The sequence below is a fragment of the Pinus tabuliformis genome, chromosome 8 (genome assembly GCF_031772625.1).
Source record: "Pinus tabuliformis cultivar Carrire ecotype Pingquan chromosome 8, CPIR1, whole genome shotgun sequence".
NCBI lineage: Eukaryota > Viridiplantae > Streptophyta > Pinopsida > Pinales > Pinaceae > Pinus > Pinus tabuliformis.
In genome coordinates this window covers 1591773526-1591845614 of record NC_142294.1, presented here as the reverse complement: position 1 = coordinate 1591845614, position 72089 = coordinate 1591773526, and the positions used below count along the sequence as shown (strand labels likewise).

Below are 72089 nucleotides of genomic sequence, written 5' to 3'. Positions count from 1 at the left end.
TATCATGTATGAGGGCATGTGATTGGCATTTAATGAACAACATCAAGCCCTATATGTACCCCAGTGTTTGTGTTGTTGATTTTTTAACTCCGTTTTCATGGCCTTAGTAAAAATGTACCCTTCACTAAAGTCAAAATCATTGATCATGCATGTTAAGCTTTCTCTACCATATTAGAAGGCTTGGATTAGGTTGTTTGATCAAAATTGGGCAATGTTGACTAATATCCCTTGAGAATCGAAGTAGAGGAAAAGGCTTGACAAGAGACGAGTAATATAGATTCTAGATGGTTAATGCTAGAATAATTAATCATTGATGTACTATGGATGCCATATCTATCTTGATTTATGTAAAAATATGCATTTTTTTCATGTCTTCTACAACCAATATGATATTTTGGAAAAAAATTTAATATATATATATATATATATATATATATATATATATATATATATATATATATATATATATATATATATATATATATATATATATATATTTCCTAGATTTTTGGGAAATGAGGCTGCTTCAAGAAATGTCCTGCTTCGTGCAACATTGGGCTAGACTCCCTGGACATGATGTTGGGCTTTGTACAGTTTCTAGTGTGGAGCTTATACAAAAAACTCTTGAAGCAATTAGTGAAAAACACAGAAAAATAGCTACTAGGGAGATAGCACTAATCTCTGATATATAGCTGCTAGTTTTATTTGTTTTACTACGTATAACTCATGATGATGAGATACCTTTCTATGTGTGATGTTATTTTTTATTGGTTCTCCACATTTGAGTCCTTGATTGGACAATTATGAAGGATCAACAAGATTTGGTATTTTTTTTTATGTATCATTTTTAATTTACATCCACTACATCATATATAGCTTTCGTCACGTTTATGTGCCAATGTGTTTATTTCATGTTGTTATTATGTTGAAAAATATGAAAAAAAAAATATATTATACATTTTTTTATGTTTGCCAATATTTGCCGATATTATAGATAAGATTTTTTTTCTAACTCTCACCAATATTTTACAATACCAATATTTTCAACACTACTAACAACTAATGATTTATTAATACATCTAGTAAATGAAACCAAATTTAAAACATTATTTCAAATAGCTTAGCTCAATAAATTTGTAGACTTCAAACATCTGAGCTAAAAAAAATTATGGGCATGGAAACCTTGACCATTTGTCCGACCAATAAACTATGGGTCTCATCATGGATTACTTAGACCTATATCATCAACGCTAAAAAAAAAATACAGAAATTTACCAGAATCCTCCCGAGAATCGGTCATCCATGGTGTCTTTTACTAGTTTTCCTCCTTTTACATGGTTATCACAATTTTAAAAAATGGAAATGGGACAAGATCTCTATGTCAGAGTTTCAGACATCAACATTTATCTCAAAGAACACAATTATGAAGCACTAGTTTGCGTAAATCAACATGTTTCTTTCATGTAGTCAACCTCTCTTTATCGAGACGATGAACGAGACACCAACTTTGAGAGATGAATTGATATGAAAATGACATAATAAATATTATGTTTGTCTTTTAATGCAGCTAGGTCAAGCTCTTGATATTGATATAAAGAAATTAGCAATGTTCCACCAAGACTCCGGGACGGGAAGACGCCGGTGCGGGGAGACGTGTGGGAATACCCTCAAATTTTAGGGAAATTTAGAGGGGACGAGGGACGTCGAGGTATATATATATTTTTTTCTTTTATATATATATATATATATATATATATATATATATATATATATATTTCAAATTCATATTCAATAATGAAAGCATAAATACAATGATACATACATAATTGAATTAAATAATGAAATACATTGATCCATACTCATCATCCTTACTAATACATACATGATTCATCCATAGACCACGATATTCAATAATGAAATACTCCAATCCATATTCATTATTCATTATTCACCATTCTATAATCTACATTGATTTAAAAATTAAATTCATCATTCATAATTCTAGATTCTAAATTGATTTAAAATTAGAATTCATCATTCATCATTCTAGAATCTAATTAGTATTAAGCAAAATAGACTATAATAAACACTGAAATCTGAATATTGGAATAGTAAATTGATATAACTAAAACTCAAAAACAGTGGAGTGATGGGTCTAAAAGTCACTCTAAAGTACAAAGAGGGCTTGGTGCTCTTGATTAAATGCAAATTCCATACCCTTGTACATAACAAAATGTAATGGAAACATTGCAATCCATCAAATTGTGAATTCCTGAAAAACTGTTAAGTTTGCTGGCTTTTGAGTGAGATCTAAAATCCTACTTTCTCCATATGAAATCTAATGAGGTAGGAACCACTCTCAAACATCCTGAGTCATTTCATGGTAATGCTAAAAATTTAAGTAAAAGTGACATTCTCCTTTATGGATGGAAATGAAAAATAAAGGAGAATGTCACTTTTACTTTTAGAATTTAACATTACCATGAATTTCATAGCATTAGCAGGGAAATGTGGTCAAATACTATGCTTAAGCCCCTCCAGTCCTTTGGAAGCATAGTATCAGGATTTTCATTTTAATTAATTAATTAATTTTAATTAAAAAAAATTAATTAAATCAATAAAAATAGAAATTAAATAAATTAAAATTAATTAAAATTAATTTATTAATTAGTTGGACACAAGATTAATAACAATCATAAAATTAATATAAAATAAAATAAATCAAATAAATAGATTATTCAAAATTTTCATTGAAGTTTTTCAAAAAAGGCATTTTTCCTTTTCTTAAGTAAATACAAAATTATTTGAATAATCTATTCAATGTTTCTGGTTTTCCAAATAATTTTTTTTACAGATTATTTAATATATTTTATTTTAAAAATTAGATTATTATTTTAATATTATTTTATATAAAATAATATATAATATACAAATGGTGTATTACATTTATATGAAATTTTGGTAAATTTAAAGGGTTTGGTTAAAATTGATATTAATGAATAGATGTTTTTTTTAATTTGATTTTAATATTTAGATTTAGATTTTTTTTTTTTTTTAAATTAATTATCTATATATAAATATATATTTGAATTTATTTTTACTGATTTTTTTTATAAATAATTTTAAAAATTGTTAAATAAATCTAATTTAGATATTAATTACTAATTAATATATATTTATGTTAATTTTGGATTTATCAGGTGTAGAGAGGGATCAAATATATTTTCACTACAAAAGAGGTTTGCATTTAAAGAGAATTGATCCCTTTAGACCCATGTTAGATCCGGAGTTAAGATGGATCTAGGATGGTTTAATTTCCCCCTTTAAATAGGTATATTCCACATGAATAGAATTGGCCAATATAATGTGTTGTCAATACCATACCATTTTTATTTTTATTATTATTTTATTTTTATGGGCTTAATTTTATTTTCTTGTTTTAATTTTATTTGACCAAGTTAAAAGGTTTACATCACATTATATTAATCTTTTTATTTTATTATTTTACAATTTGACTTAGTCAAAATGTTAAACAACTAGTTACATCTCTACAATATTGGGTTGGAGAGAGCCTCTAAGCTCCATAAGAATTTTAATAAGTTAGCATAATTATTATTGTTATTTAAGGAAAATCATGATAATTGAAATAATTTGTTGGTCATTCATAAGAGGACGGAATTCCTTTTTTATGAGATGCTTTTAGGTTTTGGATCATTAACTTATTTCCTTACCTTCTAAAAAAATGATATCTTAACTTATTAAATGTAACTATAAATCTTATTACAAAATCAAGAAATAATTTTAAGCTAAACAATATTCACAAAAAATTAATATCACATATTATTATAATGATGTTATAATAACGAAATCATGAAATATATTCTATTTTTTTCAAAAAAATCATTGTCACTCTCATCTTAAAGCTAGAGTAAAGGTGAGAGAGATAGACCAACAATCTCTTTATATAAATTATTCTAAAATATAAAATATATAGCAATTTAACTCTTTACACTCCCCTTAATATTATATTTATGAAATCCCACATCTTTAACCAAATACATTTCCTATCAAAACAATTTTTTATCTTACATAAATAATTAAAAATACACCACCTTTATTTTTTCTAAATTAACATATATTTCATAAATTGTTTCATCCTAGACCTCCACGTCTGGGAGAATCCCAACTTATATTTCAGGAGTTTTCCTTACATATAAGCAAGGCCCCACAAATAAAACTTCGAAAATTCTTCAAAGAAAATAACATCCACAATATATACTCAAATCCTATAAAGCCTTTAAAAGTTCTTTAAACTTTGTAAAACGTGAAATCCCTGCTTTAAAAGTCCGGGTAGACAGAAACATACGCAATATACTCAAATCCTATAAAATCTTTAAAAATTCGTCCGAGTCTCTCGAAAACCAGATTCCTCGGTCGAGAACAAGACATTTAGGAGATTGCTTCTTGGTGTGGAAAGGAGCCTGCATTTCTCAAATATTTCGTACGATTAACACTTACCCACACTGCGGTTCCAAATTTGTGATACTTAAACCTTCGAGTACATTTCCGTTCAAACTAATATCTATCACAGTTAATAATTATTTTAATCGAGAATTATTAAAAATAGCTAGCCGTAATAATATTGATGTATTGAATTAAGGTTTCTTCTTATCAGAGATATGTTTTGGGCTATAATCATATTAAAATTTAATTATAGAGGCATGGTTTATCTTGTGGATAAAATGTAAATAAAGAGAATATCTTAGAAAATGCTAAAGTGGTAATTTTCAATCTCTATCATTTGTTTTCTTTTAAAAGGAATTCTTATTTTTTTTAAGTTAACCTTGGTACGATTGTGATTTTCAATTTTACATGTCCATTATTCACCCCACAACCTTTTAGGGTAGTACAAGATTGGAACCCAAGAACCCAAGATCTCAAGTTTGGTGAGACTTGATTCCATGGCAATCACTAGAGCTACCTAGGTGGATTGTATTATTTTTCTTTTAATTAAACAATTTATTTTGATTTTTTTACAATTTTATAATGTATATTAACAACTTAAAATATATAGTCAAATTTAAAAAAATATTTTTAAAAATTTGAGTTTAAGCCATTTATTTATAGAATTTGAGTGCACCAAATTTTTTTAGAGTATTAAATTTATTTATATATTCAAAAAAATTAAACATCAAAAAATCATTACATTACCTCAAATAAAATTATTTATTTTATAAAACATATATAATTGAAATTTCATCACCCTGAATAAGATTATTTCTTCTATAAAATAGGTTATACTACGCCTATATATAATTGACATGTTATTATTAATTTAATATGAAAAGGATTAGTACTAGCATTTGCACCAGATGTTGCAAAGAAAACGCCGTAAGGCATAAAGTGCGGAAATCCATTATCCATGTAGTGTGTGCATTATTCAATAAGGTGGATCTCTCTAAATTTGTTGTGAACATTTATGTTGTTGCATTTCTAATATTAAATTTCTTATCACCCCATGATGACAATCCCTATAATTATTAGCATCTCAATTTTTTCCACTTTAGTGGGTTTACCTTCAACCTAAAGAAACATGAATTTGAATTTGAGTCACTCAGTTAAAAATAAATTGCTATTTATCAGGTTTTGAGTAAAAACAATTAATAACTCATATTTACAACCCTTTAAATATTTACAACCTTCTTGTATTTATAACTCATATTTATAACCCTTTAAAATGAAACTAACTATCTATATTTTTATTAATAATAAAAAGAATATTCTTTATAAAACTAACACTCACATGCTACTCCTATATATTTATGTTATATTTAATATTCAGTGTCCATCAATTGAATGACAAGATGAAAGCTCAACTTAATTGCACCTTTAAAACGTGACTTAAAAGTTTAATTGGTAATTATTTATTCAGTAATTTGTACATTGCTAATTGCAATTTCTCTTGAAAACCAATGTTTATATCAAAATTTTAAAAATTAACAGTCACTTCTCCCGTAGTCTGGTGTTTCTTTATTTGATCGTGGTATCCAATGCGAAGATGATATCTTATGTGTTTTCGTGTTTCTTTATTTGATCGTGGTACTCAAGATTGCCTTTCTCCAAAGTATCCAATGTGAAGATGATATCTTATGTGTTTCCGCTTTCTCAGTAGGTTCATGTGATTATTATTATTTTTGGTGTTAATGTTTATATTTTTTTTATGGCCATCCATTATTTATTATCTAAACATTGATGTTTGAAAATCCGTAAGTGGCTAGTGTGGAAATTGCAAGGTATGTTGAGAATTTGGTTATCTAGTAAGCTTAGAGTCATTCTTGAGTCACTATCTTTACCATCTCAGGAAGAAGAAGAAGAAGAAAAGCCTATTGAATTGAAAAAGAACCCTAAAAAGTATTAGGATCCATGGGTCATTTTTTTTGCATCATGTAGCAAGATCACATGGTTAATTGATTATGCCACATGAAGAATTAGCCTTTGCCAATATTTAGGCTTATAACTAGGTGATTTTTTCTACTAATATTCTTATACCAATTTACCATGATAATTCTCTTTTAAATTAAAAGACAAGCATCGTTTTTTAGTGTTTCAACTTCATTTATAAAGAGTTTAGTGCTGATAATTAGTAGATTATATGAAATTTTGAAAATTGCACTAATATATTATTGTTGTAAGGCTCTACACTCCCAATGGAACTCATATAGTGAGTGGATAAAGAAATGATAAGTTTTTCAAATGGTGAAATAATTTTCATATGTGTGATATTGTGATCTAGATAAATAAAACCAAACTCTTCATTTATCATGTGTCTTAACTCTTTTATATCTCCAGTGTATTTTTTGTACAAATAAGAAGCATTTGTTAATCATGCATCATGTAATATGATCTCCAATCAGTAGAAAAAACTTAATATCAAAGAAAGAAAGTCAGAGGAAATTTCTTTTAATGTCCACAAATAACTCAATATTACAAAAGAGATGCTTGCTAATGAACAGGATAAGGTAGCTTGGGAAAAGTGTAGTAACAACTTTTATAAAGAATCCTATATAGATTTCCTGTTAACAACATATTAAGATATTTTAGAGAGTAGTTAAATATGTTTAGAGATGTGCTAAAGAAGATAAGGACACTGAATAAAAAAGGAAGATAAACATCAATTCTTATTCGATAATAATACAAAATAGAATTTGTGGGAACTTACTACTCTTGAGAGAAGCTTCCTAAAATTTCCTAATGGTGCTTCTCCTTAAATAAATAGGTTTAAGGCTACATCTAATTACATCAACATGGATAACACAAGCTCTCAAGGATATGGATGTAATTTAATTACTAGAGTTGATATTCATGAAGTGAGAGTGCACACATTAATATCTCCCAAGACTGAGGGAAGTGGAGGTTAGATTAACACATACATGACCTTTGTTGTAAAAGGGATCAAAACAAACAAATAGATTTGCAGGAGTGCATCATAAAAACCTATTAGACGATGAAAAGTAGGCATGTAGGCATATTTTCCCTAGTGTGGAAAATGAGTAAATTATATTTTAGTAGAAAATATTTTCCTATTATTTATAAGGTCTAATATTTTAACAAAAGATTCGCCAATATTTCACAATTTTTTTTAATTTAAAGCAAGATTGGCCGAAAATCTAAGAGATTTTATAATTGAGAGAAAGATACGTCTAAATAATATATACATATTTGGTTATCAATAAGACATACATATATATATATATATAGAGAGAGAGAGAGAGAGAGAGAGAAATTTTGTAACTTAAGGTTTTATATTAATCAAAGACCATATTTACATGGGTTTATAACGATTTCTAGAGTGACCATGGAGGATACAACCTCTCATCATTTTCTCCCTGAAAATATACCTTCAAGGTTCCTTAGGTGGATAGTAGAGCTACTATACTTGACATTGACAGTGTCCAGTAGCTTTTCTAGCCCAAAATCTGCTATGCATGGCTCCATGTCAAAGCCCAGAAGGATGTTGCTTGGCTTAATATTTCCATGAACAAACTTCCTTTCATGTAAGTAAGCCAGGCCTCTGGCTACTCCCTTTGCAATTTTAAATGATAAGTTTGTGTTTACAAAACATAATCTACTGCAAGGATGCTAAGCTGGAAATGGTTATCTACCTTTCAGCGAGCATTGCTGACCCCTCCTCAAAGATTTCCTGGACAATGTCTATATTTTGCTACTTTTCAACTGACTTAGACGATGAATCAGTGGATTTCCTTCTGAAACAATTCTTAAATTTGCCTTCCTTCTTAACTGGAGCTCGTGGTGCGGATTTCTCAGGTGGGATCAAATCCACTACAATGCATGTAGTGTCGTCCCTAAGTCCTCTTATCCTCAAAGCCTCCTACAGCTAAACCGGCTAGGCTATGATAGAAAATAAACTTAAAGATGGTGACATCGATCACTTATCCTTTTCAACAGTATTTCTACCTTAACAATTTGTTTTGCAGCAAGTTCTGCTGGCAAGCCTCGGCAGCAATTTGCAGCCTTCTCAGAGCTCAATGCATCCCAAACACCATCAGTTGCAATGATAAGCCTTCCTCCAACATTCGATAGCCATTGAAACAAAAAATTACCAGTCTAAATCAAACAGACACATTGTGACCAGGGATGTTTTTCTTCCAGTAAATGGATAAAATCCATTCCCTGCCACTGCAACAATAATACACCATATATCACATTCCCATTAAAATTGAGAATGAGCTGCAAGTAAACTGTGAGAATGTGGATGCCTCATAAGCATGGAGTTAAGTTTGATCCCTGAGCTTTGCTACAATCCTCAATTGTAGAAATATTGAAATTTTTAAGAAGACTCTGGCCATTTCATAAGCCGCTGAGTTGACAACAGAGTTTGTCTGTTGCTGAGTCCCAATCATAGAGATGTCTATATGAGTTATGTCAATGTCTAAGTAGAGCTGTTGAATATGGAATGTGGGTGTTAGTCCTCATCTCTGTTCGACTTATGTCAAAGCAAGGATGCTACATAGGAAGAAAGAATTGGTTAATCGGTTGTGGATGATGGCATTTTTTCTAGAAAATGCAATACCTCCATCATGGATGGTCTCTTTTGAGAGGAAGAAGAATCACAATTCAATGCAATCCCCACAGACACTGAGATTTCATCCCTTCCTTCAACCTCTGGTCGAAGAGTAGGATCTATGATGCGCAAAAGGCGATGCTTATCATCAACAAAGTTTTGACCCCATGCTGCAAAATCCTGATCTGAAGGCCAGCATGCACAGAAATGCCCTCACTAGGTGTGATGTCAGTTTGACAGACAGCACAAGCGAACAATCTTGATACTGTCTGCACCGTATATTCCGAGCCCAGCGTGCAATGTCAAATACTCAATTATTAGCATGACAGACTTGCAACAAGATGCATTCTACAATATTCTCTACAGCTAGTTTTTATTTCAGTACATCACATGGAAAAGCAAGGATTTAATCCTTCGTAGCTGAGACAAATATATACAAGGCCATAACAGAAAAAGGCCTCCTTTGGACTTCTCTTACCTTAGTATAAATAACAAACCAAATCCTAAAAGGAAGGAAACACCATTCTATATTAAATGCCTAGAACCCAAAAAACACATAAAAAATAGATTAATGCTTTTACTAAGGCTGAACCGAGTATAAACTAAATCTGTTAATAGGAAAAAGATTATTTAAAAAAAAACTAGATTGAAAAATTGAAAATTCAAAAGTGCCAAAATATAAGCAGGGATTACCCATGCATAGCCACAATTCAAATTCGCAACACAATTATCCAATTTTAATAAAAATTTGTAAGCATAGATTGTCCACATTCAAGGAGCAGCAAATCAAATACAATTTATCATGCTTTGTTCTGAATCCAATGATAAGTCTAAGTTTACAAAACATAATCTACTACAAGGATGCTAAGCTGGAAATGGCTATCTACCTTTCAGCGAGCATTGCTGACCCCTCCTCAAAGATTTCCTGGACAATGTCTATATTTTGCTGCTTTTCAACTGACTTAGACGATGAATCAGTGGATTTCCTTCTGAAAAAATTCTTAAATTTGCCTTCCTTCTTAACTGGAGCCGGTGGTGCGAATTTCTCAGGTGGGATCAAATCCACTACAATGCATGTAGTGTCGTCCCTAAGTCCTCTTATCCTCAAAGCCTCCTACAGCTAAATCGGTTAGCCTATGATAGAAAATAAACTTAAATATGGTGACATTGATCGCTTATCCTTGTCAACAGTATTTGTACCTTAACAATTTGTTTTGCAGCAAGTTCTGCTGGCAAGCCTCGACAGCAATTTGCAGCCTTCTCAGAGCTCAATGCATTCCAAACACCATTAGTTGCAATGATAAGCCTTCCTCCAGCATTCGATAGCTATTGAAACAAAAAATTACGAGTCTAAATCAAATAGACACATTGTGACCAGGTATTTTTTTTACTCCAGTAAATGGATAAAATCCATCCCCTGCCACTGCAACAATAATACACCATATATCACTTTCCCATTAAAACTGAGAATGAGCTGCAAGTAAACTGCGAGAACACGGATGCCTCATAAGCATGGAGTTAAGTTTGATCCCCGAGGTTTGCTACAATCCTCAACTGTAGAAATATTGAAATTTTTAAGAAGACTCTGGCCATTTCATAAGCAGCTGAGTTGACAGCAGAGTTTGTCTGTTGCTGAGTCGCAATCATAGAGATGTCTATATGAGTTATGTCAATGTCTAAGTAGAGCGGTTGAATATGGAATGTGGGTGTAAGTCCTCATCTCTGTCCAACTTATGTCAAAGCAAGGATGCTACATAGGAAGAAAGAATTGGTTAATCGGTTGTGGATGATGGCATTTTTTCTAGAAAATGCAATACCTCCTTCATTGATGGTCCCTTTTGAGGGGAAGCAGAAGCACAATTCAATGCAATCCCCACAGACACTGAGATTTCTTCCCTTCCTTCAACCTCTAGTCGAAGAGTAGGATATATGATGCGCAAAAGGCGATGCTTGTCATCAACAAAGTTTTGACCCCATGCTGCAAAATCCTTATCTGAAGGCCAGCATGCACAGAAATTCCCTCACTAGGTGTGATGTCAGTTTGACAGACAGCACAAGCAAAAATCCTGATACTGTCTGCACCGTATATTCCGAGCCCAGCCTGCAATGTCAAATACGCAATTATTAGCATGATGGACTTGCAACAAGATGCATTCTACAATATTCTCTACAACTAGTTTTTATTTCAGTACATCACATGGAAAAGCAAGGATTTAATCCTTCGTAGCTGAGACAAAGATATACAAGGCCATAACAGAAAAAGGCCTCCTTTGGACTTCTCTTACCTCAGTATAAATAACATACCAAATCCTAAAAGGAAGGAAACACCATTCTATATTAAATGCCTAGAACCCAAAAAACACATAAAAAATAGATTAATGCTTTTACTAAGGCTGAACCGAGTATAAACTAAATCTGTTAACAGGAAAAACATTATTTAAAAAAAAAACAAATTGAAAAATTGAAAATTCAAAAATGCCAAAATATAAGCACGCATTACCCATGCATAGCCACAATTCAAATTTGCAACACAATTTTCCAATTTTAATAAAAATTTGTAAACAAAGATTGTCCACATTCAAGGAGCAACAACTCAGATACAATTTATCATGTTTTCTTTTGAATCCAATGATAAGTCTGTGTTTACAAAACATAATCTACTGCAAGGATGCTAAGCTGGAAATGGCTATCTACCTTTCAGCGAGCACTGCTGACCCCTCCTCAAAGATTTCCTGGAAAATGTCTATATTTTGCTGCTTTTCAACTGAATTAGACGATGAATCAGTGAATTTCCTTCTGAAACAATTCTTAAATTTGCCTTCCTTCTTAACTGGAGCTGGTGGTGCGGATTTCTCAGGTGGCATCAAATCCACTACAATGCATGTAGTGTCGTCACTAAGTCCTCTTATCCTCAAAGCCTCCTACAGCTAAATCGGTTAGCCTATGATAGAAAATAAACTTAAAGATGGTGACATTGATCGCTTATCCTTGTCAAAAGTATTTGTACCTTAACAATTTGTTTTTCAGCAAGTTCTGCTAGCAAGCCTCGACAGCAATTTGCAGCCTTCTCAGAGCTCAATGCATCCCAAACACCTTCAGTTGCAATGATAAGCCTTCCTCCAGCATTCGATAGCTATTGAAACAAAAAATTACCAGTCTAAATCAAACAAACACATTGTGACCAGGTATTTTTTTCCTCCAGTAAATGGATAAAATCCATTCCCTGCCACTGCAACAATAATACACCATATATCACCTTCCCGTTAAAACTGAGAATGAGCTGCAAGTAGACTGTGAGAATGCGGATGCCTCATAAGCATGGAGTTAAGTTTGATCCCTGAGCTTTGCTACCATCCTCAACTGTAGAAATATTGAAATTTTTAAGAAGACTCTGGCCATTTCATAAGCAGCTGAGTTAACAACAAAGTTTTTCTGTTGCTGAGTCCCAATCAGAGAGATGTCTATATGATTTATGTCAATGTCTATGTAGAGCTGTTGAATATGGAATGTGGGTGTAAGTCCTCATCTCTGTCCAACTTATGTCAAAGCAAGGATGCTACATAGGAAGAAAGAATTGGTTAATCGGTTGTGGATGATGGCATTTTTTCTAGAAAATGCAATACCTCCTTCATTGATGGTCTCTTTTGAGGGGAAGCAGAAGCACAATTCAATGCAATCCCCACAGACACTAAGATTTCTTCCCTTCCTTCAACCTCTGGTCGAAGAGTAGGATCTATGATGCGCAAAAGGTGATGCTTGTCATCAACAAAGTTTTGACCCCATGCTGCAAAATTCTTATCTGAAGGCCAGCATGCATAAAAATGCCCTCACTAGGTGTGATGTCAGTTTGACAAACAACACAAGAGAACAATCTTGATACTGTCTGCACCGTATATTCTGAGCCCAGCCTGCAATGTCAAATAGTCAATTATTAGCATGACAGACTTCCAACAAGATGAATTCTACAATATTCTCTACAGCTAGTTTTTATTTCAGTACATCACATGGAAAAGCAAGGATTTAATCCTTCGTAGCTGAGACAAAGATATACAAGGCCATAACATAAAAAGGCCTCCTTTGGACTTCTCTTACCTCAGTATAAATAACATACCAAATCCTAAAAGGAAGGAAACATCATTCTATATTAAATGCCTAGAACCCAAAAAACACATAAAAAATAGATTAATGCCTTTACTAAGGCCGAACCGAGTATAAACTAAATCTGTTAACAGGAAAAAAATTATTTAAAAAAACCAGATTGAAAATTAAAAAATGCCAAAATATAAGCAGGCATTACCTATGCATAGCCACAATTCAAATTTGCAACACAATTATCCAATTTCAATAAAAATTTGTAAACATAGATTGTTCACATTCAAGGAGCAGCAACTCAGATACAGTTTATCATGCTTTGTTCTGAATCCAATGATAAGTCTGTGTTTACAAAACATAATCTACTACAAGGATGCTAAATTAGAGTTGTTGAATTTCTCTAAAAGAGATATTGGTTCAAGCCTACAAGGAGCAAAGAGATTTGATGTTTGGAGTTCTACGCTATCTGGACACCATATTTCTTTAAATACAATGTAATTTTTTAGAAAAGTTCAAGCCCAATGCAGTTCTGCCCTGCAAACAGTTCTGCCGTGCAGACATACACTTAAATTGCCACTGGACTTATGATATTGACAAAGTCAAAGTAAAGTGGTATACAAGAGAATGTACCAAGCTAAACCACAAGTTACACATCTTCAGACCTGAAAAAGTACATAACATTGGTCTGGAAAATCAATAGCGATATCATACTTGCTTTTCCTTCCACATACATACAATTGCTCCAAAGGCAAGGACAAGAAAATTTTCAGCTCTAGTGAGCACCAGTGGGTCACTAAAAAAAGTGACCACAAGAAGAGACACAATTGTATTAATCCAAAGAAAAGAAAAAGTTGCTAATTAGAAATCTATTGTCAAACACTATTGTTCTCATAAGTAATGTTTGTTATCACAAGCGTTTACAGTGGCTATTCAACTTTCAATTTTATTAGATCAGTTAGAACTTGTTTTGGTTCACTATGAATAATCACTATTAAGTTGTTTACATATTCTACTCTTCAGTGAGCCAATGAAGTGTAAATAAGATGGCCATCATTCCAATGTCAGCCAATGGAGTGTAATCATAAACTCATCTGATAGAGATCAACCACAAGAATAATGTCAAGCTCTATCATCCAACATTAAGTTTTTCTTTTCAATTAACAAGCTACAAGTTCTTTGGCTGTCGCATAAAATATAAATTCAGGAGTTAAAAGACACTAGGGCCATTATTGCTAAATATGCACCAAGGTTTACTGCCTCACCTGACCAGAATGCAAAAAGAAATGCTACAACGCAGTAGCAATGGATTCTTCAGCTAAAATTGGCCAGACTTTAATTAATTCACAAAAACGTTGAATGATATTAATTGTTCAAAAGTTTTAAACAAGCAAAGAAACACAAGACAAAAGACAAGAAATGCTCACCAAAAGACATGAAATGTGCAAATGATTAAATTAGTTACCGAGGTGTGCTGAAATGCCTTAAAAAGTGCTTATAGACTTTCTTCCATCGTTATTTCCTGTCCATTCCTTTATTATATTCTAATATATAGACTCCAGCATCCACAAAGATGAGGGGTCTGCCAACAACATGAATAATACTGCAATCGTTCAGTTTAGTATAACAAGATTGTGATGGAAGAATGAGGGCTCCATCCTTGTATCAAAAACTAATTTTTTCCTCCAAATCACCTCTAATGTAATTTCCAGCGACACTAATCGCAAAAGGATACAGAGAGGATAAGATTCTGATATTGCTGATCTTGAAACATTGATGTGAATGAAGACAAAAAGAAGGTGGTGTGGCTGTTCAATTGTCTGATTACTTGATGTGAAGAAGACAAGAGAAGGTGGTGTGACTGTTCAATTGTCTGGTCTGAATGGGGTAGATTCTGGGAATATCCTAAAATCCCCATTTTAGGAATCTCTGCATGCATAAAGGATAATGGATAAGCTCGGTCATAGGGAACCCCAACTGTGCCACCTTTAAATTCAAAACCATGGGCCTATGCTGGATCGAGTATTTTGAAGATTGAGCCTGGTTTTGGGTCCTCTGACACAGCTTTTATGCACAATTATAACCTATAACGATGATTGGAGTCTGCTTTATAAGCCACTGAAGGTAGTGGGTGGGTGCGTTATAGAGATTGCCAAGGAATCCCTTCCTGTGTAGTTACAATGGCCTCTGACCTAGTTGTTGTGGATTGTGGGTCTTTAGGAACAAGTGGAAACCAAAAAGTTTGGCATGCATGTGGTTCACCACCCATCTCTTCTCAAGTCTCTCTTGTGGAAGATGATTATTCTGATATTGAAGATCTTCAGGTATTGAAGGTGGAGGGGACAGACAAAGCTGGTCGTAGTATTTTGAGAATAGTTGGCAAGCATTTCCCTGGTAAGAACACCAGTCTTTTGCTTTGGGAAACTGTTTGCCTTTTCAGGCTTTTTCAATATAGCTTATTTGTCTTTTCTTGTGTTATGGCATATAGTTTGTAAGCAATACATAAGTTTGGTACGATCTGCTCTTTTGCTCGCTTCCTAAAAAACATAACTTTGTTTTTTCTTTACCATTCTGGTCTGTTTCTCAATTTTTCCAAATAAATAATTAAGTTTTAAAAAGATGTGCTAATCCCAATGCTGGTCTTGCTGTGCAAATCGTCGAGTCAATGTGATGCACTTATTAGGGTAAGCAGTTTTGGTGTCCCGTAGGTCATCTTTTACTTGTAGGTCTTCTTTTCTATGTTAATATGATTGATAGGTGCCTGGTGTGAATAATGACATGCATAACAATTTACAATTGAGAGATGGAGTTGATTTACCGAGTTCAGGGGCGAAGTTTTCAGGTTGATGTGAGTATATCTATAACAATGATGTGATGAGGATGTTTTTGCGCGAGGGTTAAGTCGTTGGTATTATGGGATGTTATTTCTTCAATCTGGTTTCAAATCCAATGGGTATTTTTGGTCCGTTGTGATAAGGTTTAAGGAGTAGGTAGCTACTAGATTTAATCTTCAGCGGTCTAGCCCAAATTACTCCAACAAATTACCTATTCACCATAATAAAGAAGAAAAAAAACAATTGTGATCGAGATGATTTACTTACTGACTTTTGAAGGCCAAAACTCCTCAGGTATAATAGCATTTTCATTTGCAGGTAAAGTCCTCAGGTATAATAGCATTTTCATTTGTAGGTATAATAGCATTCTCATTTGCTCTGGTACTAACATGTCTGCTGGTCTAAATCTGAATTCTAGTATTTATTTCTTGTTCCGGAGGGTGGATGCTATGATTTCCTATGCTGCCGATGAGCCAACACCAATTTTAAATCATATACTGTAGACTGACTGACACTGCTATTGATGCTCAGACTGGATGATACTGGCAGGCAGCTTAGCTCATATTTTTGACCCTTGGAATGCAATCTGAGACCTACGGCTAGTATCTATTTAGTCACAAGCCCATACCCAAGGATTTGCTATGTTTATTAATTTTCTCTCATGTTTCTCGTAGGACATGCATATATATTTTCATCAATTCTATCTTGCAGACACAGCTTCAGCCAATATGCAGAGTGATTGAAATTGAACACGGCTAAGTAGTGACATTGGCTCACAGTAATACACCAAATATAAAATATTGAAGCTTTTACAGAAGCAAGGAGTAAGAAAAATTATGAAGCTTAGAGAAGTAGATTTAAATCAATCAAAGCTTGTTGAACGGCTATAACGTCCATAAAAATAATCTTCCAAGGTTTTTCTCTCATCTACAAGATCTACACTTTGATCTGGACTACTGTTGGATACCAAATCATCATCAACTCCAAGCATTGCAAGTAATAGATGAGTTTGGTTGATGGTATGACTATTGGGGAAATGAAAAATTATGAAGCTTAGAGAAGTAGATTTAAATCAATCAAAGCTTGTTGAACGGCTATAACGTCCATAGAAATAATCTTCCAAGGTTTTTCTCTCATCTACAAGATCTACACTTTGATCTGGACTACTGTTTGATACCAAATCATCATCAACTCCAAGCATTGCAAGTAATAGATGAGTTTGGTTGATGGTATGACTATTGGGGAAATGATTGTCAACGAATCGATTGACATTAAAACTCGACTGCACATTCTCCCTAAATTGTTTTTGCAGAGCTACTCCAGCAAATATGCCCATGCAGAGTGCTATGCACGCACAGGACCTGCCTTGAACTATTGATTCCTGCAGTTACCAATGTCAGTTTGTAATGATCGGGTAACTAAGGTTCAACAGTATAAAGATCGACAACATTACAAATATGTGTATAGCTGCAAGAGCCAGAAACATAATACCCAAGTCCAAATGGCCTTTCTTTCTCTTGAATCTCAGTTGAATGACTCTTAATATCGAATGGAATTAGTGTCTCTTGACCTCTATCTGGCAGCTTTTCAATGTCCAGATTTTCTGATTCAGAGTCAGCTCTGTCTGGCAAATCAACATCTAACTGTTGTTCTGCATTACAATCAATCACATCAATGTATATGTCGGGGTCAGGAGGAGGAGAGTGACAGGAATGCCCACTATACTTGGCCCAATATCTTTCCTTGGCAAGGTGAAAAGCCTCTTCGCCTGCCGAATCATTCCAATTAAGTATAGAATCGTAACAACTTACGTACTTTTTTGCCTTGCAAAGTTCTTTCCATGGTAGACCAACAGATTCGCAATACTCCTTCTCCGAGGAGGGTACAGCTGGTTTCCAGAATTCTGATAACATGACCAATCAGAGTTAGACTGAGATAAGATATCATACACATAATCATCACTACCCTGTCCACCAATAAAGGACCCACAAAGGAATTGCATAATTTAAAAAATAGTAGTTTTAATCATACCAGAAACAAATAACACAAAACTATTCTTTTTAACCTGATAACCAATAGCAGAAACCTAAAAGAAAACTTCCTAATTTCCAACAAAGTTCACTCATGGGTGATGCATACAAAACTATTCTTTTTAACCTGATAACCAATAGTAGAAACCTAAAAGAAAACTTCATAATTTCCAACAAATTTCACTCATGGGTGATGTATACACTAATAGCAGATACACTACAAGAATGATAGAATCTGATACAAACTCCAACACAACCAACATAGTTTTCACTTCACACCACCAATAATTGTGACAAATACCAATCCACCAATAAAGGACCTACAAAGGAATTGTATAATTTTTTAAATAGTAGTTTTAATCATACCAGAAACAAATAACACAAAAACTATTCTTTTTAACCTGATAACCAATAGCAGAAACGTAAAACAGAACTTCGTAATTTCCAACAAAGTTCACTCATAGGTGATGCATACACTAATAGCAGATACACTACAAGAATGATAGAATCTGATATAAACTCCAACACAATCAACATAATTTTCACTTCACACCACCCAATAATTGTGACAAATACCCAAAATATGAAGAGATTTTGGCCCACATTTTCAACCCTATTCACCAATAGCACATATATGTCAAAGGTTGCAATCAACACCTTTAGATCAAACTGCTAATGGTACCTATCACAAAGCACCACACAGGTTAGTGGTAGAGCAAACACTTGTTTAAAGGGCAAGTTTTCAATTCAATTCCTAGCCTGTCAATTTTTTACCAAAGTGTGTTAAAGGGGATAACAGGTACCTTAACAATTTGTTTTGCAGCAAGTTCTGCTGGCAAGCCTCGGCAATAAGAGGTGAGGTGCAAAATTTCATACACATATTTTTCATCTATAGGTACTTCATCATGACTTGTTGCCTTTACAATGGCAACATCCAGATCCGGCGCATTGTTGCTTGCAACCTTTGCTATACTAATACTCGTCTGGTCCTTCACAGCACCGAGAGCTTTCCTTAGCTTACTTGGAGCCATTCGCAAATCTCAAAAAGCACAATTAACCTTAACAAAGGTTTGATCTCAAAAAAGGCAATTCAAGCTCTGAAAAAACCAAATTTCTACCAACGGGACCTAATCTCCCTACTGCACTTTTCACGGTCTAAATTCCCCAAATAATGACAAAATGTATGGCTAACGGCAAACTTGCCGATTTCACCGCCCTGGAACACCACCAGCCAAATCTCTCCACGAGAAGCGATGCCGGGGACCTCAAAGACACGGATTAAACCCTGTTATAAAAGCAGCCGACGTCAAAGGCCACAAATTACCGGCGAATATCCTCCACAGCTGGGGTTTCAGCTCAATTAGGTATATCAATTGCAAAATTTCAAAAAAAATCCAAACCTACGTAACCCAAATAACAGCGAAATCAGAGAAGATATCCAAAACATATGAGAAAGATGACAATATCCTCGCTTGAAATTAAAGCAAACAAAATCTCTGCAAGATTTTAAAAATGCAACAAAATCCATTATCAAAAAGCAGAACACGGATCTCCAATATAAATGGATCCTTTGACGCCGGTTTGAATCCTCCTCTCGCCAATCTCCAGCAAAGCTATAAACCATTGAGAAAATCCTCTTCTTCAAATATGAATCCACATTATATTTTCGTAGAGGAAGAACTTTGATTGAACATTTTAAAGGCCATGGACGGAGACGGCCGACCTACAAAGCACAAAATCCATCCATCTTACCAATGAAAAATGCTTGGATCCACTACCGCGACAAATTTGCTGGAATTTGATGGATTTTGGAATGCAAAATAAAATTTGATGATTTTTGGAATCCTCTTCTGCATTATTTCAGTCTGAGATTGATGGTGAGCTCCTACTTGAAGATGCCCCTGAAGCATGGGCAGATTGCATAGGCCCTGTCATCGGCAGGGCTTGTGAGTTTGCAACCCAACTCGGCGGTGTTCCAGAGACAGGTATTTGAAAAAGAAGAAATGGGAAGTGCTCTCCTCGGTGCTGGAAGTCCTTGAATTGCAGAACAACCCCAGGACCTGCAGGTAGGAAAAGAAACAGAGAATTACCAGATTAAAGAAAACAAGAAAACAAAAGAACCGAGTTGTTACAGGTAATGAATAGTCTTAGGGTTAGATGCACCCAGTGGAGCCACTGAACCGATTTAATTGCCTTGATAGCATCCAACGGTGGAAAAACATTTAATCGTCTAACAACACATCTAATGGTCAAGATTATGACAGAAAGGCAATTGGGGAGGTTGATTTCAGAAGGGAACGCCTTACGGCGTAATAATTTTATTGTAAAAAGATAAAAGCTTGTTCGAGTTGTTGTGACTGACCTTATGAAAGTAGTTCAAATTTATTGATGTAACGAAATGTGGTCTTCAGAAAGAAAAAGGAAATTCAATACTCAACTTTCAGCGGGCATCAAAAACTGTAAGGCGATAGGTCTTATTCATAAAAGTGAATATTTAAAAACTCTATACGAATATAACTATACAAATAAGAATGCGGACACTTAAATATAAAAACCCAATTAATCTAATGAAAAACGATATTGGTAAACGTCACTATATTTGGAATCCAATCACATAACACCATCTTTGGAGATGATATAACACCAACTAAGGACCCACAAGATACGATGTGAATATTAGCATAGGTTCAAACAAAAATCAAATAACTATATGCATACAAACAATTATACAGTAAAATTGTTATACAACTGACAGTATTTTTTAAGTTGAATTTGAATATGCTGAACTTTATCATAATGATAAAGAGATAATGAAGGTATAAGAGAATTGTTATTAATGGTTGATTAATTATTTTTATATGAGGAAATAGCTATAATTTATAGATCTCATATATGTGAGTCTGGTTGAAACCTATAAAATATTTAACGTTGACAAACAAGGTATAATATAGAATATTTTGTTACATGATAAAACAATTGTAAATTTTATTCCAAAATCATTACTATTAATATAAAAAAACATTATTCCTTTTAATCGTAATAATAACTATTTAATAAAACTATATATATATAATATATATATATATATATAATTCCTAAACAGGAGATATGCTTAGCGTGCATGCAACATTATATTGCAAAGAACCACCCAGAGTAGCTGGTGCCACACACGACTGGTGAAGAAGAGATTGCATTGCCGTGGCGGCACACTATAGAGCTGGTTCGATCAGAATGCCGTAGATCATCGATTCAACCACAAGGGTTCATGTCATGTAATTATATTCGTACAAAAAACTGATAGCTCTTTGTTTTGGAGTCTCAGTTCCTATATTTAGGTTTAACTGTAACGAGGATAGAATTTCAAATTTATGTTATATCCTATTGGGAATTCCAATTTCATCTCATGTGCAGGGTAAAAATTTTAATTTATGGGTAATTTGTAGAGTAAAAATTTGAATTTATTAGGATATTTGTTTGTTAGGGGTATTTTTTAAATTTTATGTAAATTTATAAAATTTAATTTTTTCAGAGAGGAAAAATATAAGTTAGAGATATAACTACAAATTTTAAATTTTAAATGATGAATAAATTAATATTTAATATGATAAATTTTTTATCATTGTTTCCAATCAAATTAAAGATGGTTGAGATGTATTTTAATGAATTTTTGTTTTTATAAGGAAGAAGATTACAGTTTTTAAAATAGTCTAATCAATTCTAACTTTTAATTTCTTTAATGTAAATTAATAATTATAATTTATAATGTTCAACTTAAATGTGTAAAAATGTCAAATTTATAGTTTCAAATATCTTTTATAAATTACTATTAAAGTTAAAAAAAAAAAGCATCATGAAATACATTTGAGAAACAAAAATATCTTGTAAAACATCAAATTTCAATACCATTATGATTAGACTAAAATGTATTGTCTTATGAGGAAAACTATTTGGCATTTTTAAGCATCATAAAATATTTTGTATGAACATTGAAATGATAATTTCTTAATTTTTAAACATCATAAAATATTTTGTATGAACGTTGAAATGGTAATTTCTTAATAGATATTGTAAATATAAAGCATTGTTGTTATTTAAATATTTCTAAATATTTGTTAAAAGATGTATTTATCTAGAAATGCATCTTTTAATAGAAATACTCAAATAAAATCATTTTTTACTTCATACCTTACAATATATGTAAAAAAATTGTAAATGGTGTTGAGCATTCTATTTAACAAGAAAGTGTATAAATATAAATGTATATAGTTGTTATTCTTAGAGGCATTATCTTTACATATTAACTAATTATAGAGAATGTGCCAACTAGAGTGAAAAATATGAATAAATTGTGTAGACAGAATCATCCACCAACTAGAATTAAGAACCTCCTAAACATCAAGCTATTCATTAGATACAAATCTCTACCTCTTAATGGAAAAAGTAATAACATATATGACCTTTAATACCATCAAACATGCGAGTAGGAGGAGTTAGTCATTTCAACACTCCCCCTTAATGAGTATTTAGCTTAAAATTTATTAGGTTGGGTATTCCATGAAAGCTAATCCCTTTGCAATAAGTGCTCCACCATGAATGGAAGAACCTCCTACTCTACAACGTCTATATGTAGTATAGCTTGAAACCTATAACTTGTGCAACTGTTATGTAAACATCACCAAAGTATCATAGTCAATATATAAGAGAAACAATAGATTGAAATACATGGTTACCTAACCACTATAACCCTATTTTTATAGGATGTCCTTCACAGACATGGTTTATTAAACTTCTTGCTAAGCTCCCCTCAATTGTAAATAAAACTTATATTTTCTAGGCTTAATGTGCATTCTAGAGATTACTACCAACATTGTCCACTTATAAAACATCTTCCCAACACATGGCCCATTCCATGTGTTTAACAACTTTAAAGTATAAGTTTCTACACTATTTCAAATATAACTTATCAAAATATACATAACATAAGGGTATATAATGTGTATGTTTATTGATTCCTTGTAGTGGTGTGTGTGTGTGTGTGGAGAGAGAGAGAAACATAATGCATGAAAGAGTGGGTGAAATATTTTGTTCTATTTTCATAAACAATAAATCATATATTTGAGATTTCATAAGTGTAATCAATATAAAATTCTCCTTGATTTTAGATCAACGCATTACATTCATCCTTATATCCATGAAATTGGCTACATTTCAAAGCTTTTGTAATAAATAAATACCACCATTAAAACTAAACTCTCGCCTTTACATTTTCTCAAGATATGTGAATAAGCACCATAAGAAATTATGGAAAAACTCAATATATAGTTAGAAATTCCAATGCAAAATACATTGAATCCTTGTATTCTTGAATAACTAGTACTCCTTACTCAAACATAAGAGATTCTTTGGATAATTCATATGATTTGTAATTAAATTTTACTATATACATATATATGAAGAAATGAGATATCCTCAAAAATAACCTTTAAACCCAAAATCATGTCGAAAACCATGTTTCAAATTTGGCCTGTCCCAAATTCCCATTCCACTAGAAATTTTGAGTCCCTTAGGGTGGAACTCACAAAATTGGAAGACAGATTTAGGACAATCGTGAGATGCATATTGTTTAAAGAATATACCTATAAATACAATTTTTCCTATCCCTTGATTTCCTATTCCAAGAGGCCTTGGACTTCTCATGATTGTTGGTCATCACCGAAGGCTTTTTTCCTTAAACTCAAGTGAGTGTGCCAAATTTAGATCAAACTAAGGACTATGATTCCAATACCTTAAAGCCTATTGTCTTCTAACCTATTTTTATATTACTATTTTGAGTAATATCCAAAATCCATAGAGCTTAGCTCTTTTATTAGTGTTAGAACCTACACTAGACCTTAATAAGAAATAACGAGTATTACATGAAACGAGTAAATCCCCAACCCCACAAACTCTTGGAGTACCTTGATAATCTCCATCGAGGAAGCCTCAAGGACAATATTAATCAATCCTATCCTTGGGGCTTCTTCAATTGAGTTTATCAAGGTACTCGAGGGGTCTCTGCAGTAGGGCCTTTACTATTTTTAGGTAATATTCATTATTTCTTACGAAGTTATGATTTTGATATTTGTAGTAACAACAAAGATAATCTTTATTTTCTTTGGATATTCAACGTAGCAATAGAAAAATAGCTGAGAACTACCCATGACATAGGGAACTCGACATTTCTAGTTGACTAGGGAATTAAGAAAAAGCAACTTCAAAACCACAAATTGTGGGAAGGATTTTTAGTTTAACGTACTATAATTTTATAGTACTATCAATGTGATGTGTAATATTTCTCCAAAGTTCCAACTCTAGGAAAGATAAAAGCTAAAATTTTTAAGATAACATATACCATTTATAACATCATATACTTGCTATAAATATAATTTTTGATTCACAACTTCATATGGTTATCAATTTTATTTATTAGAATACACAAACTTTACCATTTAATCTAAATTAATACCATGGGAATTATCACCAATTTCAATCAAAATAAACTCTAAAGCATCTATAATGCATCTATAAGAACATTTCAATCCTTCCTACAACAACATCATTGTTCCAACTCTAACTTAAGTGTACAATCATCCCCTCGCTTCTCAATTGGGAAAATTTCAAATTCATTGTATACTTAACTACCATGATAATATACTAATAGTTATTCACAAAACAAAATATCTTTCATCTATAAAATAACATGTTTATGATCATCTATTCATAACTATGACTATCATCTTGAATTATCATATTATCTAGGAATCAACCATATCTTTAGGAAAAACACTTTTACCACACAATTTAACTAAAACTATATTGTACTTTAGTGTTTAGCATCAACCTGATAGTAATATTGAGTAATTGGTCATCCTATGGATATATCTCCATCTAATGAGGCACCTAAGTACCCAACCATGGTTTTGACTAGTTCTCTATGAAAATATTCTAGATAAAAAATATATCTAGGTGAATATGAAATTATTTTCACCTACAAATATAAGGAGTTATAGTCAAATATTCATAAAAGAATTCTTCCAATTATAGAAAACAAAACACATGGATTAGTTTCCATTTACACCATTAGTTAACAAGGAGACACAAAAATTATTTTTATATTATAAAATATTTCTATTTAAGCATCTAAAAATAAATGGGAGATAATTACATGCATGGTTGAAAGCTTAAATGTTTATTTTTTCTAGAGAGATGCATATACTAGGCATTTTCATTTGAGGCTTGGCTCACTCTTCAACATGCTTGTCTGATTTTTTTTAGACCTTATATGCTTTGTCAAGGAAGTGTTAACGTAGTCAACTATAATAAATATTTTATCACATATCGAGTTGACTATGCTCAATATGTTTTTTTATACAATCCGAATGAAATTTCAAGCACAAATTTATGGTCATCATATTGGATACTAAAGAAAACAATGATGTGGCATACATTATGAACATGAGTGCACATCACAAGATAAAAAAAATCGAAAATTTAAAGAAAGGGTTTCTTCCCAACTAAATGCGTATAATTTTTATAGGGAAATAACGATGTAGCTACATCTTATAATAAATGAGTGACATCCATGAGAATTTATATATTATTTATTTTAATCCAACTCGCACTTCAATGATCATTAATGTTGATCATTCTTCACATTTGCAGCATGATCTGGTATATTAGAAATACTACAAGCTAACTCACATTATATACTTTTCATTTAAGTTCCATTCTTAGTACTTTGTGTTTTTTTCAGTTGTACAATCATTTAACTTTTTAGCATTCTTAGGGCTTGAGCTATGACCTTCTATCATAAATCAACAACATAAACACCTACAATTATAATATAGACGACACATAAGCCCTTAAAATTAAAAATTAATGAATGCATGGGTTTTCAATAAATATGATGCATCCATTGATTTAGTAATTACATCATCAAAATCCTTCCATGCATTAAAGGGTGTCTTTCTCTACACATTCTTTCCAATAAAAGTAATTCTACTTTCAATATGATAGTCGTAAAAAAGTGTACCAAATGCTTTAGTCACAACTCTATATGACTATTTCTTCAAAAGGATATTTTTCCTTTTTGTGATGGATTTTTTTGAACAATCTATATAGTTATCTACATAGTACCACAAGAATTGAATCTACACATAATATAGTGAATTATGTTTCAAACATTATTTAGCTCTATACAAAAAGACAAGGCCATATGTATAAGCTTTAATGGATACGCACTATTTAAATTGAATTTCATAATAACAACAAGCCAATTTCTCTAATGATATGAAAGACTACAAGAGTTTGATAACAAAATGCTATAAAAAACTCGAGCGACACTCCCAAAATAATCTATTCTCCCCTAAAGTGTTCCTACATATGTACAAGATACTAGTAACATCAAAATGCCCTAGCTATGAACCATTCTCATGAGAGAGTTGGGCCAATAAAAATGGGAGTGTAGAAATATTCATTCATAAACTATGTTGTGTGTTCTATTCAATGAATAATTCATGTATAGATAGATAAATGTGTCTTTCAAGATAAACATGTTATATTAGAATACTAAGAAATTGTTGTGATAATAGTCCAACTGCACCCCTAAAAAGGTAATAAGTAGTTGGAGAGAAAGTTTCACATCAAACTAGATCTAACAACCTCCTGAATAATCAAACTATTTAGGTAAAAAAAAATCATAGCCCATGATGACCCAACTAATAACAAACACAACCTTTTTTGAAGTTAGTCATTCTAAGACTCTTATCATGTCATTGGAAGATATAAAAAAAATTCAACCCAATTATAACATTTATGCTATATTACTTTGTCATAATTTATGTTTGAATTTCTCTTATAAATATTAAAGTAATAATTTGCCAAAATAAATTGTAAATAATTATTTTTTTAACTAGAAGGTTGAGGTGACAATTCTCTACTCTCAAACTTTAGATATATCTTTTCAACTCACTTTGTATAAAAATTTACATGTATACAAAAATTCTAGTAAGAAATTTATCACTTTGACAGGGAATTTATAAAACTAGTACACATTTTTCAAATAAGTAATTTATGACTTTAATATTTTATATATAGAAAAAAATGGTTTTTAAAATTTTTCGAACTAAAATGATTTTCAATTTAATATTTTACATATACATGAAAAATAAAAAAAATAGAAAATAAAACTATACAATAATAACATAAAAATTAAAAATAAAAAAAATAAAAAAATAAAAAAAAATCTAAACAAAATGATTTTCATTTCAACATGGAAAAAAATATATATAAAAAAAATAAAGATGTAAACAAAATGATTTCCATTTCAATATTTTAGCTATACATGAAAATAAAAAAAATTGCAAATGAAACCGTTCAAATGCATTAAGTAAATATATATATATATATATATATATATAAATGTTCTATTTCGAAAATATAATTAAAAGGAAAAAAATCTGATTTTATTTCTCAAAATATTAGCTTAAATGTTCGAATTATTTAGCACTCTGCTAAACATCTGCAAGGTATCCGAGGAGCAAAATAACTTTAATGTTTCAAAATTATATACAAACTTTATGTTAAAGTGTAGAAAATGATCATGGAATTTCTATTATTCAGAGTACTATCGAGATTTCCAACCCTACCTATAAGGTTATATGAAAGTGTAGGAAATAATCATCACGTTCAATGCATCGTAGAGAGTACTCTCGACATGTCCAAAAAGGTCGCCTAAATTCATGGATATGTTCGGTGGCCCACCGTCTTTTTTGTCTCGTTTTACTCTTAAAAGGATGGATGTATAAACATTGTGTATACCCGTGCAGGTATTAGCAGATGCCTTCCCTGTACTGATAAGAGAATTCATCCCCATTTGAGTTCAGTCGTTGTTTAGGTCTCTTTATTTGACTTCAGTAATCTTCAGCTTGTGCTCTTATTCACCCCGACGACATTAATTCTGTTTCAGATCTTCATCCTATAACCGCCGGTTAAAGTTAGGGTTGCAGCACTGGGCTTCTTGGGTGGATTTATTTCTAATATGGGTAGGAATCTCGGCAGAAGATCAGGGCCGAGTGTTTAGATATGCACTCACCAGACTGGTAAGAGGGGAGAAAACATGACGCCTCCTCTCCCTTCCCGAGACCAAGAGACGTATGTCGGCAGTTCGAAACCAATGGGGTTTGAATTGTCGTATCGTCAGGGCGATTCAGAGGACTTTTGCCCCGAGTTTTCGCGTATTCGAAAGACCAGTGTGCACAGGCATGCAGGGAAGACCAGGCATTATTCCCTTATTCATATTACATATTTTTAGACGAGGCATTATTCTCTTATTCATATTACATATGTTTGCAGCAAAATTTGTTCGCTACATTCATATCACCCCTCTATTAAAGCTTTGTAATCCTTTATATAAATACCAGTGATCAGTTTTAATATGAATCTTTACTCCCAGACTAGCTTCTGATTCGGTTTTATTCATTACTGTGTTTTAGATTTTTCATTGCCAAGCTCTGAAATTATGAAATTCTTGTTAAACCAGAGAGACACGTTAAGTTCAATAACTTGAATATATTTTATTTGTGTAGATGTTTGGAACCATTAGTCTGCTTTATATTTTAGATAAATAATCACACTTGATGTTTTGAAAAGTGAGATTGCATTGCCGTGGCTGCACACTATAGGGCAGGTTGGATCAGGACGCCGTAGCTCATCGATTTAACCACCCCCACGTGCCATTTACGACAAGTAATCCACTGGAAGTATAGTTAGAAAATGGTGGACATCAACCACAAGGGTTCATGTCATGTGATTATATTCGTACAACAAACTGATAGCTCTTTGTTTTGGAGTCTCATTTGGATAGGAATTTCAAATTTATGTTATATCTTATTGGGAATTCCAATTTCGAATGTAAAAAAATTAATTTAGGGGTAATTTGTAAAGTAAAATTTTTAATATACTTGTTTGTTAGGGTATTTTTTAATGTTTTATGTAAATTTATAAATTTTTTTTTTTTTTAGGAAAAATAGAAGTTAGAGACATAATTAGAAATTTTAAATTTTAAATGATGAATAAATTAATATTTAATATGATAAAAAAAATTATCATTGTTTCCGATAAAGATGGTTGAGATGTATTTTAATGGTTTTTTGTTTTTAATAAGGAACACGATTGCAGTTTTTAAAATAATCTAATCAATTCTAACTCTTAATTTTTTTAATGTAAATTAATAATTATAATTTATAATGTTTAACTTAAATGTGTAAAAATGTCAAATTTATAGTTTCAAATATCTTTCCTAAATTACTATTAAAGTTTAAAAAATAAAAAAAGAATCATCAAATACTTTTGAGAAACAAAAATATCTTGTAAAACATCAAATTTCAATACCATTATGATTAGACTAAAATGTATTCTCCTATGAGGAAAACTATTTGGCCTTTTCAAGCATCATAAAATATTTGTATGAACATTGAAATGGTAATTTTTTAATAGATATTGTAAATATAAAGCATTGTTGTTATTTCAATATTTCTAAATATTTGTTAAAAGATGTATTTATCTAGAAATGCACCTTTTAATAGAAATATTGAAATAAAACCATTTTTTAATTCACGCCTTACAATATTTATTAACAAATTGTAAATGGTGTTGAGCATTCTATTTAACAAGAAAGTGTATAAATATAAATGTATATAGTTGTTATGCTTGAGGCATTATCTTTACATATTAACTAATTATAGAGAATGTCTCAACTACACTAAAAAATAGGAATAAATTGTGTAGACAGAATCTTCCACCAACTAGAATTAAGAACCTCCTAAACATCAAATTATTCATTAGATACAAATGTCTACCTCTTAATGGCAAAAGTAATAACATATATGACCCTAGTACCATCAAACATGCGAGTAGGAGGAGTTACTCATTTCAGCACTCCCCCTTAATGAGTACTTAGCTTAAGCTTTATTAGGTTGGGTATTCCATGAAACCTAATCCCTTTGCAATAAGTGCTCCACCATGAATGGAAGAACATCCTAATCTACAAAGTCTATATGTAGTATAGCTTGAAACTTATAACTTGTGCCACTGTTATGTAAACATCACCAAAGTATCAAAGTCAATATATAAGACAAACAATAGATTGAAATACATGGTTACCTAACCACTATAACCCTAATTTTATAGGATGTCCTTCAGGGACATGGTTCATTAAACTTCTTGCTAATCTCCCCTCAATTGTAAATAAAACTTATATTTTCTAGGCTTAATGTGCATTCTAGAGATTGCTACCAGCATTGTCCACTTATGAAACATCTTCCCAACACATGGCCCATTCCATGTGTTTAACAACTTTAAAATATAAGTTTCTACACTATTTCAAATATAACTTATCCAAATACACATAGAATAGGGGTATATAATGTGTATGTATATTGATTCCTTCTAGTGGTGTTTGTGTGTGTGTGTGGAGAGAGAGAAACATAATGCATGAAAGAGTGGGTGAAATATTTTGTTCTATTTTCATAAAAAAGAAATCATGTATTTGAGATTTCATAATTGTAATCAATACAAAGTTCTCCTTGATTTTAGATCAACGCATTACATTCATCCTTATATCCATGAAATTTGCTACATTTCAAAGCTTTAGTAATAAATAAATACCACCATTAAAACTAAACTCTAGCCTTTCAATTTTCTCAAGATATGTGAATGAGCACCATAAGAAATTATGGAAAAACTCAATATATAGTTAGAAATTCCAATGAAAAATACATTGAATCCTCATATTCTTGCATAACTAGTACTCCTTACTCAAACTTAAGAGATTCTTTGGATAATTCATATGATTGTTTTTAAATTTTACTATATACATATATATGAACAAATGAGATATCCTCAAAAATAACCTTTAAACCTAAAATCATCTCAGAAACCATGTTTCAAATTTGGCCTTTCCCAATTTCCCATTCCACTAGAAATTTTGATTCCTTTGTGGTGGAACTTACAAAATTGGAAGACAGATTTAGGATAATCGTGAGATGCATATTGTTTAAATAATATACCTATAAATACAAATTTTCCTATCACTTAATTTCCTATTCGAAGAGACCTTGGACTTCTCATGATTGTTGGTCGTCACTTAAGGCCTTCCACCTTACACTCAAGTGAGTGTGCCAAATTTACATAACACTAAGGATTATGTTTCCAATACCTTAAAGCCTATTGTCTTCTAACCTATTTTTGTATTTATATTTTGAGTAATATCCAAAATCCATAGAGATTAGCTCTTTTATTAGTGTTAGAACCTACACTAGACCTTAATAAGAAATAACGAGTATTACGTGAAAGGAGTAAATCCCCAACCCCACATACTCTTGGAGTACCTTTATAATCTCCATCGAGGAAGCCTCAAGGACAATATTAATCAATCCTATCCTTGGGGATTCTTCAATTGAGTTTATCAAGGTACCTGAGGGGTCTTTCGAGTAGGGCCTTTACTATTTTTGGGTAATACTCATTATTTCTTACTAAGATATGGTTTTGATATTTGTGGTAACAACAAATGTAATATTTATTTTCTTTGGATGTTCAAAGTAACAATAGAAAATTAGGTGAGAACCATACATGTTGTAGGGAACTCGACATTTCTAGTTGACTCAGGAATTAGGAAAAGCTAGCTTCAAAACAACAAATTGTGGGAAGGATTTTGAGTTTAACGTACTATAATTTTATAGTACTATCAATGTGATGTGTAATATTTCTCCAAAGTTCCAACTCTAGGGAAGATAAAAGATAAAATTTTGAAGATAACATATACCATTTATAAATAACATCATATACTTTCTATAAATATAATTTTTGATTCAAAACTTCATATGGTTATCAATTTTATTTATTAGAACACACAAACTTTGCCATTTAATCTCCGTTAATACCATGGGAATTATCACCAATTTCGTTCAAAATAAACTCTAGAACATCTATAATGCATCTATAACAACATCTCAATCCTTCCTACAACAATCCATTGTTCCAACTCTAACTTAAGTGTACAATCTTCCCCTCGCTTCTCAAGTGAGAAAATTTCAAATTCATTGTATACTTAACTACCATGATAATATACCAATAGGTATTCACAAAACAAGATATATTTTCATCTATAAAAGAACGTGTTTATGATCATCCATTCATTACTCTGACTATCATCTTGAATTATCATACTATCTAGGAATCAACCATATCTTTAGGAAAAACACTTTTACCACATAATTTAAATAAAATTATATTGTACTTTAGTGTTTAGCATCAACATCATAGTAATATTGAGTAACTGGTCATCCTATGGATATATTTCCACCTAATGAGGCACCTAAGTACCCAACCATGGTTTTTACTAGTTATCTATGAAAATATTCTAGATAAGAAATATATCTAGGTGAATATTAAATTATTTTCACCTACAAATATAAGGAGTTATGGTCAAATATTCATCTAACAATTCTTCTTAATGTCCAATTATAGAAAACAAAACACATGGATTAGTTTCCATTTACACCATTCGTTAACAAGGAGACACAAAATCGATTTTTATATTATAAAATATTTCTATTTAAGCATCTAAAAATAAATGAGAGATAATTACACACACGATTGAAAGCTTAAATGTTTATTTTTTCTAGAGACATGCATATACTAGGCATTTTCATTTGAGACTTGGCTCACTCTTCAATATGCTTGTCTGATATTTTTTTTAGACCTTATATCCTTTGTCAAGTAATTGTTACAGTAGTCAATTATAATAAATATTTTATCACATATTGATTTGACTATGCTCAATATGTTTTCTTATACAAACCAAATGAAATTTCAAGCCCAAAATTATGGTCATCATATTGATTACTAAAGAAGACAATGATGTGGCATACATTATGAACATGAATGCACATCACAAGATAAAAAAAAATATCCAAAATTTAAAAAAAGGTTTTCTTCCCAACCAAATGTGTAGATTTTTAATAGGGAAATAACATTGTAGCTACATCTCATAGTAAATGAGTGGCATCCATAAGAATTTCCATATTATTTATTTTAATCCAACTTGCACTTCAATGATCATTAAAACTAAACAAGATTATGACTACGAAAAGAATGGTCATTAATGTTGATCATTCTTCACATTTGCACCATGATCTGCTATATTAGAATTACTACAAGCTAAGTCACATCGTATACTCTTCATTTAAGTGCCATTCTTAGTACTTTGTGTTTTTTTCACTTGTTCAATCATTTAACTTTTTAGCATTCTTAGGGCTTGAGCTATGACCTTCTATCATAAATCAACAATAGAACCACCTACAATTATAATATAGACGACACATAAGCCCTTAAAATTAAAAAATAATGAATGCATGGGTTTTCAATAAATATGATACATCCATTGACTTAGTAATTACATCATCAAAATCCTTCCATGCATTAAAGGGTGACTTTCTCTACACATTCTTTCCAATGAAATTAATTCTACTTTCAATATGATAGTTTTAAAAAAGTGTACCAAATGCTTTAGTCACAACTCTATATGACTATTTCTTCAGAAGGATATTTTTCCTTTTTGTGATGGATTTTTTTGAACAATCTATATAGTTATCTACATAGTACCACAAGAATTGAATCTACACATAATATAGTGAATTATGCTTCAAACATTATATAGCTCTATACAAAAATACAAGAGTTTGATAACAAAATGCTATAAACAAACTCTAGCGACACTCCCAAAATAATCTACTCTCCCCTAAAGTGATCCTACATATGTACAAGATATTAGTAACATCAAAATGCCCTAACTATGAACCCTTGTCATGAGAGAGTTGGGCCAATAAAAATGTGAGTGTAGAAATATTTCTTCAAAAACTATGTTGAGTGTTCTATTCAACAAATAATTCATGTATAAATAGATAAAGGTGTCTTTCAAGATAAACACATTATATTAGAATACTAAGAAATTATTGAGATAATAGTTCAACTGCACCCATAAAAAGGTATTAAGTAGTTGGAGAGAAAGTTTCACATCAAACTACATCTAACAACCTTAATCCAACTATTTAGGTAAAAAAGAAGGCATAGCCCATGATGACCCAACTAATAACAAACACAACTTTTTTTTGAAGTTAGTCATTCTAAAACTCTTATCATGTCATTGGAAGACGTTAAAAAAAATCAACCCAATTATAACATTTATGCTATGTTACTTTGTCATCATATAATGTTTGAATTTCATGTATAAATATTAAAGTGATAATTTTCCAAAATAAATTGTAAATAATAATTTTTTTAATTAAAAGATTGAGGTGACAATTCTTTACTCTCAAACTTCAGATATATCTTTTCAACTCTAAACCTTTGTATAAAAAATTACATATATACAAAAGTTTATTAAGAAATTTATCACTTTACTCCATTGTTGACAAGAAATTTATAAAACTAGTGCACATTTTTCAAATAAGTATTTTATCACTTCAATATTTTATATATATTTAAAATTTTATAGAAAAAAATAGTTTTTAAATTTTTTCTAAATAAAATAATTTTCAATTCAATATTTTACGTATACATGAAAAATTAAAAAAATAGAAAATAAAGGATACAATAATAACATAAAATTACAAAACAAATTCTAAACAAATTGATTTGCTATACATGAAAATGAAAAAGAAATTGCAAATGAGGCCGTTCAATTGCATTAACTAAATTATATATATGAAAATGTTCTATTTCGAAAATATACTTAAAAGCAAAAATATCTGATTTTATTTCTCAAAATTTTACCTTAAATGTTCGAATGATTTAGCACTCTGCTAAACATTTAAGGTACCCAAGAAGCAAAATAGCTTTAATGTTTCAACATTATCCATAAACTTTATCTGAAAGTGTAGAAAATGAAAATAGCTTTAATGTTTCAACATTATCCATAAACTTTATCTGAAAGTGTAGAAAATGATCATGGAATTTCCATTATTGAGAGTACTATCGAGATTTCCAACCCTAGCTATAAGGTTATATGAAAGTGTAGGAAATAATCATCACGTTCCATCCATCATCGAGAGTACTCTCGACAAGTCCATAAAGGTCGCCTAAATTCATGGATATGTTCCGTGGTCCACTGACTTTTTGATCTCGTTTTACTCTTAAAAGGATGGATGTATACACATTGTGTATACCCGTGCAAGTATTCGCAGATGCCTTCCCTGTTCTGATAAGAGAATTCAGTCGTTGTTTAGGTCTCTTTACTCGACTTCAGTAATCTTCAGTTTGTACTCTTATTCACCCCGACGACATTAATTCAGTTTGAGATCTTCATCCAAAGGCCGCCTGTTAAAGTTAGGGTTACAGCACTGGGCTTCTTCGGTGGATTCATTTGTAATATGGGTACGAATATCGGCAGAAGATCAGAGGCGAGTGTTTAGATATGCACTCATCAGAGTGGTGAGAGGGGAGAAAACATGAGGCCTCCGGTCAGGGTTTGCCCTTCCTGAGACCAAGAGAAGTATGTCGGCTGTTCGAAACCAATGGGGTTTGAATTGTCGTATCGTCAGGGCGATTCAGAGGATTTTTGCCACGAGTTTTCATTGAGAATAGTTTGGTCGCAGTCCGTAGAAGCAGACGGGTTTAGTAGGTGTAACGTACCTCTAATGTTTTTTCTTTGTCTTCCTTTTCGATAATTACATATTTATGGAGGTTTGGAATGGATTATTCGCTTATTCGAAAGACAAACAAACAAAAGACCAGTAAGCGACAGGCATGCAGGGAAGACCAGGCATTATTCTCTTATTCATATTACATATTTTTAGACCGGGCATTATTCTCTTATTCATATTACATATGTTTGCAGCAAAATTTGTTCCTTACATTCATATCATCCTTGCATTGAAGCTTTGTAAATCTTTATATAAATACCAGTGATCAGTTTTAATATGAATCTTTGCTCCCAGACTAGCGACTGATTTGGTTTTATTCATTCCTGTGTTTTAGATTGCTGATTGACAAGGTATGAAATTATGAAATTCTTGTTAAACCAGAGAGACACGTTAAGTTCAATAACTTGAATATATTTTTTTTTGTGTAGATGTTTGGAACCATCAGTGTGGTTTATTTTTGGGACAAATAATCACACTTTATGTTTTGAAAAATGTGTCTCTATGAATGTTTTGGGTTTGCTGTATATGATTTCTCATTTGCGTAATGCAAGGGAAGTCTGTAGTTTGGCTCTGAAACTTGACGGTGGTTTTGCTTGAAAATGGCGGTGCAACTCGATCTCCTTGACTTGACGGGGCCATCTGCCATCTAGGTACCGTATTGTAAGTTGGTTTGCACAATCCCCTATGTCACTTCTGATTTCCGGATGAAACATTCATTTTTCCGCTTATTCGGCTCTCGGGTGTAGGTGCCTTGCTTAGGTGATGGTTTACTCGCTCCATGGGAGATGAGGTCGGGAAACCTATGGCGTTATGGAGGTAATGACCCAGGCAAGTTGTAGGAATGTTTTTTCTATTATATTCTGACTACTATGAGCCACTGACCACTGTTGCAGGGTCTGCAAGGTGTTCTTCGCGTCCTTCCGACCAGAATATTTCCATCTCACGTACGAATGAACCATGAACCTTTTTCTTCTGTTCAATGCTTAATCTAAATTCGTTCACGGCTTAACTCCATTGTTTTGTGAGTGCAGGTAGGGTTCTGCAGGTGTGTTTCTGGAAGGTTCGCGGTCGAATGGGCTCCTTATACCAGTTTCCGTGCTCTTTTACAGGTTGGTCTGCCACCGAACCCTTTGGCGAACTTCGGCCTAGGAGATATTCTCATACTTCAATTGAATGAGAAGTTGTTTCATTTCTTTGCCTTTAACTTTCACGCCACGGCTCAAGCCAGTTAAAACTGTACTACCCAGTTAAAACTGTAGTTGATGTAAGAGATTGGACAGTGGTTTAATTTTTGGTTATACAGAAGTGGAACAACACTCTAAGTTGATGGGAATTGCCTTAACTAAGGGTTTAACCTAACTTTGGTTATTTTAGTCCTATTTCTGCATCTGAGTACTGATAACAGTTCTATAATGGGGTTACATTTGTTTTTATTTTGGTGGGTCAACTTTCCTTGTTGCATCTCGTCTTTTATTCTTGGTCGAATGTGTACAGTGTTTATGACATAGTTATCCTGAGTTCAAAGTTCTCATCCTTAATGTTTGAATCTTGGGCGGTTGGTTCATGGTGGTTCCCTCGGAACTCGACTTAGAACCACGAGATCCCTTTGCACACTAACTCTATCATTTAGTATGGTTCAAATTAAAGATGATGTCATTCTGTAATGAAACGATTTTGCATGTTACGAATTCACGAATGAAGTTTTGTTTTTATTTGCGTTTAGAATGAAGGATATAGCTTATTTGGGGACACTTCTTTTGAGAAGTATGGTTAATTGTCTCTGTTGAAATTTTAGAACCTAACCTGTTAGTTTATTTTAGGCATGCTTAACTTTTTAAGGTGCATAACATGGTTTTGACATAATCTAATGGTTCTAAAAGCCATAAATTGCTATTTTATTAACTTCTCTAATTCACTAATGCATTAGCATTCTGAAATAGTTTGGGGTTATTTCGTAGAGAAATAAAACTACAAAGCTACATGCATTCTTTCATTATTATTCATCGATGCCTTCATTATTATTCATCGATGAATAAAGAAAAGACAGAATATAACTAGGAGTAACATAAATAACATAATATATTTAACAATATAAAATGACAGATTGTCTCTAGTAATATGCTCTATTATTAACTATCCATTACTCAATATTAATAACTCTTTTTAGTTAATGATTATCAAGCACATAATGTACTACTTATCTGTCTCTGTTGTAATTATAACCATGTAAGTATTTCCTCTGCTCCTAATCAACCCTCGTAGTACGTTAAATATAATGCAATGAACCAAAGATTCGGGTGACATGTGTAGCTCTGCTATTAATGACCAATTGGACTTCGAGAGAAGGGTTTGGATATGGAAGCGCTTGGCATGACATGTGTAGCTCTGCTATTAATGACCAATTGGACTTCGAGAGAAGGGTTTGGATATGGAAGCGCTTGGCATAGATTACACCGTCGGATCGGTTGAATATCTACGACTCTCATGATCTCAGAATTTGCCTCTATGAGTCTTTGGGTTTGTTGTATAAGATTTTTCATTTGGGTAATGCAAGGGAAGTCTGTAGTTCAGCGCTGAAACTTGAGGGTGCTTCTGGTGGAAAATGGTGGTGCAGCCCGATCTCCTTGACTCGATGGGCCATCCCCCATCTAGGTATCGCATTGTAAGTTGGTTTGTAAAATCCCCTCTATCACTTCTAATTTTGACATGAAACATTCCTTTTTTCGCTTATTTGTCTCTCGGTGTGTAGGTGCCTTGGTTAGGTGATGGTCTGCTCACTCCATGGGAGGTGAGGTCAGAAAACCTACACCGTTATGGAGGCAATGACCCCGACAAGTTGTAGGAATGTTTTTTGGATTATATTTTAACTACTATGAGCCACCGACAACTGTTGCAAGGTCTCCAGGTGGTCTTTGTGTCCTTTCGACCAGAATATGTCCATCTCCGTACGAATGAACCATGAACCTTTTCTTTCGTTCAATGTTTAATCTAAATTCATTCATGGCTTAACTTCGTTGTTTGTGAGTGCGGGTAAGGTTCTGCAAGTGTGTTTTTGGAAGTTTTGGAGTTTAATGGGCTCCTTATACCAATTTCTGTGCTCTTTTACAAGTTGGTCTTCCACTGAACCCTCTGGCGAACTTCCGCCTAGCAGATATTCTCAGACTTCAATTGAATGAGAATTTGTTTCATCTCGTTGCCTTTAACATTCATGCGAGGGCTCAAGCCGGTTAAAACTATATTTGATATAAGAGATTGGACAAAGGTTTAAATTTTTAGTTATGCAAAAGTGGAACAACTCTCTCAGTTGATGGAAATTTCCTTATCTAAGGGTTTAACCCCACTTTGGTTATTTTAGTTCTATTTCTGCATCTAAGTACTGATAATGGGGTTACACTTGTTTTTAGTTCGGTGGGTCAACTTTCTTTGTTGCATATTGTCTTCTATTCTTCGTCAATTGTGTACAGAGTTTATGACATAGCTATCGTGAGTCGAAATTTCGCGTACTTAATGTTTGAATCTGGGGCAGTTGATTCACAGTCGTTCCCTTGGAACTTGACCGAGAGCCACGAGATCCCTTTGTAGACTAACTCTATCATTTATTGTGGTTCAAATTAAAGATTAGTTCATTCTGTAATGAAACGATTTTCCATGTGACGAATTCACTATTTAAGTTTCGTTTTTATTTGTGTTTAGAATGAAGGATATAGCTTATTCGGGGACACTTCTATTCAGACGTATGGTTAATTGTGTCTATTGAAATTTTATGGTTCTAGAATGTACTATGTTAGCTTATTTTATGCATGCTTAACCTTTTAAGGTGCATAACATGGTTTTGACATAATCTAATAATTGTTCTTAAAGCCATAAATTGTTCTTTTGTTAACTTCTCTAATTCACTAATGTGTTAGCATTCTGAAATAGTTTGGGGTTATTTCCTAGAGAAGTAAAGCTACAGGCATTCCTTCATTATTATTCATCGATGAATAAACAAAATACAAAATATAAGTAGCAGTAAGAGAAATAACATAATATATTTAACAATATAACACGACAGATTGTCTCTAGTAATCTGCTCTATTATTAACTACCCATTATTAAATATTAATAACTCTTTTCAGTTAATGATTATCAAGCACATAATGTACTACTTATCTGTCTCTGTTGTAATTATAACCATATAAGTATTTGCTCTGCTCCTAATCAAACCTTGGAGTACTCCTCGCTACCACACTTCTCGTTAGATGTAATGCAATGAACCACACATTGGGCTGACACCTCCAGCTCTGCTATTAATGACCGATTGGACTTCGACATAAGGGTTTGGGTATAGAAGCACTTGGCATACATTATATATCAATTGAATATCTATGACTCTCTTGTTCTCGGAATTTTCCTCTATGAAAGTTTTGGGATTGTTGTATACGATTTTTCATTTGGGTAATGCAAGGGAAGTTTGTAATTCGGATCCAAAACTTGACAGTGCTTCTGCTGGAAAAGGGCATTGTAGCTCGATCTCCTCGACTTGACGCGGCCATCCACTCTTCACCTACCACATTGTAAGTTGGTTTGTAAAATCCCCTCTATCACTTCTGATTACCACATGAAACATTCCTTTTTTTTGCTTATTTCGCTCTCGGCGTGTGGGCACTTTAGTTAGGTGATGGTCTGCTCGCCCCATAGGAGATGAGGTCAGGAAACCTACACCGTTCTGGAGGTAATGACCCGAGCAAGCTATAGAAATGTTTTTTCGATTATATTCTTACTACTATGAGCCGCTAGCGACTATTTCAGGGTCTCCAGGTGTTCTTCGCCTCCTTCCGACTAGAATATCTTCATCTCAGGTACGAATGAACATTGAACCTTTTATTTTGTTCAATGTTTAATGTAAATTTGCTGAGGGATTAAATTCGTTGTTTTGTGAGTGTAGGTAGGGTTCTACAAGTGTGTTTTCAGAAGTTTTGGGGTTTAATGGGCTCCTTATACCAATTTTCGTGCTCTTTTACATGTTGGTCTTCCACCGAACCCTCTGGTGAACTTCCACCTAGGAGATATTCTCACACTTCAATTGAATGAGAAGTTGTTTCATCTCGTTGCCTTTAACTTTCATGCCACAGCTGAAGCTGGTTAAAACTGTAGTTGGTATAAGAGATTGGACAAGGGTTTAAATTTTAATTATGCAGAAGAGGAATAACTCTTTGAGGTTATGTGAAATGGACTTATTTAAGTATTTAATGCCACTTTGGTTATTTTAGTTCTATTTCTACATCTAAATACTGATAACATTTCTATAATCAGGTTAAATTTGTTTTCATTTTAGTGGGTCGACTTTCTTTGTTGCATCTGGTCTTTTATTCTTGGTCGAATGTGTACAACATTTATGACATAGTTATCCTAAGCTGAAAGTCCTCGTCCTTAATGTTTGAATCTTGGGTAGTTGGTTCATGGAGGTTCCCTTGGAACTCGACCGAGAGCCACGGGATCCCTTTGTAGATTACCTCTATTATTTAGTATAGCTCAAATTAAAGATCGAGTCATTCTGTAATGAAATGATTTTGCATGTGATGAATTTAGGAATGATGTTTCATTTTTATTTGTGTTTACTATGAAGGATATAGCTTATTCGAGGACACTGCTTTTTAGAAGTATGGTTAATTGTGTTTGTTGAAATTTTATCGTTCCAGAATGTACGCTGTTATTTTATTTTATGCATGCTTAGCTTTTTAAGGTGCATAACATGGTATGGACATAATCTAATAATTGTTCTAAAACCCATAAATTTTCCTTTTGTTAACTTCTCTAATTCACTGATGCGTTAGAATTCATAAATTGTTTGGGATTATTTCCTAGAGAAGTAAAGCTACAGGAATTCCTTCATTATTATTCATCGATGAATAAAGAAAAGACATAATATAACTAGCAGTAGGAGAAATAAAAAAAATATTTAACAATATAAAATGATAGATTGTCTCTAGTAATATACTCTATTATTAACTACCCATTCTGAATATTAATAACTCTTTTTAGTTAATGATTATCAAGCACAGAATGTACTACTCATATATCTCTGTTGTAGTTATAATCGTGTAAGTATTTCCTCTCCTCCTAATCAACCCTCGGAGTACTCCCCTCTACCAAACTTCTCATTAAATGTAATGCAATGAACCACAGATTGGCTTGACACCTGCAGCTCTACTATTAATGGCCGTTTGGACTTCGACAGAATGGTTTGGATATGGAAGCACATGGCATACATTACACCGTAGGATCGGTTGAATATCTACGACTCTCATGTTCTTATAATTTTCCTCTATGAATGTTTTACGTCTGTTGTATACAAGTTTTCATTTGGGTAAGGCAAGGGAATTCTAATTTTCGGCTCTGAAAGCTGACGGTGCTTCTGCTGGAAAATGGTAGTGCAGCTCGATCTCCTCGACTCAACGGGGCCATCTGCCATCTAGGTACCACATTGTAAGTTGGTTTGTAAAATCCCCTCTATCAATTTTAATTTCCACATGAAACATTCTTTTTTTTGCTTATTCGGATCTCGATGTGTAGGTTCCTTGGTTAGGTGATGGTCTACTCACTCCACAGGAGATGGGGTCAGGAAACCTACACCATTCTAGAGGAAATGACCCAGGCAAGCCGTAGGAATGTTTTTTCGATTATATTCTTACTACTATGAGCCACTAATGACTGTTGCAGGGTCTCGAGATGTTCTTCACCTCCTTCCGACCAGAATATCTTCATTTCAGGTACGAATGAACCCTGAACCATTTTTTTTGTTCAATGGTTAATATAAATTTGCTGAGGGATGAAATCCAATGTTTTTTTGGTGTAGGTAGGGTTTTCTAGGTGTGTTTCCAGAAGTTTCGGGGTTTAATGGGCTCCTTATACCAATTTCGATGGGATTTTACAGGTTGGTCTTCCAACGAACCCTCTGGTGAACTTCCACCTAGGAGATATTCTCAGAATTCAATTGAATGAGAAGTTGCTTCATCTCGTTGCCTTTAACTTTCATGCCACATCTCAAGTCGGTTAAAACTGTAGTTGATCTAAGAAATTGGAAAAGGGTTTAAATTTTTAGTTATGCAGAAGTGGAATAGCTCTCTAAGGTTATGTGAAATGAGATTATTTAAGAGTTTAACCCCACTTTGGTTATTTTAGTTCTTTTTCTTCCTCTGAATACTGATAATAGTTCTATAATTGGGTTAAATTTGTTTTTATTTTGGTGGGTCGACTTTCTTTGTTGCATCTAGTCTTTTATTCTTGGTCGAATGTGTACATCGTTTATGACATAGTTATCCTGAGTCGAAAGTCCTCGTCCTTAATGTTTGAATCTTGGGAAGTTGGTTCATGGTGGTTCCCTCGAAACTCGACTGAGAGCCACGGGATCCCTTTGTAGATTACCTCTATTATTTAGTATAGCTCAAATTAAAGCTCAGGTCATTCTCTAATGAAACGATTTTGCATGTGACGATTTCACGAATGATGTTTCATTTTTATTTGCATTTACTGTGAAGGATATAGCTTATTCGAGGACATTTCCTTTTAGAAGTATCATTAATTATGTCTGTTGAAATTTTATGGTTCCAGAATGTACGTTGTTAGTTTATTTTACGCGTGCTTAACTTTTTAGGGTGCATAACATTGTATGTACATAATATAATAACTATTCTAAAAGACATAAATTGTTCTTTTGTTAACTTCTCTAATTCACTGATGCGTTAGCATTCGGAAATAGTTTGCGGTTATATCTTAGAGAAGTAAAGCTACAGGAATTCATTCATTATTATTCATCGATGAATAAAGAAAAGACAAAATATAACTACTAGTAAGAGAAATAAAAAATTATATTTAACAATATAAAACAACAGATTATCTCTAGTAATCTGCTCTATTATTAACTACCCATTACTAGATATTAATAACTCTTTTCAGTTAAAGATTATCAAGCACATTATGTACTACTTATCTGTCTATGATATAATTATAACTATGTAAGTATTTCCTTTTCTTGGAAGGTCTCACCACCTAGCCATGGACATGGCTATTATGTCCAGAATCCCCCTCCGAGCTCTTCGTACTCCTGACAGTCGATAATTTGGTTGTAGTATGGTATCTTGGGCATGATGACCACAACCCAGCCTCAAGTGTTATACCATTTTGAATGTAATCCATAATTTTCCCACTATTTACTTGTCGAGCTCAAGGAAAATCTGGGCATCATAATTCTTTCTTCCCTAGGTCTGTATTTTTCCATACGAGTTAAGATTCTGCCACTTTCCCCTTTTAAGGAAATAGATGAGCAACTATTTGTAACGATCTCAGGAGTTATTTAACTCATTCTTTCAGTTCTTTGACAAACTGTTTAAATTCTTTAATTAATAAATAACAAGATATGTTATGGCTTCTTAGCCTTAATTCTTTAACAATCTATGTTAAACAAAGTAAGAGTTTCAAATAATAAGTAAAACTAGGTAACAAGTAAATGTTTGTGCAGCATAGGGTCTAACAGCCTGTAAGTATATATAATATATTTAAAAAATCTGTATATGTTATTTGAAAATATTTATAATATGTTTAATTTTTTTTAATATTTTTTAAACATAAATATATATTTAACTATTAAAATGCATAAAATAAAATAAATATAATCTATATTGGAATGTAGTTTTTTAGAATACTTCATTTATCGGGAAAATGTAAAATAAATATGAATACAATGCTTATGTTAAAATTCCCCAAAATATCTAACTCTTAGCATAACATTGAGATAACCCATATAAACTGAGTCGAAGATCAACCTAATTACTTGACATAATTAACTAATTTTAATATTTTAAATTATATATCCGAGTTATAATAATTTAACATTTAATTATATTAAAAAATTTAAACATATTAATATAATAAATAACACTTCATATAATATTATATTATAATAGTGTAAATATTCTGGTTTCCCAATTTTTTCCCTATATTTGCTTATTAATTTTATTTAAATTTGGTTCAAAATGTTTTATAATTATAAATTTGAATGGTTGTGTAACATGTCTAACCATTAATATAAAAAATATTTTCATACAAAAAAAAAATTGATCCTCACAATAGTGAGTCAATTTATTCAACACAATTGTTATACATTATATATAACAAGGGGCTTATAATGTTTTTATTCCTTTGTTAAGGTGAAAGACACACTAACAATCAATCTAATGTGAACTATTACAATATATTTAACTGTCAAACCATAGTGTATATATAGACTTTAAGAATTTTATTCTGCCTTTAACAATCCAATATGAGTTATAGCGTCAAGGACAAGACAAACATGGAATTATGTCCACCATCCATCTGTAGGTTTTTTGATCTATGGTGGATTCTCTCTGGATTTGGAAAGAAGTAACTTCTTTCAACCCCAGCTCAGAGGTAATTTGTCATTTTGCACCTTTTTCTCTTTAAAGTATGGCTTTGCAACTTTTCTCCTGGTGAAACCTGAGCCTTCTGGAACGCCAAGTTCACCTACAGGAAATTCATATTTGCACATCTTAATTTATATTGGGAAGGGTTTCCTCTGTTGCATTTCATTTTCTCATCTTTCTTGCTTTTACAAGTTTTTTTGTTTCTCTTTCTAGTGATGACATATCCTCCTCCGGCTGGAATTAGTATTGGTTGTGCCAGTCCTTCCTATGGTACATTTCTTTGTGAAAACCCTGAGTGAAGTTTTATTCGAGGTTCTCAATTATGTAGTTCTTATGATACGTTAGCCTTTCAAGATTCCCAAGGTGTGTTGGAGATGAACCTGCTCTATCTCCTCATGTAAGAAACTTCATATTTTTGTTATAATTGTGATTTTCCCCTAGATTTATTCTAAGATTTGACTACTTTTTGTTGTTATTACATAGGAACATGCATATTTACTACTTCAGGGAAATGGCTAAGACAATATATGCATAGTGACAAACATTCATTTGGCTTTTCTAGGTTCTTTCTTTTCCTGCTCCTAAATGGTGCGAGGGTTTGTACCCTTTGGTTCTAGATTTGTTTAAATAGGGCATTGAGACAAGTTTCTTGAGTTTGAATCCATAGTATGCTCAAACTTTGCTCTAGATTTCAATAAAAAGGGCTTCCCTTGCAATTTTCTTCAATTGTGTGAACCACTTTTGTTTAGACTATATGTATATAGTCAAACATCCATAGGAGGCCATAATTTTACTTATGTTCACCTACATACATATATATATATATATATATATATATATATATATATATATATATATATATATATATATATATATATATATTATACACAAGTTTTTACTAAATTCTACCTTTGAATATAAATATATTTACTATTTTGATGTTTTTTCCTGTCATAGGGTTATGGGTTATGAATATGATGGTGTGCATTTTAGCTTTTTTTTTTGACATTATGTTCCTATATTTACCAAGATTCTTTGAGGGAGAAAGCAAATGGTTAAATATTAAGATAAAGTCTCTGTAAGCCTACTCTTCGATCCTCACAGTTCTACACAATTTGTTTTGGGCTCAGATTGTTTGACCCCCATCTCATGTTCTACCCAGAGCCAAACTAACCCCAAACTTTAGTACCCAATTTTTTTTATAGATACAATTACAGTATGTTGCTATTCCCTGCATGATTTCCACAGAAAGAATTGCTACTGAATTTTAGAAAAGTTAATAATTTGTTAACTGGAAGTTTCGAAATGAAGTCTGCTCGTTTGTTTAAAAGAAGCATTGGACATGCTTTTCACCTGGAAATTTCTTTATTAGAGGTATTCTTTCCATTTTCATTTGTGTCTCTACAAATGGAAAACATGTTGTCACTATTTGTTTTAAAGTATGATTATAAGTATAACTGAAGCGTTTTACACCATGTATTTTTGTTCAACTTTTAAGCTATATATATATATATACACACACACACACACACACACACACACACACATATATATATATATACATATACATATTCCTTGGTGATTTTTGGTTCATAATTCAGACAACTGCTTCATTATTTAATTTTCAACAAAGTAGACACAATTGTTCCTCTATTTATTTATTGTTAGTTCAATTTTACGGTACTCCCTGGTCATGACTAGACCTAGATTATCCAAGACTAGTCCACTACCCAAGGGAGGGTCTTTCGAAATAAATAAGCTAGCTTTGGACCACCTTTGAGCGAGTTTTAACTTGTACAACCAAAGCATCAACTAGTTCCCTTTTGACTATTATCAACCCTATGGTATTTTCTTAACTGATTCATTCCACATCAGGAAGAAATTTCTACCCATAATTTTCTGAATTAAGTTGTTAATATTGAGAGATTACTTATCCCATGCCTTTTTAATAAGATCAATGTTTTTATTTATCAAGTATGGTCCTATCTATTTTTGAAAGAGTACAAATAAACGCACGATTTTTCTTTTTTTATCCAGTAAACATCACACCCAAATTTCTTCTTTTGTTTATACAAAAATAAAGGATATAACATATTTTCAGTTCACTAACAAGTATACTTATCTTCTCAATATCTTAGATAATTAAGAGTAGGAAAGTATCTCCACCCAACCATGACGCTAGAAAATACGTCCAACTTCTCTCTCAAGCCTTTTGCACACCTAACAGTCTGTAATTTAAAACTTTAGTTCTTGAGGTAACTGGTACCTGCATATAAAGACTACTCCAGTCGAGTCTAGTACTGTACAGTCATGAATCATTCTAAGGATTCCACTGACTCTATGTTTAGATCAAGAGTACCTCTCTCCAATGACATTATTCTTTTAAAATTTTAATCTCACTTTCCACGCATCCTCCAGTCTCTAGCTATCCTTAGATTTTTCCACTAAGTTTTGGGCCTTTTGGTCTCCCCTCTACGAAATAAAAGATTGATAACTGATTCTAACTGTTCAGGAATTCAATATTTAATTTTCTTTTTTTATTGACCATTCTTGGTTTACAATCATAACTTCTACACAACATACCATTACATTATTTATTTTTTATCCATTCATCATAATCTAAAGTTTCCTTATCATGCCTTAACAACAATTATAAATAATTGAGTCATTCAATGTAAAACAATTAACCATGAGTAACTGTTTAGAGCATTTGGGTGTTACATCTTCCCCCTCTCATGTGAAACACCATCCTCAGTGTTCAATCTGATCCTTTAGAATAGATCCAGGTAGGCTTCCTATATGAATTCTTCATCTTCCCAGTTGGCCTCTTCTGGGATGAAGTGCTTCCATTACACTTTAACCTGGATGATGGCTCACTTACATAGTGTTATTTCTCTCCATTAGAGGATGTGCTGAGGTTCTACCATGATATCTCCATCCGGTTTGACCTATTACAAAAACATACTAGAATTAATTCAAGAAAACTCATTTTATCATGACCAATTTAAATATTCAGAGCATTACCTGAACATCCTGCTAAGTTATCACATGTCTAGGGTCATACAAATATCCTTTCAAAAATGAGACATTAAACACGTCATGAAATTTTATATGACTTGGTAATGCTAGTCTATAAGCCATTGGCCCAATTATTTCTAATACCTAGAAAGGACCACAGAAACGACTAGTCCATCTCAAAGTGTTTTTCTTGGGTTCAATTCACACATAAACATGATATGTCCTTCTTTTATCATCATAAGATTTCTTCCTATCTTGGAAAACCTTTAAATTTTGTCGAATTTTCATTACTTTTCATTCCATCTCCTCCAACATTTATGGTCCTAACATTTTTCTGTTCTCAAGGTTTTCCCAATTTGTAGGTGTTCTACATATTCTTTTGTACAACACGTTGAAGGGGCTCACCTTTAAAGATCCATGACTCCCATTATTACAAAGAAATTCTTCCAGATACATATATTCTTCCCACTTACTGGGATGTTTCATAACGTACATCTAAAGCATATATTCCAACACTTGATTTACCCTTCAGTTTTCCCATCAGTTTGGGGATGATACATAGTGTTGAACAAGACTTGGGTGCCTAGCCCTATAAATAGTGTTCTCCAAAATGCGGAGGTAAATTTCACATCTCTGTATGATATAACGACCTTAGGAATACCATGGAACATGAACACTTCCTTCATAAAAATGTTAGCAATTTGAGTTGTCTTGAAGGTGGATTGTATTGGAATGAAATGAGTTGTTTTCCTGATTTTATCCACTACTACCATAATTGAGTCAATGTGCCTCTTATATATTGTTAGTCTAGTGATGAATTCAAGTGTAATTACTTCCCACTTCCACTCCGGTTTACGTATTGGTTGAAGAAGACTAGCAGGGTGTTAATGTTCATCTTTAACATGCTGACATTCTATACATTGGGTCAAATATTTGGTGATATCCCTATGCATTCCAGGCCAAAAGTAATCTTTTTAACGGTTGAAAACATTTTTTGATATCTGGGATGGGCATTGTAGGGACTCTTATGAATTTTGTCTAGAACTAATTGCCTAACAAATATTTGATTAGGGACATAAATCATTCTGCGAAAAGTTAATAACTGATCTAGATTTATTTTATAATTTGAATTTTTGTTCTACTTGTTACCTTGTTGCACTTTCTACCATAAAAATTCATATTCAAGATCCCGTTGGCCAACTTCTCTAATTTGTTCTAGAAACATGAATTCAATTTGATTATAATACAATTCATAAACACAATGTATTCTTCTTCTTAGAGCATTTACAACTCGATTTTCTTTTGGTTTTAAATGTTTAATGTCAAACTTGAATTCACTAAGGAAGGCACTCCACCTTGCTTGATGAGAATTTATATGGGTTGTTTGAAATAACTTGTCTGTCTATTATGGTATGTCATTAACAAAAATATTTTACCAAGGAGATAATGCCTCCACATCATTAGTGCATGAACTACTACGGTTAACTCCAAATCATATTCAGATTATATTTGTTCATGCTCCTTTAACTTCCACGACTTGTAAGGAACCACCTTCCCATCCTACGTTAGTACTGCTCCACCCCTTCCTAACATGCATCAGTGAAAACCACAAATTCCTTGTTTGGGTCAACAATATTTAACATAGGGGCAGAGCATGGGGTACCCAATCCAAGAAAATATCTCTATAAAATGGTGGTAATAGCCCAGCAAACCCATAAAATATCGTATACCAGCTACATTTTTAGGCACCCACCACTCCATAATAGTTTTGATCTTTTCGGGGTCAACTGTTATTCCCTCTACTAAAATGACATGCCCACATTGTTGAATCTGATTTTTATAAAAATCATATTTACTAAATTTTGCATACAATTGATGACCTCGTAATGTTTGTAGTACTATTCGCAGGTGCTCCTTATCCTCTTCTAGAGTTTTTGAGTAAATCAATATATCATCTATAAAAAATCAATATGAATTTATCCAAGAAAGGATGGAAGATACCATGCATCAAGCTCATAAATGTCGCAAGCATATTATTCAGTCCAAAGGGTAGGAACACAAATTCATAGTGCCCATACCTAGGCCTAAAGGCCATTTTACAAATGTCCTCATCTTTCACCTGAATCTGATCATAACCCGGTTGTAAATCAATCCTAGAGAAAAGTGTTACCCCTCTGAGTTGGTCAAATAGATCGTCAATCCAAGGCAGAGGATACTTACTCTTAATAGTTAATTTATTAAGTTGTCTGTAGTCAATACACAATGATAGTGTACCATCCTTCTTCCTTACAAATAGCACCAGTTCTCCCCACAGAAATACATTGGGGTGAACATATCCCTTATCAAGAAACTTCTGGAGTTGCATCTTAAGCTCGGTTAGCTTGGGTACACTCATGTTGTAAGGAGCTCTAGATACTATTACTGTGCCAGGAGTTAACTCTATGGTAAAGCCAATATTTCATTTTGGAGGTAGCCTTGGTATATTTTCAGGAAACACATCGGTAAATTCCCGGACTATCAATATGTTTTCCAAAGTGGTAGTCTTACTTTTAGAATTATAATACCCAACTTGGACCACATAAATCGCACAACCTTTTCTAATACACTTTCCCAATTGAGAAGCAGTGATGGGACATAACTCCATAGGTTTCCTAACACTTTGAATTTACTACCGAGATCTATCTTCAACAAAGTAGCTAATGGAGTTTTCCTTACAATTCACAAAAGACCAGTGCCCCTCCAACCAGTCCATCCCAAGTAGCAAATCATATGATCCTAAAGGAAAAACATTTAATTTTGCCTTTATGTGCTGACCCCTTACCTCAATGGGACAACTGGGCACTTTTGCATTTACCCTCGTCTTGGTCCCTGTAACTAGTTGGACCAACCAAATATTTCTAAATTTATAAGTTGGAAAAAAACATTTTTCCACTACATTCAGGATAACGTAACTTAAGCTTGCACCCGATCTACTAAAATAGACACAGATTGATTAATTAACTCACCTTCTAGTTCTATCACAATTGGTTGGTAATCGACTTGGTGGTTTTCTAGCACAACATTAATCCTTGGCATAATCCTTTCCACCTCCCTGATGGTAGATTCTTCTTCTACGTTGTAAACTTGTTCAGATCTGGTGTGGTGGCAACAATTCTTGTAATAGTGGGGTTCTCCATAGCACCAACGTTGCAAACGAGGCTTCTATACCTAACTAGGCTCTATCTTATTAGATGCTTTAGTAGGCTTTGTTTCTTCTTGCCACTTGGGTTTTTATGGATTCCTTGAAGGTTGTTTATTTGATTGATTTCTCTATGAATTTTTAAAATTTGTAGATTTAGTGCCTCTGAAATTATGAGAATTATTCTATCCCTTCCTCTGAGACAAAATTTTACTAGACTCCCATTTCTAATTCATTGGTTAGTAACACATTCGAGCCCTCCAAATTGCTTCTTCCATGGTTTTAGGATTATCAAACTCTATTATTTCCTTCATAAATGTTGGTAGACTACTCATGAAGCATTTTACTTTGGTTTGTCCCTCTCGGATATATGGCACATATCTTAATAAGGACGTAAAGTTGGTGACCTTAAATCATGGAATTGTTTATATTTTTCGTCATGGAATTGTTACATCTTGCTCCTCCATCCCTTGCACTATCTTTACCTCGTCCCACCATAAGGTGGCTTTCCCTTGAAGTTGATAGATGGACAACCTAGCCTTAAGATTATTGTCATATTCATAAACTTGAAAATACTTATTCATATTGACGAGGCAATCTTCTGGAGCCTCCTTTCCCTAAGCATTAAAGGTTGGGGGTTTAATATTTCTGAATTCCTCCTACAATTCCATTTTTTGCTTCTTCGCTTTCCTTGGATCAAAAACGTTTCCCAATACTCTATTTTTGTCAATTCTCTGCATATGACTCCCCTTTTGAATATTCTTGGTTCGATGTTGATGTTCTTCATCATCTATCCTTCTATGCTCAGGACTGGGTAAAGAGGTTTGGTGGTTGTATTTTTCTGAGAGGACTTTTAAGGTCCTCTCCCGTTCATGCATCAGTATTTCATTGTCGACTCTTAGTCAAACCATTTCATCTTGGAATTGTTGAATAGTTTCATGTGTCATAATTTTTTGGTGTTGATTTTTTGCACCCAGCTGCAGGCACACTTCTAGATTTGTTTTTGGATTTGGTGTAGGCTACACTCCATCCGTTGATCTTGATGAAAATTTCCCTCTAGCCCCTCTTCTCATTGTGATATATTTACCTGCACACTCTCTTGTGTTGTGCACATTTAAACACAATTATCATCACTTTCATTGCCTGACCGACCACATTATTGAAACCAGGCTTTGATATCACTTGTAACATGTGTAACCATCAATATAAAAAATATTTTCATGCACATAAAATTAAAAATTTGATACCCATAATAATCAATTGATTTATTCAATGCAATTGTTAGAGATTATATATAACAAGGGTCTTATAACGATTCAATTCCTTTTTTAAGGTGGAAGGTGCACTAGCTCTCAATCCAATGTGAATTATTACAATATATTTATCTGTCACACCATAGTGTAGACAAAGCATTTAATAATTTTCCTTGGCATTTAAAAATCTAGTACGAGTTATAGTGTCGATGACAGGGGACAAATGGCCCACTTATGTCCACCGTCCATTTGTAGGGTTTTTGATCTACGGTGGAGGCTCTCCTGTTTTGGAAAGAGGTAACTACTTTCACCCCTATCTCGAAGGTTGTTCGTCATTCTGCACCTTTTTCTCTTTGAAGTATGGCTCTATAACTTTTCTCTTGGTGAGACTTGTGCCTTCAGGAACACAAATTTCACCTATAAACATGTCGTATTCTTACATTCTAACTTGCAATGGGAAGGGTTTTTTCTATTGCATTTCATTGGCTCGTCTTTCTTTCTTTTACATGTTTTCTTGTTTCTATTTTTAGTCATGGAATATCCTCCTCTGGCTAGAATTAGTATTGGTCTTGCCTATCCTTCCTTTGGTAGACTTGTTTGTGAAAATATTCGAGTTAAGATTTATTCAAGGTTCTCAATTACGTGGTTCTTATGATACCCTAACCTTCCAGGTTTCTAAAGGCATGTTAGAAACGAACCCACTGTATCTTCTCCTGCAAGAAACTCGATATTATTGTTGTAATTAAGATTTCCCCCTAGATTTATATTAGGGTTTGATTGTTTTCTATTATTATTGCATATGTACATGCATATTTACTAATTCGGGGCAATGATCGAGACACTATATGCATGTTGGCAAACATTCATTTCAATTTTCCAAGTTCTTAATTTTCCTTCTTCTAAATGGTGCAAGGGTGTGTACCATTTTGTTCTAGGTTTGTCTAAACAGTGTACTGAGACCTGTTTCTTGACTCTGACTCTAGAGTATGCTCAAACTTGGCTCTATATTGCAAGAGAAAGGGCTTCCTCTGCAATTTTCTTCAACTATCTGAACATCTTTTGTTTAAAGTGTATATATATAGTTGAATCTCCATAGGAGGATGAAATTTTACTAATTTTCATATGTATGCACATAATTATATATATAGATATACATGTTTTGATTAACTTCTTCCTTTGAATATAAATTTATTTATTGTTTTGATGTTTTTCCCCGTCACGAGGTTATGGGTTATGAATATGATGGTGTGCATTTTAGTTTTTTCTTCAGCATTGTTTTCCTGTCTTTACCAAGATTCTTTAAGGGAAAAAAGAAATGGTTAACTGTTAAGATAAAGTCTCTGTAAGCCTACTCTTCGACCGTCACAGTTCTACATGAAAGTTTCTAGGCTCAGATTTTTTGACTCCCATCTTGGGCTCGACCCAAAGTCAAATTAAACCCAACCTTGAGTACCCAAATTTTTGTTTATATATATAATTACATTATGCTGCAATTACTTGTGTGCTTTCCACAGAATGAATCACTACTAAGTTTTACAAAAGTTATTAAGTGGTTAACTGGATGTTTTGAAATGAAGATTTCTCATTTGTTTAAAAGAGACATTAGTGATATGAAATTGGATTAGGTGATTTCTTCCTATTTTCCCAAAAAAAAAAAAACAGTGTCGCGTCAACACTTTTGAAGAATAAAAATGGGTCTTGAAAAAACAAGTTGTTCAATGTCTCCTCAATGATGAATTAGTCTTCATATGTAACTGAACATAATGACATAACACACATAAACCATGAAGGCATAATGAAGAGAAAGGAAAAGCGTTGTTGGTGGATTTCACCCCTCGTGGCCTACATTTTTAGACCTGTTAACATGACTAGACTAATATATTTGGTATGAATGAAGTACGTAGACATTTGTTGCAGGTAAATATGTGGCTATTACCCCTACAAGGTAATATTCTTCTACAAATAACTCTCACAACAACAACAAATCAGTGAATATCCTACAAATATGACATACTCCAACTGAACTAAGCTAAAACAAGCATATGAAAACTTCAATTGCACATTGAAGGACATAAAGAAAGCTTCATGATAAAAGAAGTTAACTTGAGTTGAACCTTGTTGGTTACAGCTACTTCAGTAGCCTTCTACGAGTGAGAATACCCATCCAAGGTCTTCTCCATGTCCAAATACCTTCTATAACTTCTTCCAAACTTTCTCTGATCCAAATAAATTTAGCCTCAAACCTACAAAAATATTACTTAGATATGCTCAAATCATAAATCAAAGATCACCATTGGATCCATACTCTCCAAAAACCTCTAGGTATCATCTTTCTCAGCTCCATGGGGATAAATACTAAAAAATTTATGATCTCTAAGCTCATCAATGAACTTGACTTGTAACCATCCTTCAAATTTTCCCTTCTGGCAAACTATCCTAAAAATCTACCCCGAAAATCGCTAAAGGGGAGACATTTTCACCCTCCAACAGTGCATTTTGCTCGAACTTTAATTTGTCCTCTAACCCCTTGAGATCGAAAATTAGGGTCATGTGGGAACATATGGCCACGGGCTAGGCCTTCATGCCCGCCCTTGTCGGCCTAACCCTAATCTCTGGGCGAATGGCTACATGGGGTGCCACAGAACCTCGGCACGAGATAACTATTTTCCCTTACCATTGGGCCCCTTTTCCTCTGGCGTGCAGTCACTTTATGGTCCATCTGACTTGGGGATGCCCCTCACACCTTGGCACCTTCCACCTTACACCTTGCCCTTTGAGCTATGGTCATATAAGGTCCATGTGGCATTGGGCTAGCCCCCCATTAGAGCGCCTTCTGCCAAGCGACCCAAATCCCGTGCTTGTGGTTATATGTGGTGCTTATGACCCTAGGCTAGGGCTCTCTCCTCTGCCCTTGCTCTATTGGCTTGAGGATATGGTCTAATGGGATATATTGCTCTTGGTACTGAGACCTCAGGCCAGGACTAAGCCCTAGCCCTTGGCTCCCCTATCCATTATCCCGTGGGAGTGTGGTGGCTGAGGGCTAGGTCTTATCCCTGGCCCCTTTCCCCAAATAAAAATTGCGAAAACCTTAAATAGAAGTTGGCCACTATCGATTAAGAACCACCATGCACCCTAGTGGTAAGGTGCTTGAATTTTAGTCGACTGGTCCCGTGTTTAACTCCTACTGGGGGAGAAGTTTTAGCCATACATAATTTTAATATGCCCTTGGGAGGCCATGTGGAAGCCACCCATTGACCCACGTGGCTCCCAATTATTGACCCACAAAAAACACCCAAAACCAGTAAGAACACAAGAAAATTTGACCACTCCAGAGAAGCCAAGTGGCAGCGTGCCATTGGGCCTAAAAACATAGTCAAACACACAAATTGCCATTTTTTTGCATGTTTGAGAAAACGAAAAGAATTTAATAACTTGAGAATCCAGTGTTAAATTGAGGTTAAATGAACTTCGTTGGATTCAGAACAACAGACACTTTGATTTGGCGCCAGTTTCAAGAAGTTATGGGAAGTTTTGTTTTTTAGCATAAAATTGATCACCTGATCACACCTCCCCACTAGGAACTTTTGGACTCCAAAAGTTTACTTCCCTAGTAAATGTAAAAAGGTTGAAACTCAAAAAAAACCAAAAGCTCAATCCAAATGAAATTTTTTCAATTTGTGTGCTTCAAACCCCAAACAAAGGACTTTACCTATCATCGTGATGAATACCTATTGTCCTGTTAAGAATTGAGCCATCATTCTTATCGCTCTTGCAGTAAGAAAATATTGATTAGTGAAACCTGAACATTCTCTTTACTCTCATCTTTGCACCGCCCCAAAAACACTTCACCTTGAATTTAAACCGTTGAAGGGAAACTTGACTTCATCTAGGAATTCAAAAGCAAAATAAACTTACTTTAACATCTTCAAGCTGAGCTTGTACATGAAAAGTACAATGTTGCAAAATGTTCCATGATATCATTAACCTTGCCTACAATACATAGTCTTGATATGATCTTAAAAACAAATATTCAATTCACACAAGTATCAAATTGAATACTTGTACTAGTGAACATATGACAATTTGTAGACAACTTTGAACAAAAATCTAGTACATTCGCAAAAGTCCTTCACATGTGGACTATAAGAAGTCAATACATACATCACCCAAAAACATCTACTTGTTGTACATAGTGACAATGAATTTTTTGTTTACAGAAGTACCTAAATAGGTAGTGATAACGAATTTTCCATTTACAAAAGTACAAAACAACTTTACAATAAGTGTACCCAAACTTTGCCTCTCCTAGGCATATGGGTTCTCTTCTTGCATCTTCTTTTCTTAAAGGTCATTTAGGATTGTGGAGATTCCTATTTGCCACCTTTTGTTTCCCTTGCATAATATAGCATAATATATTTACCTTTCTTTGAATGAAGTTCCCGCTGAAACTTCCAACATTGTTCAATGTTATGTCGATGCACTTTGCAATTAGCACAAATAAACTTCTTCTTGTTTGCTGACATAGAAATTTTCTCATGTGAAAGAAATTCATTATACTTGATGCCCAAAATTTGGTTCATTCTTTTAACCATTATCATACGTTTCTCACATACAAGCATGCAATGTTCAAAAGCATCACAAACTGTAGAAGGTTATTGATTCCACAAGTACTCAAAATTTCCATGCATTGGAAAACACATACTGGCCCCATGTTGGAGGTTTCTCTTATTCATACAAGAGTATAGCTTTCTATAACACTCAAGCACTTCCTACAAAACAAAGTGCATGTGTCTCTTCTCCTCTTCATCTATATCTAGTTTCGTTCTCATTTCTATGTTCTCCATCTGAGGAGCTAAATTCTTCTCCTCTAGCTCTTGAAGACTCTTTTTGCTGCCTATTCTTGCAACTTCGTCAACTGGTGCTCTGATACTAAACTGATTTAAAATTTGATTAGGTGTTATCTTCCTCTTTTCCAAAAGAAAATAAAACAAAAATTAAGGACCGTGTCGGCGCTTTGAAAAAATAAAAATAGCTCTTGAAACAACAGGTTGTCCAATATCTCTTCAATCATGAATTAGTATTCATATGCAATTGAACATAATGAACATAACACACATAATCCATGGAGGAATAATAATGAGAAAGGCAAAGGTTTGTTGACAGAGTTCACCCCCGTTGGGCTACATCTCCACTTTTATCAACATGACTATACCACTTATATATTGAGTTTCAATGAAGTACATAAACATTTGTTGTAGGCAAATATGTGGTTATTACCCCTACAAGGTAATTTTATCCTACAGATAACTCTCACAACAAAAGAAAATCAATGCATCTCCTACAAAGATGACATACTCAAACTGAAATGAGATAAAACAAAAATGTGACCACTTCAATTCCATATTGAAGCACATAAACTAAACTTCATGATAAGAGAAGTTTCACCTGAGTTGAACCCTGCTAGTTACAATTTTTGTAATAGCCTTCTAAAAGTGAGAATACACCTACAAGGTCTTCTCCATGTCCAAATACGTTCCATAACATCTTCCGACCCTTGACTAATCAGTACACCTTTAGCATAAAATCTACAAAAGGACTACTTATATCTTCTCAAATCATAGAACAAGGGCCACCATTAGATAAAGACTATCCAAAAACCCCTAGGTAGCCTCTTTCAAAGCTCCATTTGTATAAAATATCATAATGTTATGAAATCTAAGCTCATCCATGACCTTGATGTTAACCATCCTACAAATTCTCCCTTCTGGCTAACTATCCTACAAATCCACCCTAGCAATCACTAACGAAGCAACATTTTCACCCTGCGTTAGTGCATTTTGTTGGAACTTTAATTCATCCTAAAATCCCTTGAGACCAAAAAGTAGGGTTATGTGGGCACATATGGCAATAGGCTAGGCCTTAATGCCCACCACCGCTGGTCCATCCCTCAACTCTGGGCGCATGGTTACATGGGGTACCATGGGATCTAGGGCAGGGTTAATTATTTTCCCTTCCCATCGGATCCCTTTTCCTCTGATGCGTGGTCACTTTATGTTCCATCAGAAATGGGGCTGACCCCACAACTTCTCACCTTTCACCGTACACCCTGCTCTTCACGTTGTTGTCACGTAAGAGCCTTGTGGCTTGGGGCTAGCCCCCCATCAAAGAACCTTCTGCCTAGTGCTCCAAATCCTATGACTATGGTTATATGTGGTGGTTATGACCCTGGGCTAGGGCTATTCCCTCTGCCCTTGCTCCATTGGCTCTCGGACATGGTTGGCTGGGTTGTATTGTTGTCCTTATGCCAAGACTAAGCCCAAACCCTTGGCTCCCTTGTCTACAATATCTTAGGTGTAGGGTGGTCAAGGCCTAGGCCTTAGCCCTAACCCCTTTCCCCAAATAAAACTTGCGTGAACTTGAAACAGAAGTTAGGTGCTATGGATATTAAGAACCACCGTGCGGCCTAGTGGTAAGGCACATGACTTGTGCTCGACCGGTATCGTGTTTGACTCCTATTAGGGGGTAGTTTGGCTCATACATAATTTTAATATGCCCTTGGGAGGCCATCCATTGGCCCACATGGCTCCTAGTTATTGGCCTACGAAAAACAACAATAACCAATCAGAACTCAGGAAAATTTGACCACGTCGGAGAGGCCAAGTGGCATCCTGACACTGGCCCTAAAAAATACAGTCAAACACCCAAATTGCATTTTTGTGCATGTTTAAAAAAACGGCCAACATGCAATAACTTGAGCATCTAGTGTTGGATTGAAGTGAAAAAAAAGCCATTGGATTCAGAATGACATGATCTTCGATTCGACGCCAGTTTAAAGAGTTCTGGGCACTTTCATATTCTAGCATAAAATTGATCACCTGATCAATTGGACAAGGCTTTCACTTCGTAATTTCTTTATTAGAGGTATTCCTTCCATTATTCATTTGTGTATGTACAAATGGAAAACATGCTCTCACTATTTGTTCTACAATATGATTATAAGTATAACTGAAGGGTTTTACACCGTGTAGTTTTGTTTCGTTTTTCAGAAATATATATATATATATATATTTATATATATTTATATATATTTATATATATATATATATATATATATATATATATATATATATATATATATATATATATATATATATATATATATATATATATATATATATATATATATATTTCTTTGGTGATTTTTGGTTCATAATTCAGACAACTACTTCATTGTTTAATTTTCAAGAAAGTAGGTGATCCAGGTGGATGTTAGTGGCCACCTACCTATCCCATTTGGACCCCCACAACTGTCTCTTTCAGCTTTTTCAGTTTCCTAAATTGTAGCACAATTTACTATTTTTAGCAGTTTTTCGGGTCCTGAACTTCCGGAGCCGTTTTGAGGCCCTAAACAACGTTTTTTTGGGAATCTGGGGCAACATGCGTCCATGGACTGATGTTGCCTCCCAAAGTGGTAGTAGTCGGATAAATCTTTCTAACGAGCTATCGTACGCGTCAAACGTAGATCGTATGCCAAAGTTACGACCTCAGGAAATTGATGTACCAATTTACCCAAACGGGACCCACAATTTGGCGTTTCATCTTCTAGGGTTAGGTTTTGGGATGTGAAGGGTTTTCCATTATTTCTCAACAATAAATAGGCCTCCGAGCCTCATTGTAACATAGTTCGGAACAGTTCAGAGGCATGTAGCCGCCACATCTCTTCTCAGAGATAAGCTACCATCGCCCTAGCTGGTTTCTTTCCATTTCTGTTTGTAAGCATATTTCAGTATTTTACAATAATGACATGAAGTATTATTTCCACTGCATCTTTGTGTTTATGGTTATGTCTGTATTTTATTGCATTCCTGTTTAAATTCGGATCAGTGGTATGAGAGCGGTCAGCGTTTTCAAGACCAGCCTTGCAAATCCCGACGGCCTACCATGGCGGATGAGAAGAAAGACAACGGGGCAGGAGATCCTACCAAAATCTTGCTCGAAGAAGCGCTCGAGCGGCAAAGGAACGCGATGATGAATAGCTTTGCGCAGATCCTTCAGCGGCTACCCAGAGGCGACGCATCGGATTCCAACATCGACTTTGGAAACGCCATGCCGTTTAAGGTACAAGTTAATTTTGAAATCCCCATCTTCGAGGGTCAAATAGACGCAGATTTCATAGATAAATGGTTAAATCTGCTAGATGGGTATTTTTCTGTTCATGAATTTTCAAGTCGGGAAAAGATTGTTTTCGCTCTTCTCAAAGCAGCCCCCCACGTTAAGGACTGGTGGGAAACCTACTGCGAGCAGAAGGATGAAAGTATAGGCTCACTATTTTCAGCCTCACCTAGTTGGAATGACTTCCGGGATGCCATCAAGGAGCAGTACTACCCTGTCGGAAGCTATGAGGACAAATACATCAAATGGACCACACTGCGGGAGGGACGAGACCAAGATGTGCCGAAGCTCACAAACATTTTTCATACCCTTCGCACACAGTTGGGTATCAAAGATTCTGAGCTGCATCTAGTACTCAAATACCGCGGCTGCCTACACAGATACATCCAGGAAGAGATGGTGTTCTTGAACATCTCCTCGCTCGGCACAGCATACCGATACGCTGTCAAAATCAAGCAAAATTTCAAAAAAAAGAAGCGAGACTTTGGATCTGCAAATCCGAAGCCCAAAGGACAAATCCAAGTCGGGGTGACCCAAGACAACCCTTCAAAGCCACAAGAAAAGAACAACACCATGAAGCCGAAGAAGGACACAGGGAAGTGGTGTGAGTTCCACAAGAGTCCCACTTATAACACAAATGAGTGTCGGACCAAGCAGTCGCTGGTGGCTGAGTTGAAGGCTTCCGAATCAAATGCATGTTCTGACCCTGAGCCAGAACCCGACAAGGGGAATGGTAAAGGGAAGCAGATCATTGATGCGGATCCTAGTGCCATTGTTTCCACCGCCAAGATCCAAAAAGATGAGCCCAAAAATCCAGAGGAAGGGGAGCGTCTTTTCCACTCACAGATGTGGGTGAAGGGTTCACCGCTACAATTCATTGTCGACGGTGGCAGCCAAAAGAACCTCGTTTTAGCAGAGGTCGTGAAGCGGTTGGGTCTACCGACTACACCACATCCGCATCCATACAGTATCGGGTGGCTTCACGAAGGACGAGATCTGAAAGTTCTCCAGCAGTGCCGCCTTCCCTACAGCATCAAGCCCTTCACAGACGAGGTATTGTGTGATGTTACACCTCTAGATGTTTGTGATGTATTATTAGGCCAACCATACTTGTGGAGGCGACATGTTGTGTATGAGTCCAGGCCTTGTGATGTCATTATTTCTTTGAATAATTCATTATACAAGATACCAGAGGTAGCCCCACCTACCGCCACATCTTTGATCACTGCTAAGAAAGGCAGCAAGCTCATATCACAGACCAGGAAATTCATCTGTCTGGTTCACTCCCAAAGTAAGGGGAAGATCGTTGCTACAGCCATGACCCCTACAAAGGGTTCCTCCACGCAGCAGCAGTAGCAAAGGGATACGGTCATGATAGAACACAGGAACAACTTGTCCTCACCCACAGGGGTACCACACAAGTTTCAGGTGGGCGACAAAGTTTGGTTACATCTACAGAGAGAACGCCATACTCGAACCCATCAGAAACTCAGGCGACTCCGACATGGTCCTTACACCAGTACCAAGGCTACGGGCAACAATGCTTTAAAGCACAACATTCCTCCAATCCTTCGCCTGCACCAAGTGTTCAATATGGACCATTGTCGACCATGCTTCCCACCATTACTGGACACATCAGAGATTGCAGGACAAGTTCAGCAGATGGAGGAACTCAACGCAATGGGGACCATTGCTTCCTAAGGGGGGATGAATGATCCAGGTGGATGTTCGTGGCCACCCACCTTTCCCATTTGGACCCCCACAACTATCTCTTTCAGCTTTTTCAGTTTCCTAAATTGTAGCAACATTTACTATTTTTAGCAGTTTTTCGGCTCCTGAACTTCCGAAGCCGTTTTGAGGCCCTAAACGACGTTTTTTTTTGGAATTTGGGGCAACATGGGTCGCTGGACCGACCAATGTTGCCTCCCAAAGTGGTAGTACTCGGATAGATCTTTCTAACGAGCTATCGTATGCATCAAACGGAGATCGTATGCCAAAGTTACGACCCCAGGAAATTGATGTACCAATTTAACCAAACGGGGCCCAAAATTTGGCGTTTCATCTTCTAGGGTTAGGTTTTTGGATGTGAAGGGTTTTCCATTATTTCTCAACAATAAATAGGCCTTTGAGCCTCATTATAACACAGTTCGGAATAGTTCAGAGGCATGTAGCCGCCACATCTCTTCTCAGAGATAAGCTACCATCGCCCTAGCTGGTTTCTTTCCATTTCTGTTTGTAAGCATATTTTAGTATTTTACAATAATGAAATGAAGTATTATTTCCGTGCATCTTTGTGTTTATGGTTATCTCTATATTCTATTGCGTTCTTGTTTAAATTCGGATCAGTAGGAACAATTGTTCCTCTCTTTATTTATTGTTAGTCCACTTTTACGATACTCTTTGGTCATGACTGGACCTCGATTATCCAGGATCAATTCATTGCATAAGTGCGGGTCTTTTCAAATAAATAAGTTGTGTCAGGACCGCCTCTGAGTGAGTTTTAACCTACAGAATGAGAGGCTAAACCAGTTTCCTTTTGTCTATTATCAACCTTATGGTCCTTTATTAACTCATTTAGTGCACATCAGGAACAAATTTCAACCCAAAATTTTCTGAATTAATGTGTGAATATTCAGAGATTACTTATCTCATGCCTTTTTAAGAAGATCAACCATTTTCTTTATCAAGTACAGACCTATCTATTTTTAATAGAGTACAAATAAACACATGACTTTTCCTTTTCATCTAATAAATATTGCACCCATCTTTCCTCTTTTGTTTATACAAAAAGAAAGGAATAAATCAATTCTCATAAAACTAATAGGTATAGTTATCTTCTCAACAACTTAGATATTAATAGCAAGAAAGTTTATCCACCCAACCACAAAGCTGGCAATTTGTTAGTTCTACTATGGGGTAAAATGCACGGGATGAAAACTACCCTCGAAAGTCTTCCTGGGACTTCTGATAGACCGTAACATTAGCTACAAAATGTACCTGTTGTACACATGTTCATCTATCTAACATATATTGACAGGATATCATGAAAGGATCACCTCTGGTTCTTTCTAGATTTGCTTGGGGATCTCTGTGCGGTAAGAAGAACTCCTCCTGACTGGATCCAAGACAATTCCTGCACAAAAGAACGAAGCAAACCGATCACAACATATACTTCTAACAATTAATGAAAGAATCTGTAACAAACATTTATAAATGTGTAACTTATCTACTCAACACAACAAGCATCAAAATGGACAAATAAATGCACAATATCACCGACAGTTCGAGTAGTGGAACACAATCGCAGTCCTATATTCGAAACAGAAGAGTGATTACAACAACCATGTTGCATCAACCTTCCTTATCCCTTCTTCCTCTCTCTCTCCTTCTTTCAGCTAGCTCCTTCAAGAATATGACAATATCACAACAACACCATGTACTATCCTCCTAAATGCTCTCACCCTTGTGCAATGTCCCTCTCATTGCTTGAATAACAATCGAATTAGGGCTTCCCAACTCCACCTATAGTTCATTTGGGTGAAAACCACGAACCTGCCTCTTTTACCAACTTTTTCCCTTTTTCCTCTGTTTCTGGAATAGAATTTCTCCAAATATCTTGATTTTTGGAGTTTCCCTGATTTTCTTACACAAATTTAGGGAAATGATATCTAGATTCTTTATGGAAAATTCGTTGGGATAACCACTTGAGCATCACTAAAGTTCACTAATGCTCTCTCTGGTCTACCAACATGAGTTAGAATCTTGACTAACGCTCCTTTATGCTTGTAAACAAGCATTATAAAGTAGGTTATCAATGTATAGAGAGCGTTAGTGTGGATTCTGGGCCTGGAACTCTGGTCAATATTTTAGTCATCATGTCCTTATCCTCTGAGTAGATTAGGAGGTCAATTTATCCTATAATAGATTCCCCCTAAATTAGGAGATCAGAGGTGGAGGCGATGGCCGAAATACTTTATGAAAATATTGTAGTTTCCTATCAAAATCTTTGTAGAGAGAAAGAGAAGTTTCGGGCGATAAGGAAAACTTGATACAATAAAAGTACATATATATGAACTGCTAAAATCATGTCCTGAGTCAGGCATTTCCATGCTCAATAGCTATGTCAGAGTAGCTTTCTCCTCAAAGATAAAACAATGTTGGCTGCCAATATGGCATAGGGCGGATCTAGTGTCATAATAGGCTATCCTAAAATGGCTATCTTCAAAGAACAATATTACAGCTTGGGAGAGGAAAAAGGGCTGAATGATGCAAGCCTCTACCTAAGGTCTTGATTCCTGCTTCACCGAATAGCATAGATCGGTACATGTGATAAAATGAGTTGACGTCGAACATGCACAAAATCATTTGATTACCAGCCAATAATGGAGAATGTTAATAGATGTGAGGAAGGCCATCGATAATGGTGATGGTCTCTAAGATGCACAGTGCAAACTAGTGAGTGTGAAAGATTTTTTGTCGTCAAACACTCGTAGAATCACTTAACCAGGAGCCAATGATGAAAACCCCTGATCAAGCACAAGGTAACCTGCCTTTAATGTCTACAAGCACCAAGGCACTGAATGTGCTTCTCGGTTATCTTCCTAGATAGAGTGATGAGGTCGATAGGAAGGAACCTGTCGAAAGGTAGGCGATGACGTGTCCTACATTAGTCAACACAAAACCGGACAAGGATGATTTTGTTTTTTGAAGAAACTTTTGAGATTTTGGGTCTAGACAATGGAGGGCATGAGGAAAGGATATGTAGGGTCAGTTGATCGAGGAAACAAGTAGGGACCCTTGAAAAATAGAAGGCACGACAACGGTTTTAACCAGACAACACTAGACTCATGAACACTATAGAGTGTTTAAGATACGAAGATGCAATGGCATCAGGTTATATAGGCTAAAAACACATAGGTTGGTAGGGTTCATATTGGGAGGCTATCAAAATGATGGTTTATATGAGGGAGTGCCATGTTCAAGGGAACTTTTGCTACCAAACCACGCTTCAGAATACAATTGTATTTCCACTTTTCCCCATCTGATTTTTAATGAGTCTAGACAGGTAAACTCATTGATCTTTTCATGTTTAGAGAGTCTAAAAAGGATCACAAAAGAGAATGACTCTTTGCCCTATCTGATTAGTTTAATGAGTCTAGAGAGGCAAACTCGTCGATTTTTACATCTTTTAAGAGTATGAAAGTATCATAAAAAGAATTACTATATATCTTGTCTATGTATTTAAAGAGTCTAGACTAGAAAACACTGTGATCTTTTCATCTTTAGAGAGTCTAAAAAGATCGTAAAGAGAGACTCCATGGTGGTCCCTTTTTCATAGTTGTTAAACGAGTGCGACAAAAGGTTAATAGTATACCCGTATCGGTTACTTTTCCATATTTAATCTACTGGACCTAGATAAGGAGAAACGTTTTTCCAATAGATGTCAACCTCATTTTGTTACGAGTACGAGGCGGTGGACTAAACTCGTGTTTTGTTGTGACACTTTAATGAGCTCAGTAACAAAAACTTGGGATTTTTCATTTTGTAACGAGCTTGAAAAAAAGTACCTGAAAGAATGCTTGGGTCGTCTTTAGCATGTTTAACGAGCAGTAAGACATAGCTCGGGATTTTTTCAGTTTGAATAGTGAGAAAAAAGTGCCTAAAAAGGATGCCCTCTTGGTCTTTTTCATTTTATGAGCTGGAACTAGATTGAAAAAGAGGTTCTCAGAGCATCGTTTGCATATATTTAATGAGTGCAAATGATGAAGAAATCAGGGATGTTCATATTGTTTAAAGAGCGATAAAATATCCCAGAAAAGTGCTTTACGGATTGTGGTATATATTTTTAATGAGCTCTACTACAAAAACTCAGAGGTGTTTATATTTTTTAAAGAGCAATAAAATGTCTCCAAAAGTTCTCTATTTATCATTGCATAGATTTAACGAGCACAAGGACAAAAGCTCGGGGATGTTTATATTTTTTAAAGAGAAATAAAATATCCCTAATAGTGCTCTACCATAGTTAGAAAGTGTTTAACGAGCTTAATGATGAAAACTCGGGGATGTTTGTATTTTTTAAAGAGTAATAAAATATCCCTAACAGTGCTCTATTCGTCTTTTTAGTAGTTTAATGAGCCCAAAGAAGAAGACTTGAGGTTTTTCGAATTAATGAGCAAGAAAAATACCATAAAAATAATGCTCGATCTTTCTTGATCTTATGCTTGACACTAGAAGGGTCTATGCCATCCATTTCCTCATAAGACCAAGGAAAAACATCATGGAAGTTCCTAAACAGGTAGGTGAAGCTCACAATTTCCTCAGGATTGTGATTGGCTCCACTCTGTATGTTTTCCACGATGCCTTTCATGACAGAAATATCGGGGAGCAATGTTTGTGAAATATTTCCCCTATTTCCTTCCGAGTATAAAAGTTGGATAGTTATATACGGTGAGGAAACGATTTCAGGTGACAGGATTTGAAGATATATCATGTTCGAATCAAATACCGAAACATGATGGTGTGAATCCTTCCAAGGTCGCTCCTCTAACCTCGTGATCTCTCTAATAGCTTCATCCGCCAATAGGACTTGATTGAGTGGATCGACAGAAGGAGTAGTTATGGGAGGGGCAGTGGTACCATTGGGCGAAACCAAAGCGACCAAAGATTCAGATGCAATTTGAATGGCTTCGCAGGCCAATTCTGCTGGTGACAGTGACATTTTTTCTTCGTAAGTGTCAATGTCTGAAAGAGCTAGTAGGATCCATGGATCGGTCTGTTCACGAGGAAAAGATGAAAGAATGTTGACCGATTATGAAACCTTCGGTGGCTGAAGAGGGAAACAACCCATGAGGGAAGAAGCCTTCAATAGAGCGATACCTAAACAGACATAACTGTCAGTTCCATCTCCTACTAGGGGTATGGAGCCACTTGGTAATGGTCAATAATCAGGGGTGTAGAAAGACAATTGATCTACTGTAATAACCTTTCCATCCAATGGAAATTGGTTGATGCAATTTAAGTAGATACAACGACCATCGTGGCATATCTCCAACTGTGACCCAGCAATAGATTATAGTTGAGTCTCTTGTCCATGACTTCTACATCCACTGTTACAGTTTTCTCAGCCAAAGTGATGGGAAAACTGGATAAGTATCCTTTTGGGACAAAGGTGTGGCCATCGAAAGATTTAAGGGAGTTCGACAGCGGGGAGAGGGTCGGGGAACCCAAGGTAAGCCAACATGAAGCCGACATGACGCAGTTTGAAGCAGCTTCATCGATGACAGTTTGGTGTATACCTTTCCCTCTCGAGGTAATATGCACCTGAAATGCAAGCTGGTGTGAAAGGAGAGGTTTACATTTGTCCATGTTGAAAATGGCAAGCATAGAATCCGCAGGGTCAATACCCCCGATAGCCGAAAGCAAAGCTTTCCTTTGGCTGGGGCATGTTTGTAATACTTTAAGTGTTGACATAGCTGATGGTGCTTGCGCCAAATCCTCTACAATGTTGTAGCGTTGAGTGGTACGTGCAGATGTGTTGTGCATTGTGTGTCGAAGTGCCCCCTTGTGGGGTCGAATTACAAAGTCCTCAACCCTCCTTTTGATTTGCAAATCATTGGGCAACAATGGTTTTTGAACTGCGAATGATTCTGCTGCTGGAGCGACAGGATCTTCATATGATTTGGTTCTCGTTGTTAGTTCTACCATTTCAATTGTGTGAATGATAGAACTTCCTTCACCATCTGAAGGTTGTTGTGGACCATCGCTGCCCCCTGACGTGGGTGGCGGTTGGTTGGAGATGTTGCTGTTGTTAATTACGAAACTGATTTCTAAGGATAGCAGGTGCCTTACCAGAATCTTTCTTGGTAATGTAGTCTATGCATTCTTGAAGACGAGGACAATGCTAGGTTAAATGATCTTCAAGATAGAGTTTGCACGAATAGTTGGTGTCTTTATCCTTCTCTGTATCAGTAGGCACAACAACCTTCTATTTCAGGTTCGGCTACTTTGATGATTGCTCCTCAGAATGAGTGGTCTTGTTATGTTTCTTCTTGTTCTTGCTACTGGATTTTTGTGTAGACTACACAAAGTTAATCGTAGTGGTAAGAAGAGCAATTGTTTTGGTACAGGGGTCTACTACCAACTTGGCAACGGACCCACTGAGTTGTTTTATAGCACTCGTGGAGGTTGCGCTAATGATCTCGTCGGTATGCACTCTAGGGAGTTGAGTGGTGGGAGGAATGGGGTTACTGGAGAATAGGGGATAATGTTGTAGAGAGTTCCAGATTGTGAATAAATTAAATCCAAGTGTTGGGCACGATGTATGGATTTGTCCTCCGTGACCGCACCACCTAGAGCAACATCTCTAGCTATTTGCGGGAGCAATGACTTACAGAACCATTCTGTTAAGAGAAAGTCAGGGATGGGACCTTTGACTAACATCCACCTACGTCTCCATTTATGGATATGATCAGAGATGTGGGTGGTAGTATCCTAACGAAACGAAGTAAGAAGCTCCGTCCCTGTCTCATAACGGATAGGTAACTGAAAGTGCTTTAGGAACTCCATCGCTAAAGCGTCAAAGGTATTCACTGACGCATGTGGTAACTAAATATACCACTTTGCAGCATTTCCAATGAGGGTGCGGGGAAATAGACGCAACTGGACACTGTCATCCACCATGAAGTTAGAAAAAGACCATAGATGGTAGGTGGTGATGTGAGTTCCCGAATCCTCCCCTTGTTTTCATCGAACTTAGGAATATCTGTCAGTATTTTATGCGGGATCAGCGTCCACTGTAGGTTATGGTATATGCGGTTGTTAGTCAACTTGTATAAGTTGGGGATATCTAATGTTGCCAAAAAAGGAAAATTGTTGGGTGCCCCCGTCTCGAACCATTGTGATGACGGATGACCTGAGGAGCTCTGCGCTCCGCCCATCATTTGGTTCCCTATGTTGTACATGGGCTACGAAGTGTAGCAGTTGCTTTCTGGTATGGTGTTGTAAAGTGGATTACCATGAGGATTTTCATACTGGGGTATGAAGTTTCCCCCAGTATAAGCGGTGCCCACTTGACTCATCCGAGCTTATGAGTACGGTGCCCCGATGGATTGGGTGGGGATCCCTTGTGGATTCCCAACCAACATTGAACTGACCATATGGCTTTGGTTGATAGAGGGAAAACTCATGTTAATCAGCGGCTGTCCATGCATGCCTGAGAATGGTGGGGGAACTATGACATTCCCCGCCACCATGTGCATATTGGGGACCGCTCTAGATATCTGAATCTTGGGGTTATAACCATACATTGGCGGTCGTCCTTGTTTTTGGTAAACTGGAACCGCACCCATAGTGCCACATTGTGTGTTGTATGGAGCACTATATGTGGCACTAGTCAAAGGTATGCTTTGGTGCACCATAGGACTGGAACCTGGCATCTGCTGGGCTCTGCCTATAGAGGGTGTGATGTGAGTTGCAGTACCTGGGAAAAATGGGATTGCAGGGTTCCACATTGCTGGTGTTGTGATGACCGTCGACTGGGGAAGTGGTAGAGGACTCACAGTGTCTCTATAATTCCACAACCCTTGAGGTTCTAACTGAATAGATGGGAGAGTTCCTCCCAGTGAAGACTGAAGTATAGGTACGACGGGATCAATAACAAGATCCAACATATTTGTAAGTGGAGTGTTAAAATAAGGAAGAAATCATTTCGTGAAGAAATCCTCTGAAAAATCAGAAACTTCAGTTGTCTAGAATGATCCCGTATGTGATTTAGAAGACTGATTCCTCGAAGACGAGGAATCTGAATCAGTGGATCTCAGCAAATCCTCGACAGTGATTGGAGGAAGTCCTAACAACTTTCTGGATTGATGATCAGGGCCCGATGTAGCCACAATGACTGGTAAATTTTATCAGATAAATTTTAAGGTGATATTCTTTAAGTCTCAAAAACGATAGAACTCAGGTACCTAAAAAGAAAAAATACACTAAAAATGACAATTACCAAATAGAGTGAAATTACATTGTCTGATACACATTGATTACTAGAGTTGAAACCCAATCTCTCAATGAGTAACAGAGAAGGATGGCCAAATGTACGGTTATGGTTATTTTGAGCTTCACCCGAACCTTAGATTAAGGGGCCAAGTACTCTCGTGAAGACGAGCACCCTCCCAAAAAATGAAGACAAAGTAAGTCCGTTCATTTGAGGTACCAGGACAACCCATCCCAGTCACCTTAGGTAAGTATCTAGAACTATTGGCCACTAGAGATACCTCAAATCACAGACATTACCGAGAGGGACATAGTCGCAGACAGCACGTTGTGTTGGCAGGATACCTGAGTCCCCGACTCAGTTCTGAAATCCCCGAAGGGACCCCCATTACACAGAATACCCAAAGGAGTTGTAAACGAAGGCAGGCTACCTTCGATTACAATCCGATGTTGTCTCGTATTTACCTTCGTTGTGAGTGGAGTGGTCCTAGTAATATGAGTGCAGAAGGATTTTTCACTGTTTAATGACACTAGTTTGATTTTCAACCTTGGGTAGTTCACTTACTGTCTTATCCCAAGGTCCTAACCTATATAATGTTGGTTTACTCTAAAAAAGAGTATCTGATTGATTTTAGTGTAAATTTTAGTGTACTTTCTTAGTTGTCTTCAGAGGGTGTGTTGACATATGAATATGATGAAACTCTCAACTCGATAAACCATGCAGAACAATTCTTTGAAATAATTTTTCAATTTCTTATGCAAACAAGTGTTATTCTACACATGTATTATCTCACATATTCATGTATTCATCAGTGCATCTAAAAGTCATTCAACATTTTGCATAGTTGAAAGTTCCTTTTCTCAATATTCCCTGACAACTATTGAATCAAAGCAAAGTAGCCTACAACTTAGTTGATAGAAGGAGATGCACAGTTCATTAGCTTTTCTTTCAACAAAAATTTCTTTTATGAGAGAAAAACTAAAGCATTTTCTTAAAATTAAATTTTAAGACACCAATTTTTTTAGCATGATACTATTACAGATCTTAATTTAGCCCTTGGGACAAGTTCCCCCCCTTTTGATCCACAAAATCTCCTGAAAAACATGGAAATGGGTCACTAACACTCTGTCTATGTGTAAACAAGCTTTAGTTTGGCCACTAATGCTCCTTGTGCACAGTCAAAGAGCTTTATAAAGCTCTGTGTAGACCAGCAACCTGTGTTAGTGAGGGAAAGAGCTCAAAAAGTGGGCTTTTGGGATCATTTTCTGAAGAGAAAGCA

General features: G+C 34.6%; 3 protein-coding genes and 1 long non-coding RNA gene across 7 annotated transcripts; 1 reads left to right on the top strand and 3 right to left on the bottom strand.

The window, feature by feature from the left end:
• Positions 1-9201: 9201 nt before the first annotated feature.
• LOC149242139 (putative protein phosphatase 2C 3) lies at positions 9202-10908 on the bottom strand. The gene is made up of 4 exons (XM_089370771.1): positions 10900-10908; positions 10283-10408; positions 9970-10196; positions 9202-9376 (listed from the first exon to the last, which is right to left on the bottom strand). Exons 1-4 carry the CDS (start codon positions 10906-10908, stop codon positions 9202-9204), a joined length of 537 nt encoding a protein of 178 aa, XP_089226897.1.
• LOC149242138 (putative protein phosphatase 2C 69) lies at positions 10603-13274 on the bottom strand. The gene is made up of 2 exons (XM_089367643.1): positions 11777-13274; positions 10603-11183 (listed from the first exon to the last, which is right to left on the bottom strand). Exons 1-2 carry the CDS (start codon positions 11944-11946, stop codon positions 11072-11074), a joined length of 282 nt encoding a protein of 93 aa, XP_089223769.1. The 5' UTR covers positions 11947-13274; the 3' UTR covers positions 10603-11071.
• A 3770-nt stretch (positions 13275-17044) lies between these two features.
• Positions 17045-19708, bottom strand: LOC149242137 (uncharacterized). Of its 2 annotated transcripts, XM_089367642.1 has the most exons (4): positions 18839-19708; positions 17821-17908; positions 17497-17656; positions 17045-17386 (listed from the first exon to the last, which is right to left on the bottom strand). In XM_089367642.1, exons 1-4 carry the CDS (start codon positions 19064-19066, stop codon positions 17377-17379), a joined length of 486 nt encoding a protein of 161 aa, XP_089223768.1. In that variant the 5' UTR covers positions 19067-19708; the 3' UTR covers positions 17045-17376. The 2 variants fall into 2 exon arrangements, with proteins under 2 accessions (XP_089223768.1, XP_089223767.1); XM_089367641.1 differs by having other exon boundaries at positions 17045-17656.
• Positions 19709-35263: 15555 nt separating this feature from the next.
• On the top strand, positions 35264-37187 carry LOC149242136 (uncharacterized). Of its 3 annotated transcripts, none has more exons than XR_016245696.1 (4): positions 35264-36426; positions 36523-36592; positions 36670-36720; positions 36808-37187. It is a non-coding gene; the product is annotated as an uncharacterized LOC149242136 (long non-coding RNA). The 3 variants fall into 3 exon arrangements; XR_016245697.1 differs by having other exon boundaries at positions 35264-36436; XR_016245695.1 differs by having other exon boundaries at positions 35264-36592.
• The last annotated feature ends 34902 nt before the right edge of the window (positions 37188-72089 follow it).

Coding starts and splice junctions, on each gene's coding strand:
- LOC149242138 (XM_089367643.1), bottom strand. CDS start 11,946: ATGCCACCTGAGAAATCCGCACCACCAGCTCCAGTTAAGAAGGAAGGC. Junction 11,184..11,776: donor TCAGCAGTGCTCGCTGAAAG/GTAGATAGCCAT, acceptor TTGACATTGCAG/GCTGGGCTCGGAATATACGG.
- LOC149242139 (XM_089370771.1), bottom strand. Junction 10,197..10,282: donor CTGCAAAACAAATTGTTAAG/GTACAAATACTG, acceptor ATTTAGCTGTAG/GAGGCTTTGAGGATAAGAGG. Junction 9,377..9,969: donor TCAGCAATGCTCGCTGAAAG/GTAGATAGCCAT, acceptor TTGACATTGCAC/GCTGGGCTCGGAATATACGG.
- LOC149242137 (XM_089367641.1), bottom strand. CDS start 19,066: ATGGCTCCAAGTAAGCTAAGGAAAGCTCTCGGTGCTGTGAAGGACCAG. Junction 17,909..18,838: donor CTGCAAAACAAATTGTTAAG/GTACCTGTTATC, acceptor TCATGTTATCAG/AATTCTGGAAACCAGCTGTA. Junction 17,657..17,820: donor GAACTTTGCAAGGCAAAAAA/GTACGTAAGTTG, acceptor ATTGTAATGCAG/AACAACAGTTAGATGTTGAT.